General features: G+C 37.8%; 2 protein-coding genes across 7 annotated transcripts; both read left to right on the forward strand.

The window, feature by feature from the left end:
• The first annotated feature begins 7054 nt into the window (after positions 1–7054).
• Positions 7055–45241, forward strand: Med (Smad/Smad4 homolog Medea). Of its 6 annotated transcripts, XM_067101400.1 has the most exons (15): positions 7836–8443; positions 14435–14467; positions 15013–15141; positions 16312–16416; positions 17804–17978; positions 19722–19921; positions 22702–22737; positions 29342–29441; positions 29662–29751; positions 30855–31238; positions 31729–31832; positions 32149–32285; positions 33236–33404; positions 34625–34757; positions 36894–45241. In XM_067101400.1, the coding sequence occupies exons 3-15, from the start codon at positions 15013–15015 to the stop codon at positions 37106–37108; spliced, it is 1977 nt and encodes a 658-aa protein (XP_066957501.1). In that variant the 5' UTR covers positions 7836–8443; positions 14435–14467; the 3' UTR covers positions 37109–45241. The 6 variants fall into 6 exon arrangements, with proteins under 6 accessions (XP_066957498.1, XP_066957501.1, XP_066957500.1 ...); XM_067101399.1 differs by lacking the exon at positions 14435–14467; XM_067101398.1 differs by lacking the exons at positions 7836–8443; positions 14435–14467 and adding an exon at positions 12655–12838.
• Positions 45242–48937: 3696 nt separating this feature from the next.
• LOC136836923 (glutamate receptor ionotropic, delta-1-like) lies at positions 48938–64346 on the forward strand. The gene is made up of 12 exons (XM_067101412.1): positions 48938–48970; positions 49911–50287; positions 50927–51087; positions 53104–53291; positions 54185–54310; positions 54686–54851; positions 55534–55775; positions 57333–57514; positions 58996–59314; positions 61338–61516; positions 62111–62303; positions 64086–64346. Exons 4-9 carry the CDS (start codon positions 53129–53131, stop codon positions 59023–59025), a joined length of 909 nt encoding a protein of 302 aa, XP_066957513.1. The 5' UTR covers positions 48938–48970; positions 49911–50287; positions 50927–51087; positions 53104–53128; the 3' UTR covers positions 59026–59314; positions 61338–61516; positions 62111–62303; positions 64086–64346.
• Positions 64347–65000: the final 654 nt, after the last annotated feature.

A 65000-nucleotide genomic window follows, 5' to 3' on the forward strand; every position in this document is an offset into this window, starting at 1 on the left:
GAGAGAGATGGTGCCTGTGTTTGTATGCATATGTGTATGTATGCATGTATGTATGTATATGTGTGTATAACTAGCTTTCGATCAAAGCGCTTATATTCAGATCAGAATCCAAATTAGAAACATAGCAAATGCGTTGACCAACCTTTAGACCGAACCTTTTCTGAGAGATATCAAAAGCGAGGGAGGGTTCATGAGAGAGAGAGAGAGAGAGAGAGAGAGAGAGAGAGAGAGAGAGAGAGAGAGAGAGAGAGAGAGAGAGAGAGAGGAAATTCCGATAGAAAAGCGGCTGTGGTAATGAAGTTCCTCTGAGTGTATGCAGGGAGAATGATAAAAAGGTCCCGAAGACTCGGTCTGGTTACAAATGAGCAACTCCGTCACAGTCAAGTCGTCCCGATCCTGTCGTCCTACTGCTGCTGTTCTCGCAGCCTCGGCTGCATGATGCCTGCTGCTGCTGCTGCTGCTGCTGTTTTCCTGCTGTTTTAGGCTTTGCTGTTGCTTTTCGTTCTTTCTGATGTTGGGCCTTGTACTCTTGCTGTTTCTGCTATTGCTGTTCTGCTGTTGTTGCTGTTGACGATGACATGACATTCCTGCTGTTTTCTCTCTCTCTCTCTCTCTCTCTCTCTCTCTCTCTCTCTCTCTCTCTCTCTCTCTCTCTCTTTAACCTTCACTACCTCTCCTTTCCCTCGTCATCTATCTCTCTCTCTCTCTCTCTCTCTCTCTCTCTCTCTCTCTCCATCTCCTCCATCTTTCTCTTTGTCTTACTCTGTCATTTTTCATTTTCTTCCTCCTACTCACCTTCTTCGTCTTCTCTCTCTCTCTCTCTCTCTCCTAATTCTCTCTGTCTGTCTATCTGTCTCTCTCTTTCTCTCTCCTCTAAAGGGAAGGGATATTATTGTTATAACATAAGGGCTTCTTTACCAATAATCCCAAATTTGAGAGAGAGAGAGAGAGAGAGAGAGAGAGAGAGAGAGAGAGAGAGATTTGAACATATTATCATACCACTCTCTCTCTCTCTCTCTCTCTCTCAAGAACCTTCTCTATCTATGAGAATAAAAGGTGCCTTTCTATAGAAAGGTATAGAAAGTCTGCATCACAATTATAGCACTATTATTATTATTATTATTATTATTATTATTATTATTATTATTCAGAAGATGAACCCTATTCATATGAAACAAGCCCACCACAGGGCCCACTGACTTGAAATTCAAGCTTCCAAAGAATATCAAGGCGTTCGCTGGGAATAAGTAAGAGGGGGGTAAAGAAAAAAATAAAATAATAAATAGTATTAGCCCTAAAATAAGCACTGCGGCCTAACCAGCGAATACCCAGCTCTAACGAATGCTTTTAAAGTCAGGTATATGCAGGCAATCCAGCCAGCGCATTTAACTTCTGGATTGACAGTGCATACCGTGTACCCAACATCCCGTTTTCTGTTGCGAGTTCTGTCGGTTAAAATGCGCCATTTCCTAAATATTTTGGTCATAGCTCTCAGCCGGTTTGATGTGTCGTCTTTTTTTTTTCTTTTTGATTGTCGTTAATATTGTTTAAATCGTCTTGGAAATCTTGGTTGTGTGTTTATATAACGGCATAAAGGTGGTTCGTTCCATGTGAATAGGGTTCATCTTCTGAATAATAATAATTAATAATAATAATAATAACAAGCATATAACAATAATAATAATAAGAAGATGAAGAAGAAGAAGAAGAAGAAGGATATATGAAGGGAGTAGAACCTCACTTTTGCAACATAATAATAATAATAATAATAATAATAATAATAATAATAATAATAATAATAATAATAATAATAATAATAATAATTTTCATAAGCAGTAATAATATTGAAAATATAGAAATGCAGAGGACTTTATAGAAGAGTGTTTTTATAGGAAAGGAGAAGTTGAAACCAGGCATTCTTTATATGAATAACAGTATTATTATTATTATTATTATTATTATTATTATTATTATTATTATTATTATTATTATTATTATTATTATTCAGAAGATGAACCCTATTCGTATGGAACAAGCACCCAACATGGGCCCATTAACTTGAAACTCAAGCTTCCAAAGAATACTAGTTGTTCATTTGAAAGAAGTAACATAAGATAACGGGAAATATAAAAAGAAGAGATTAGTTATAGGAAAACAAAAAAGTAAATTAACAAATTAAGAAATAGATACATAGAAATGTAAACAAACTATTAAAATACAAGGAGAATTGTTTTTGAAGGCAGTAACGTGTTGCATCTTCTCTTGAACTTACGGAGTGTTTTGACACAAAGCGAATACCTTATTGTGTCTTCTAGTGATCTCAGGTTTTATAGTGTCGTAGAAATTGTAATTCATTACTGTGTCTCTTTGAACTACTTATACCAGTGTAATAAAATCGGTGCTACTTTGACTTGTCATCTGTGCGTCGCCTACTCCGAGGTGCTAGTACTAAACATGGTGGAAGCTCCTTGGGACACTGTATTTAGTACTAGCCCCTTGGGGATCTGTGTATTATATACACTCATTTCTATATTGTGTGGTCGATAAATTACATAATAAAAACAAGGCAAAGTACCACCACGAAATCTTTGATAGGCCTCCGAGGTGCTAGTACTAAACATGGCGGAAGCTCCTTGGGACACCGTGTTTAGTACTAGCCCCTTGGGGATCAGAGTATTATATACACCCATTTCTATATTGTGTGGTCGACAAATTACATTAATAAAAACAAACCAAAGTACCAGCATAAAATCTTTGATAGGCCTACGAGGTGCTAGTACTAAACATGGCAGAGGATCCTTGGGATGCTGTGTTTAGTATTATATACACCCATTTCTGCATTGTATGGTCGACGCTTAGATAACAGATAAAATCTTTATATACAACCTTGGGATGCTGTGTTTTTCTATAATATACAACCATTTCTACGTCGACAAATTACATTAATAAAAACAAGCCAAATTAGCTCCATAAAATCTTTCATAGGCCTATGAGGCTTGATAAAGGGAAAATATATATATATATATATATATATATATATATATATATATATATATATATATATATATATATATATATATATATATATATATATATATATATATTTGTGCAATTGGAACTTCAGAAGTTCAAGCAAAAATGCAGATGCATTACTACCCTAATACTATTCTTCTTGCATTTTTAATACCTTTTCTTATCTATTTATCTATTTATCAATTTATTTATCTTTTCTTTTTGATAAGTGTTATTTCTTCTTTCTGTATTTCACTTTCCTTCCTCTTGATTCTTCCTAATGAACACCATAATATTCTTTGGAAGCTTGAATTTCAAGTCAGTGGCCACTTTGGTGGGCTTGTTCCATATGAATAGGTGGAAATTACTTACAGTATATGTCATCTCTTTCAGTATTCTGTAAAAGAAAACTATTGTGCCGGCTTTGTCTGTCCGGCCGCACTTTTTCTGTCCGCCCTCAGATCTTAAAAACTACCGAGGCTAGAGGGCTGCAAATTGGTATGTTGATCATCCACCCTCCAATCATCAAACATACCAAATTTCAGCCCTCAAGCCTCAGTAGTTATTTATTTTATTTAAGGTTAAAGTTAGCCATAATCGTGCATCTGGCAACGATGTAGGATAGACCACCACCGGGCCGTGGTTAAAAGTTTCATGGGCCACGGCTCATACACCATTATATCGAGACCACCGAAAGATCGATCTATTTTCGGTGGCCTTGATTATGCGCTGTACAGAAAACTCGATTGCGCCGAAGAAACTTCGGCGCATTTTTTGCTTGTTTTAATCGTTATTTTTACTAATATTCTCATTATTATTACTATTTTTATTACTATTTCAGCAACTGTGTGGATATTGCCGATTATAATTTTTATCATCTTATCTCTTGTATCTAGATTATTATTATTATTATTATTATTATTATTAAAAAGGATGGCTTTTTAATAAGACCTGTTTAAGAGAGGGTCTATTTCCTTCATATATTATATATATATATATATATATATATATATATATATATATATATATATATTTATATTTTATTATTTTTTGGTCTATCACAGTCATCCTATTCGACAGGGTGGTTTTATATCGTGTGGAGTTCTGGGTTGCATCCTGCCTCCTTAGGAGTCCATCACTTTTCTCACCATGTGTGCTGTTTCTAGTAGCACACTCTTCTGCGTGAGTCCTGGAGCTACTTCGGCATCTAGTTTTTCCAGATTCCTTTTCAGGGATCTTGCGATCGTGTCTAGTGATCCTAGGATTTTGGGTACAATTTGCACTGGCAATCCCATATTATTATTATTATTATTATTATTATTATTATTATTATTATTATTATATTATTATTATTATTATTATTATTATTATTATTATTATTATTATTATTATTATTATTATTCTATGCAGAAATGTGCCCAGCTGTTGGCGGTGTCGTGACCAATTTACTGAGGCAACATCTTGGAAAATAAACTATTAATGAAATATTATTGGAACTGGAACATAAAATTTAGTCCAGAGGCCAAGCTAAGCTGGGGTCATTCAGCCCTGAAAAATCGTGTTGGAACAATTGTTCGGAGAGGGTGGAGGAAAGTGAGCTGGAAGAAGGGGAACATGAATGGCGGTACAGTAAAAGGGATAGAAGGGGTTTCAGCTAGGGGGTTCGAAGAAGGGACGCTTCATAGTGTGAGGGAATGAAATATTACTGGAACTGTTTGAAATCGCATTCTTGCTTTCTATAAATAGCTTTTTCTTAACAGTTTATTGTCGATTATGTATGGTAAGATTAGCATGTGTAAATCAGGTGTTTTTTAGGTGTGTTGTTAATTAAAAAACATAACTAATAAAACGTTGTAAGTTGAATGGCTGACAGAATTCCCACTTCTGTCTACTCTACGGGGCGCAGTAATAATAATAATAATAATAATAATAATAATAATAATAATAATAATAATAATAATAACACCATGGGACACCAGAATAGATGAGAAAGAAAGAGAAAAAATGGATAAGTTTCAAGACCAGAAAATCGAAATAAGAAGGATATGGAACATGCCAGTGGAAACTGTATACCCATAATCACAGGAACACTGGGCACGATCCCAAGATCCCAGAAAAGGAATCTGGAAAAACTAGGAGCCTAAGTAGCTCCAGGAATCATGCAGGAGAGTGTGCTACTAGAAACAAGTTCACATAGTGAGAAAAGTGATGGACTCCTAAGGAGGCAGGATGCAACCCGGAACCCCACACTTTAAGAAACCACCCAGTCGAATAGGATGACTGTGGTAGACCTAATAATAATAATAATAATAATAATAATAATAATAATGATTACGAACACAGAAGCATTGTAGCCAATTTCAAAACAACAGATTGGTTAACCTGGAGAGAATGGACCGTCAGGACTGTGTATATTAAGTGGTTCGGATTAGGGAGGTTTGTTTTCAAACTTTTCGACGATGGTTTGTGTTCCGTAATTGACCACTGCGTGTGAATTCGCCTCTGTCAGCAGTTTTCTCTCTCTCTCTCTCTCTCTTGTTGTACACACACAAACTCTCTTTGTATACACACGCATTTCGAGAGAGAGAGAGAGAGAGAGAGAGAGAGAGAGAGAGAGAGAGAGAGAGAGAGAGAGAGAACAGGAGGCAGGTGACATGCTCTCTCTGTGTGTGTACACAAACACACACGAACTCTTTTTGTATAAACACACAGAGAGAGAGAGAGAGAGAGAGAGAGAGAGAGAGAGAGAGAGAGAGAGAGAGAGGCAAGTGACATGCTCTGTGTGTGTGTCTCTCTCTCTGTACATAAACACACACAAACTCTGTATATATATATACATATATATAGATATAGAGAGAGAGAGAGAGAGAGAGAGAGAGAGAGAGAGAGAGAGAGAGAGAGAGACAAGAAGGCAGTGACATGCTCTCTCTCTCTCTCTCTCTCTCTCTTTGTACACACATACAAATTTACTTTGTATACACACATATCGAGAGAGAGAGAGAGAGAGAGAGAGAGAGAGAGAGAGAGAGAGAGAGAGAGAGAGAAGAAGGCAGGTGACATGCTATTTCTCTCTCTCTCTCTCTGTTTGCGCATACGCACACACACACATACACACAAACTCTCGTTGTATACGCATACACACACACATATTGAGAAAAAGAGTAGGAAAATAATGCACGTGACATTTGTTTTTATAGCCCACCTGCTCTTCCTAGCGTTTAATTTTTCCATTATAAAGTTTGCCACAGTGGGAGGAGTTTAATGACGTCACCAACAGAAAAGGTGGTTGGTTTTCTGCCCGAGCTACTGGTGACTCCCATACAGTTACTGAGGAAAAGGTGAACAACACCAGTCAAAACGAAAATTTCACTTGTTTTGTCTGTGCTTGTATGTCTGTCACGGGGTAGGGGTTTGATTTTGAGCTATAAACTTTCCTGTGGTGATGTAAGGGCCGTGTGCAGAATTTTGCCTGGGTCTGTCAAGCGGTTCAGATTTCTGTAGCATCCAAACATAAAAAAATTAACTTGTGTTTGTGTGTGTGTGTATATATATATATATATATATATATATATATATATATATATATATATATATATATATATATAATTGTTTGAAGGAGGCCTATTCATTTTCTATGTGTGTTTGTGTGTGTGTGTGTGTGTGTGTGTGTGAGAGAGAGAGAGAGAGAGAGAGGTAGCAAAATGACTCTATATATATCTCTTTTGAATGAATTAGAAGCCGGATCTGATGAGTTAACCCGGAGAGAGAGAGAGAGAGAGAGAGAGAGAGAGAGAGAGAGAGAGAGAGAGAGAGAGCAAATATTTACAGCTGCAATGAATGAAATGCAATAGTCATGTGGGGTCCCTCCCAAGCATAAATTAATTGTAACAAGCTCACTGAACGCACGTGTAAGACAGACACACAAGCACACAGACGTTTGTGCATGTGTTTCTTTTTGGGGTTTCCCTACCCCATTCATTCATCACCGGGACAGATTTTACGAACAGAACACACCCGCTGTGCATGTGTATCTGTGTGTGTGTAAGCGTGTATGCTTGTGTGTCAGACACTTCCAAGTGCTTTCCTGAATGAAAGTCGCAAGCAAGTCGCGCCTCCGAGGGTTTTACATTGCAGTTATTCATCCAATTTCCAAACAATCAAGCGAAGCTGCGGCCGTCCTCAGGAAGCTGTGCAAGGTATGTGCATAAGTTTTTTTTTCTTTCATGACGTAACATTCTCGGGCAGATATTTGCGAGAGAAAACTCTTTTTTTCTCTCTCTCTCATCTCCGAGGTACAACTCGATCGAGAGTAACGTGTACCGGAGAGAGAAAGTTTTGTAATTCGCACTGAGGAAATTGGAAAGAAAATGGCATGATGAGAGAAAAAAAGAAACTTTTTTTCGGTATAAACTAGAATGGCATTTCCGGTTGCCAATTCAGCAATTTGCTGCGAAAGTATTTGCGATGTGTGGTCCCTTTGTTTGGTTGTTTGGTCTTCGTTTGTGACAGGGGCTATCGGGGAGTATCATGCCACTGCCAATAAACATTAGTAATGCGAATAAAGTCCACAAAACGAAATCCGAACGGCAAATTTGAAAAAATACGATCGTTACCATCTTGAAGATTCCGAGCGAATTGCAAAACGCGATTTTGGGCGACTTTCTCGGAATTGCGGCGATTCCCGTCGGCTTCCCTCGATTACATCTGTATAAATCCCTGAATCACGAAATCCGTTCGGTAATTGCGGCTTAAAATCGATCGATAATATCGATAAATATTAACCGATCCGCCAACTCGCTCGCTTTGCGGTTAACGTCCGTCATTTGTTTTCAGCTTTGTTTTGCTACTGAGATGGTCGAGGGTGGATGGTGGATGGTGGACCATTACGAAATCTCCCGACGACTCTTATTTGTCGCCGTTTCTGTCAGGTCGTGTGAATCCGACGGGCGCGCGCGCGTAGACACGACCTCCTCGAGGGCGTGAGGAAACGATACGCGAGTGAGAGGGCAAGTGACAGAGTGTCAGAAGAGAAGAGGAGGAGGAGAAGGAGAGAGAGAGAGAGACACACACACACACACAGACACAGACAGACAAACAAACTCCTCCATATTTTCGTCGTCAGGTTTTCTCGGGACAGTTGTGACCTTCGTCAGGAGGGGGTCCTTCTTCTACGTCAGGGGGAGGTTCGCGTTCTCCTCCCTCCCCGCGGAGGATAGACGACGGACGATGGATTAAAACAGGGCGCGTCTTTGGGGGGAAGGAAGGAGCGAGTCTTCGTCTTCTTCTTCTTCTTCTTCTGCGTCGTCGTCGTCGTCGTCATCGTCAGCGCCTTCGTCAGGATGGTCATGCCTTGATTTCCCCGAGAACTGGGTCTTGAGAATTTGTCTTGTCCTCGCTTAGGGCCTCCCGGGCTTCGCGTTCCTCCTTTAAGGTAAGACTGACGTTGGGTCTTCGTCTCCGTCGTCGTCGTGCACGAACGTGTGGTGTCGTGTAGCATGGTACGGTGACGTGCGCGCCACGTGCACTGGAGTAGTTCAGGAGTAACTGTAGAGTACCCTACGCAACGTACATTTAGGGTAGCCTTGCCTGCAGTAGGGTAAAGGCATGGGGAATGCCTAGCTTACCTTAACGTGTGGGGATGGCATTGGCTAGGCAACCCCATGAGGAACCATTCTAGAGAGTCCTAGGGTAACCTACGTATCCTACGCGTAGGGTAGGATTGCCTGTAGTAGGGTTAAGGCGTAGGACTTACCTACCTTACCTTAACACGTGGTAATGGCATTGCTTAGGCAACCCCATGACTGCTTACCTTGATCAGAGACTTAAGATACTCACGTTAGGTTAGGCTAGATACGGTTTGGGTCATCCTATGGTAGGATGTAGGCGTAAGACTTTCCTACCTTACCTTAACACATGGAAATGGCATTGCTTAGGCAACCCCATGACTGTTTACCTTATGCTGAGACCTGAGATACAGCTTAGGCTAGGCTAGATACCGGCAAGGTTCAGGGATAGGGGAATACATACGCGCTCATCGTTCTCCATTCAGACCTCAGGCCGCAGATTGTAAACTATCTCAGACACAAGCCCAAAATACCCAAAGTCTTCTGAAATCAGGGTGGGTACCAGGTCAGGTCATAGCGTAATGCCCCATGCCAAGTTAGGTTAATGGAGAAAGTTAAGTCAGGACGTATTATGTCTTTTGGTAGTTTTTAAGTAAAGGAACATGCTTATCACCCTAATCTGCGTTGCTTCTGCTCTGCGGTCCTGTGTGTGATGTCATGTGGGAGGTTATTGAGGACTGATGCTTACTTGACCAGATAAGGGTTTGTAACCCCGAGTTTAAGTTAGGCTAAGAGAAGGTCAGGTTGGGTTATTGTTGAAATAAGTCTTTAGTCTGCATTAAAGCTTGTTACGACCATTGGTTACTCTATTGCCTACAGTTTTTCATTTTTTTTAATATTGCCCTATCCTACATAGGATATATATAGCTATTCTTGATATATATATAGCTGTTCTTTCTTTTGTTCTGTTATTTTTCTTAAAGAGTTTCTGCTACTGTTTCACTTTTGTATATCACTTTTTAGACTTTTACTATACTTCCATTTCTGTTCCCTTTCTTTAAGCCGAACAGTTTAATGTACCTCAGTGCTTGACTTTATAACCAAATTTTCATAAATGAGATCAGTAGTACTGTAGGCTCATCTAGCTAAAGTATTTGCCTGTAGGCTTAAATGGAAAGTTTTGCAGTCGATGTCCCACAACTTTCTTCAATTCAGTGATTGGATTACTCGAAGAGAGTATTATCAAAAATTACTCCTAAAGCTTTACCGTAATTTTACACATTAATTATAGTCCCTAAAGATACTAAGATTACTATTTTTCAAACAGTTAAACATTCTGGCTTACCTTCATTTAATTCCAACATTGTTTTAAAATCTAACTCTTAATATCACTTATAATCCCCCTCAGTTTCTCCACTATTTTCTTCTTCTTCATCTTCAGCTTTGCCCATTTCTGTATGGGGTCACTGTTTCACCCCACTGTATATTCCACATTGCTAAATGTTTGGTTGAATTATGTGTCTTCAGGTAAAAGCTTACAATTTACTTCATTTTCCTTGAGTTGGTGTGATAACTCGGTGTTGGAAATACAGAATAGGATAGGACGCAGCACACTTCCTTGCGGAACGCCTCTTTTCAGCAGTTGTATCCTCAAAAAAAGTTCAGCTTGTACTTATAATATGTTTTATTTCTAGATTGCTTTTCAGTTTTTGTGTCATTAGTTTCTAGATTCTTGAGTACAGATCATACGCTATGGTGTCAAAAGTTGTACAAAGGTCAAGCAAAAATTAGGCACCACTTTCTTTTATTCAATAATGGAACTATATTAATAACAACAGAGCAAAGAGCAGTATTCTGTTGGGTACAGCTGTTTGTGTTAATGGAAGCTGATTTATCTAAAATCACATTCTCCATAATATGGGATCTTTATGTACCTGTAACTATCGGGCTTACAATTGTAAATGATCTGGAAATGTCTTACCCTGATGCCTAATTTCACAATTTCCAGGATTTAGAAAAATCCCAGTGCCTAAAATCGGCCATTAGTAATGGATCATTATCACAGTAGTATGTAAACTTCCCCATAAACACCATAGCTTGCCTTAGATAGGATAATAGAGTCTCATTATTGATGGTCATTGTGTTCTGTATATTGTTTATTTACTTTTTTGCCTTATATTGTCTTGACACATTAGTTTCATTTCAAATTAGCATTCATCCTTCTTTGCTGCACATTTTTGTAATCTTGTATTATTTCTAAAAAATTTTTTTAGTTCATTTCATCCTTTTTACAGTGTCTCAAGGTATTGCAGCCTACTTTTTATTAATACTTTTCCATGAAGAATTCTTCTGTCTCCCCGCTTAGTTTACAGTTTGCAGTATTTTTAGAGGCTGGTAGGGTTTGTCTTCATGCAATATTTTTTGGTCGCTGGACACTCCTGTTTCTCTTTCTCTCTGAAACTGAATATTTTCTGACCAAATGGTATTGAAGACTTCATTCTTCTAATATATGGAAGTTCCATTTTCATCAGTTGTACAGTAAGGTGCATTCTCTCTCTCTCTCTCTCTCTCTCTCTCTCTCTCTCTCTCTCTCTCTCTCTCTCTCTCTCTCTCTCTCTCTCTCTCTCTCTCATATCAGAGGAAAATCCCATAAATGGTGTGAAGAATACATTTTATTACTACTGTGTTCAATATTATTTTTGGAAATACAGCAATCATATATATTCAAAATAGTGGTTTTAATTATTGATTGCACATCTCGGAAACCAAAGGAAGTCCAGTGATAGATCTGTTCGCAACGAGGTTTAACGGGAAGCTAGAGGTGCTCTGTTCGGTTATCCCAGACCCCTTCGCCTTGGCGGAGGACGGCCTACAACATCCTTGGGACAACCTGGAGGTTTATGTCTTCTCTCCCTTTCGCCTGATCTGCCAGGTCTTGAACAGGGTAACGATTTCCCCGAATCTCAGGGTGACCCATGTAGCCCCCTGGTGGCCTCGCGCAGAATGGTTCCTTGATCTACTAGCCCTGATGTCAGCAGTTCCCAGAGAGATCCCTCCGTGGCACAACCTCCTCCTCCAGCGTCACGTTGAGAGATAGTCTCTCGCCAGCTTCACTCTCTGACGCTGCGTCTACACCAGTGGCCTATTTTTTCTGCACTTCTTTGGAAGCTTGAATTCCAAGTCATTGGCCCCTATTGGCTTTGTTCCATATGAATAGGGTTCATCATCTGAATACTGTATAATAATAATAATAATAATAATAATAATAATAATAATAATAATAATAAAATACTTTTCTGAATTTGATGTATCTACCATATGTCTCTCTCTCTCTCTCTCTCTCTCTCTCTCTCTCTCTCTCTCTCTCTCTCTCTCTCTCTCTCTCTCTCTCTCTCTCTCTCTCTCTCTCTCTCAGTTGGCCAACTTTTTCACTTTGTAATGTATTGTAAGATTTCTTTGGAAGCTGAATTTCAAGTCAATGTCCTGTATGTGCTTGTTCCATATGAATAGAATTAATGTTCTAAATAATAATAATAATAATAATAATTTTCTAAATTTGATGTATAGGCTATACCATATAATTCTCTCTCTCTCTCTCTCTCTCTCTCTCTCTCTCTCTCTCTCTCTCTCTCTCTCTCTCTCTCTCTCTCTCTCTCTCTCTCTCTCAAGTGGCCTACTTTTTCACTTTGTAATATGCTGTACTGTACTCCTAAGTTCTTTGGAAGCTTGGATTTGAAGTGAGTTGAAAAATAATAATAACAATAATAATGATAATTTCCTAAATTTGATTGATGTGCTATATATCATATATACCATGCATACCCAAATAAAGAAAGGTAGCATTTTAAAGTACAGAGTAAAAGAATAAAAAAAAAAGCAGTGGGCTAATAAGCACTCATGCGATTGTGGGCCCCAGAAACCCGATGTTTCATAATATTAGCATTTCCAGTTGTACCTGATGAATTTTATAACAATAACATTTGCGGTTACCTCACGTAGTGGAATGACCTAGGCTCTCTGACACATTCGAGGCTTTGGTGCACCTGAGGGCCTGCTTATGGTAATGTAATTGCATGTGGTGCTGTGTTTCACAGAAGTGGTTTTGCCAAGTTCTTGAGTTTCCATTGTGTGTGGAAGTCATTGTCATTTTCCTCTGATAGAGCACCTTGGGGCATTAGAAGCATTTTTTACAGAACCTTGTGTCACTGAGAAAGTTGTGCGTGTGGGTTTGTTTGTGTACGATGTATGTGTATCACAGGAAGGTGAGTTTTTTCTTACGATTTGGATGAAATCTGTTCAACAGTTTGTTGTGAGGTTTGGAGAACAACTTTAAGAACTGCCATTTGAAGTTACTTGATTTTTTTGTAGAACAACTTCTGTGAACTGTGTTTTAAATTCAAAAACAGTGAAATTCCATTTCAGTACCTCAACAGGGAGTTACTCTGCAAAGTTTGCATAAGGCAGCAATTCATACCGTGTTTTGCAACATAGCAGTTGTGTGTTTTTTTTTTTTTTTTTTTTTTTTTTTTTTTTTGGCAGCCACTGACACGACATTTACCTTGTGACTGACCCATAGATGTCTGTGAAGTCATTAGGAATCATTCATCTTCACATGTTTTTATGGTTTGTGACTGTTTTCTTAATCATGGTCTTAATCTTCTGATATTGATCTTTTTTTGGGGGGGGGAATGATATTGATTGTTTAAAATTGTTTTTGTTGTTTTCCTTTTTAAGTTTTCGGGAATAAGTTTGAACATCAGGGCCAAAAATGGAATCTAATTCATCTTCTATACCCTATGGGTGGGATGTTTAGACTTCTTCCTTAATTTTTGTGTTGGAGATTGCTTAATCAAGTTTCTGACTTTTTCCTACTGTACTTCAGTTTCTTAAATTCCTTAGGGGTCATGTTTGTCAGTGTAAGTATACTTTTCTTATTTCCTCCTATTTTGAATATTGAAATTGTATTTAGGATGCTGTTTTGTCTCTCTTTGTGACTGGGTTGAATTAAAAGGAATTTGTCAAGTCAGCAATCCTGCAATAATTTGTCTGCTATAACTTTGACCAACAAAGGCACTATTTTTCAACACATTCTACTTGGGACAGTCCCTGAGGGGGTTAGGTCTGTCAGTGCACCTTATGTGGTGCACTGTAGGCATTTCTTAAGGTTCTTTGTAGCGCCCCTTTGGCCCCTGGCTGCAAACCCTTTTCATTCCTTTTACTGTATCTCCGTTCATATTGTTTCTTCCGTCTGACTTTCAACCCTCTCCTCACAATTGTTCCATAGTGTAATGTCAAAGTTTTTCTCCTGCAATACCTTTCAGACCTTTTCACTTTCAGTTTCTGTTTCAGCTTGGAATGACTTCATGGGTCCCAGCGCTTGGCCTCTGGCTCAAATTCTATATTCTGTCTGTCCTGGGAGAGTCTCCTTTGAGCTCCAAGATTTGGATTTCCCACCGTGATTTCTGTTCCCTCTTTCTGGTGGAAGGTCTTAATGTTTCCTTTTGGGACTTAGATTCTTCGCATTTTTTTCCTGTATCCTACAGTAGTTTCATTTTGATCCCAGGTGAATTCTACTACAGTATGTTTTCTCCTGTAGCAAAGGGATTTTTTTTTATGTGGCGCCATCTTGACGAGTCATCAGAAGCGACTGCCTTTCATAATTATGAAAATAAGGATGGTCCCAGACTAGGGTATTAAATTAAAGACTCTTACTGTTTAAAATTCATTTTTTGTTAACCATTGAATTGGTTGCGTTTAACATTGAAATCTTTGTTGTGATTTGCCAATATTTTTTTCCTTTTACATAAATATAGATAAGCCTAAATGTTTGTGGTTTAACATTGAAATCTTTATTGCAGTTTTCCAGTCTTGTTTCTCGAACATAAAACTAGGTAAATATTTATGAATCTTTAAAATAATCAGATCATTGACTTAACTATACCTTAACTTTTTTGATTTAATGAGAATATAGCACTGTATACTTTTTATTAGTTTTTTTTTTCAGTGCACCTCAGGTGGTGCACTGTAGGCGTAACGTAAGGTTCTTCGGAACATCCCTTTGGGTCCCCAGCTGCAATCCCTTTCATTCTTTTCACTGTACTGTACCTCCGTTCATAATCTCTTTCACCATACACTCCACTCTCTTCCAACAATTGTCTCATAGTGCAGCTGAGAGGTTTTCCTCCTGTTACACCTTTCAAACCTTTTTTACTCAAGTGTCCCTTTCAGCACTGAATGACCTCATAGGTCTGAGTGCTTGATCTTTGTCCTAAATTTTATATCCATCCCATTCCATTAGATATTTGTTGCTTCATTTATTTTAGGATCGTATAAAAAGGTTACAGTGTGTAGTTCAGGTAGTGTAATTCGTTTAGGAAAGTACTTTTAATTTACAATGTCATGAGCTACGAATACAGTCCTTGTTTGCACGTTGCAGATGACATCGGCCCCAACCTCCGCAGACGCTTGTTTAAGCATCGTGCACTCCCTCATGTGCCATCGACAGGGAGGCGAAACTGAAGGATTTGCAAAACGAGCCATTGAAAGTTTGGTGAAGAAACTCAAGGTGAGATATTTTGTTCATATTTGTACATCATTTTTTCCCCACTGAACATACTCAAGTTGTGCACTGTCAGGCATTGCTTAAGGTTCTGTGTGCAGTGTCCCTTCGACCCTGAGCTGCAACCTCTTTCGTTCCTTTTTTTCTAAGTGCAAGTGCGAGCTTTTGTTCACGTTACACCTTTCAAACCTTCTTAATGTCAATTCGCTTCCAGCGCTGAATGATCTTGTGGGTCCCAGCTCGTGGCCATTGGCGTAAACTCTATATTCCAATTCCATACTCAAGTTGTGCACTGTCAGGCATTACTTAAGGTTCTGTGTGCAGTGTCCCTTCGACCCCTAGCTGCGACCTCTTTCGTTCCTTTTTTTTACAGTGCAAATGCGAGATTTTCTTCCTGTTACACCTTTCAAACCTCCTTAATGTCAATTCGCTTCCAGCGCTGAATGATCTCGTGGGTCCCAGCTCGTGGCCATTGGCCTAAATTCTATATTCCATTTCCAATCCACTTAACATCTCAGTATCAGTGTCACAAGAATTTTAGCCTGAGGTTATTCCAGGGAATAGCATAAAACTTTATTGGATGATGCTCACTTTCTGTTGTAGCCAAGTTACCTTATAAAAAGGCTGTTCAAAATGTACTCTTTGAATGGATTAATGAGTTCTCAAAACAGAATGGCACCTGGCAGCCTATTACATAGGCAGGTGGGCAGGAGGGTGGCAGGGTTTAATCACCAGGAAAACATCTTTGGAAAACATCAGGGTGTTGACAGACATCTCGGTGGTCCTAGGTCACAGTTCACATGAAACATTCTCTCCTCTTTATTCCAATGTGTACACAATCCTTGCTGCCTCTGTACCTCATTGTGAAAAATTTTTCGGTGGCAGAGTCTACCAAATTATGACAGCTTTATTCATTTCCATGTGGACTTTTATTTATCTTTTTTTTTTGTAGTGATCTCCCACCAAGTCTTCCGTTGCTTGAAATGACCAAATGTGTTTATTTATTTTTGTATTGTTTCTTTTCTAATAACTGATATCCTTTCCGTATAACCTATTACCATTTGTTACTTCTTTCAAATGAAAGCTTGAATTTCAAGTCAGTGACCCCTGTGGGCTTGTTCCATGTGAATAGGTTTCATCTTCCGAATAATAATAACAAAATGGTAATCATTTCAGGAAAAACGCGATGAGTTGGATTCCTTAATAACGGCCATTACTACCAACGGGGCTCACCCCAGCAAGTGCGTAACCATACAACGAACTCTTGATGGAAGACTGCAGGTAAATGACGTATCAACTCCTCTGTAGCCCCAAAATTGAAGATTTTTTCATTTTTTTGTATCATTAGAAAATGAACGTTATATATATCTTTGTTTTGTATGGGTCCTCTGCTGTCCAAGGGTGGGGTACGTTTTGATTTTTGCCATAGGATTTTGAATAAATCATTCTTCAAGGACTGGTCGTTTTGGTTAACACATTTTCTTAATATTTTAAGAATTGCTATTGTGCTGTTGTAATCCTTATTCTGCATCATTTGCTTACTGTTGGTGTAATGAAAAGATGTACAGGCAGTCTCTGGTTATCGGGGGGAGGGGGGGAGGAGTTCAGTGCCGACAGCGTGGCAATAACCGAAAATTGGCGATTTTCTGCACTTATCAGCACCGATAACTGGAGTTCGGCGCCTTTGTTAGGTTTGTATCAGCGCCAGTACCCAATTATTGGTGCAGGTAAGCAGAAATCGGCGATTTTCAGTGCTGAAATTCGCCGAAAATCGCTGATTTTTGTTGATAGACAAGCTCTGTAAAACTGGATTGCCAATACAGTAACTGAGTCCACCGATAACAGAGACCTCTTGTAATTGTAAATATGTAAATTTTTCAATGGTTAATCACAGGGAAATGGATAGTTAAGCATTGAATGTGTTGCATGACTTGTTTACTTAGCCCTGTGAGATTTTTGAGATTTTAGGGGGTGGAGGGGGTTGGGGAAATGGATGCCCAAAACTGTCTGTGGTGAATTATGCACTGCTTTATGAACTTTGAGAGAGAATTTTAGGTAATTTTTTTTTGTCTCTTGGTGTGAAATTGTTTTTCAGAATTGAATACGCTACTGTTTGCTTTGGTCTTTTTTTTTGAAACCAAATAATTCCATGTTGGTGGGGTATCTTTCAAAATTAAGGAAAATAAAAATTAAAGTTTGAGAAACCAAAACGAGATTTTTGAAAATTTGCAGCATGCTAAAATACTGTCAATTTCCTTTCCGTGAAACTGAAAGTATTGCTGTTCATGCTAGGTATTACATGTAAAGTGTACGAAAAATAGGCAAACTTTATTTTCTGTTTTGGAGTAGTTTCATGATAATTCTCTTTGGACAGGCCTACTTGCATGGTAGGTAAAAGTTCAGATGTCATCCCATTGTTACATGATGTCATATCATTTATTGTTAGTATTTTTTATGCAGATAATGTCATTTGATGTTATCAGAATCTCAGGGAATGAAATTTTGCATGTTGACATTATCAGAATACTGATGGGTTAAGTTTGGTCTTTAATTTTAGGTGTAGCAATCCATATACTATTACCATTGACAGTATAATTAGTGAGGCACAATTAACAAAAATAATTCATTCAAAATATTAATGCTTCCCTCAATTATCTATCAATTGCAGGTAGCTGGAAGGAAAGGTTTTCCTCACGTAATATATGCCAGAATCTGGCGCTGGCCAGACCTACATAAAAATGAACTGAAACATGTGAAGTACTGTCAGTTTGCATTTGATCTGAAGTGTGATTCCGTTTGTGTAAACCCTTATCACTATGAACGTGTCGTGTCTCCAGGAATAGGTAAGTTGTCGGAATAATTAAGCCTATTGTGTTAATGTTTGTTGCATATATGTGTGAACATTTGTTTGCAGGTGCTATACAGACACTACCCTGCTTACGAACATTCAACTTAAAAACATTCAGCGATACCAGCAAACCGGATCACAAATTAAAATTGTGTTCAGAGTGCTCCCCTTTGCCACCCATAAGTTAAAATTTTGTTTTTGTCGTCTATTCTGTACGTACAGTACTGTTTGTGCAGTGTGTTGTGTTTTAGGATGAAAAACCTACAGTACTCTTGGTTTTATATCATACTGTACTTAAATAATCATGAAGAGTATAGTAACCAACTTACAAATAATTCAACATACAAATGGCCGTCCGGGACGTAACCCGTTTGTAAGTAGTGTGGTATCTGTACATTTCTTATGTTGACTTGCAAACTTTAAACCATCATCCTCTTATGCTAAAATGGATGCTGTTGTTATGGGTGTACAAACCATTGCCCTTTGTGTATTATTCCTCAGAATTAGCTGGAAGTGGTCATTGAAGCTTTGTAACAAAGGGGTTAAGTGGCATTAGGTTGGAGTCCATTCTCTTCTGGCTTTGTCAGAGAGGGTTATGCATGTGAAAGTAGGGAACCAGCATATGCTCTTTGAGTGTGAACGCCCAGGTGAGACTTAAGCATGTGTTAGTGGCATGTCACTTCGTACTCCCATCTCGTCAGCCGCTCTGGTTATGAGTGATTCTTTGGAACTCTTGAAGTTGTGGACTTCTCTTGGTATTCCTAGGTGACATTTCTTTTTTGAGATTTATGGATCATCTAGCCTCTAATAAGGGGTCCTCTGTTTCTCTGTTTGGTGTTTCTGCTAATCAGCTCAATGCTGTTGAGCCTCCTGATGTGGTTGTGTTACCTCTGTGATAAAGAACAGATGATGGATACTCCATCTGTTGCCTTCTGCCTCTACCTTTGTCAATCTTAGATGGAGAAGTAAGCCTTGTGGTTAGAGCAAGCCAGAGAAAGGTTGGCGTTTATATTCCTTATTTTTCTCAAGCATGCCTACTTTTGCCACTTTTCTTCCTCTGGTAGGACAAAAAAGAGGTCTAGGGAGCCCCTTTGCAAGAAGTCTAGATGAATATTGAGTGGGTTGCTTTCCCTCTGACGGATAGCAACAGCATTCACTCAGTTACAGATGGGATATTTGCTGTAAGGTTTGACACCAGGCTGTCTGAGCTAGCTCGTGACCCAGAGTCTTACCGTTTGGGACACAGTATTGCCCTAGACTCTTCTTGTGTTCATACCTCATCTGAGTTGTGTAGAGTTGATACCATCCGCTCATTCGGCAAGTGCAAGAACCCGAGGTCATGCTGAAGAAAAAAGTTATGGTCTTTGGTATGTTAGTGGAGGGGTTTCCTTACTCTTTTACTACCAGGTACATGGTTACCAAGCTCCAACAACAATATCCAGCTTGGTGTGAGGAATACTCCTACATAAAATGTATTGGTTTGTATGTACCTAGGAAAAATGGAAGTCGCTTTCAAATTTGACATATTAGCCAATTTTAACCTGTCATTTGGACCTTTTATTATTTTGTATGTTTCAACTTTTATGATCAAGTTCATACTATTCATGATAAAAATGACACACTGATCAGTATCTCAGCATAAAATACAACAAAATAAGATGAATGTAACAGAAGGGTGATCGTAGCACAGTGTTGAAAACCTATAACCCCCTTTTTTTTTTCTTTTGTTGGCAAGCAGACTTGACAGGGCTCACCCTGCAAGGAGCAACCTCCACAGGTCAGCTGGTGAAGGATGAGTATGGCATGCGCATGGACTGTGAAGTCAGTGGTGGTGGTCCGGGGAGTGTTGGGGAGTCCTCCGTTACTCCTGGTCCTTCGGGAATTGCCACCATAACTCACCCCCCACAGGGACCACAGCCTGGAGCATCAACGTCACAGGTACGACGGTATTTTCGTTTGTGAATTCTGTTCGGTTGCGTGGTGTGATCTTGGTGGTATCGTTTTGTTTTGCTCATGAGTCTTCTCACAAGTGTATAAGTTTGTGAAAATGTTTTCTTTTCAAAGCAGCATTTTACGTTGTGTGTTAAAAGCTGTTGAAGAAGCGTTTGTGCAAGGTGAAATGTCTCTGTGTGGAAGATATATACATATATTTTGCAGAAAATTTGCATACAGTTTTCACAGTATTCTTTACAGAGAAATATTCACTATTATATTTTCATATAATTTTCATGACTAAATGCACTTTTTGAGATAAAACTATTAGAATATTCAGGTATAAGCTTTTTTTAGAGGGTTTTTGGTGTTTTGAACTATCAAAATAGGCAGTTACAATCATTTTTAGAGGGATGTCAAGTATTCGTGGATTTTAGCTATTCATGGGGGCTAGTGGTGCGCAACCCTGCGAATACCGGGGGTCAACTGTATTCCAACCCTTTATGTCCACTTAATGACATTTTTGTCCTGCTGCTTTGCTCATTTAAAAATACAACTGGAGCTTTCCAATAATTCTGATGTTTTAAAATGTAATTGAGAAAATATGGAAAGCCCCAAGGTTGTTGATTTATTCACAGTTGTTCTTTGAAAATTTAAATAAGTTCTGACATTATTTAAAATACTGTACTCATATATGTTTGTAAAATACAACTGCTTTATGGAATGAATTTGGCTGCTTTTTGTGATGTAATCAGAGGTAATCAGAGATAGCTGGTGTGGAGTTGACAGTTTCCTGCAGATTACTTTGTGATTTACCTTGTGACCACTGGCTAATTTGTCCAGTAAATTGTCCTAATTGCAAAATTTACTTAAGTCCTCAAATGCAAACCTTTGTATTACATACTCATGCACGGTAAAGACTGAACACCTGTGCAGATTTTGAGGTTGACTGTCTACTGATGCAATCAACTTGTGCTTGGTGGCTATTTACTGGACAGTCGAAAGTTGCAATTTCGCTAACTCTTACTGTTTTTGAAAGATCACACAGCACTCCACCTTTTACCAGACTGTCGTTTTATTTGGTTTTGGCACCGTGGGGTTTGACTTTGGTTCTGTAAGTCCCCAATGAATATTTTCTTTTGATAGTGAAATATTGTAATGTCAAAATCTTATTTTCCTGGAACTTTTGGGTAGGTTTTAGAATTGAAACAGAATTCTTAGCCTCTAAACCGTATAAGTGTCATCATGAAGATTTGGCCGATTTATGGTATTGCAGCAATAGTTGTAGGAGGTGAAAAATTCATAAGAAGATGGGAATTTTTCAGACGACTGATGTCACTGGAATCTCAAGAGGTTAAGGATACTATACTTGTTTTATTTAGGAAATGCAATTTAGAAAAAATAACATGTTCATAACTAACGTTTGGATGAGGACTCATTTACGTTAGGAGAGGTTTTTTTTATTTGGTTCTTCATACCAAGTTTCTTCAGTATTTGTGGATCAAAGATGTTGCTCTGCAGGGGAATTAGGCACCAGAGATCTCTCTGAGAGTTTGTCGTGGAGAATAAAGTTGTATTCTGTATTGGAAACGGATAATCTTGTGATTTGTATGAATTTTTGATGCTGTACCCCACATTGCCCGAAAAGCCACGATTGTGGCTGTTGGCAGAACCCGAACAGCCGTGAGCATGGCTTTGTTGAAGGTTGGCACATTGCCTCTACTGTAGAAACTTAATCTAGGTGTTTAGACATATAACCAAGGACACATATCAGTATGTGCCATTGCAACTCAATTTTACAATTTTTTCTTGCATGTATTAAAGATAAAGAGTAAACACATCAATTATTTTTTATGAAACCACAAATTAGAGGACAAATATATTTAAGAAACAGCCAGGTTTTAGTGTTTTCACACAGAAGAGGGAGCATGACGCTCCAAAACTGCATGTGGATTTCTGAAATATATATTTCTTTTCTAATTTTTTTTTTTTTCAAGTTTCAAAGTTCATTACTTGTCTGTTATCATCATGTCACTTGTATGAATTGCCAAGTGCCCTAAGTATATTGTTCTTAGTCTTTTGAATTATAAATATACATTGTCATGTCCTCTACTAAAAGAGTTTTTGATGCAGAAAACATTTAATGATTTTTTTTGTTGTGTAAAAATAATTACCAGCACTCTTGAAATGTTATCGAGGAGGATTATTCACTTACTGATGTAAGTTGTACACATGACGTTAGAACTCCTCTGGCCTCTGTCCAGCACAGCAAGTCTGTTGCCCAAGTTCTGTAACCTCGGCAGTTGGAGGTGTCAGTATAACTTAGGATAAATGCATTTGTACAGTGTTAATATAGATACAAGTTATAATACAAACCACAGTTTTACATGGCGTTTCACTCTTTGTCCCATTTAATTGCAATCTGGTGGCCCTTCAAACCACTCATGATCAAAGTAAGCAAGTAGTTAGGTATAAGCAACTCGCCATTTTATCATTTTTAAGATTACCGAGTTCAGAAGCAGTAAATCAGTCTGACACAGTGTAGTTGTACGCTGTTGAAATTAAGCTCATTACTAGTTAAAGTCCACGTGTAGATGTTTAAAGTACGTTAATTACACATTTCTTTGTTTTCAAAGTCATATTCTGTAGAAATCATTACACAACTGGTTTTGGCAAGTGGTTGATAAGCCGCTGCCAGTAACACATTGGTAGAACTATTGACGAAGTGTTTTATAAACTGTGCAACCGTTGCATGTCTTGATTATTTACCAGATGTTATTTAACAGCCTGCGGGACCCCAAGCTAGCCCAGCCTCCCCTCAGGTGGGATGATAATTACATGTCAGAGGATGTCTCTTGTTTGTCCTTATTCTTCTGTATTGCAAATGAATTCTGTAAGCCTTATGTATCCAAGTAGTGACTGTAGTTAGTATTTGCTAATTAGCCATTTGTATGTGTTTATTTTATTTTTTTTTTTGGCAATTATGTAAGTCTTGGTACAGTAGTGCGATGATGCCATGATGATAAGTATGAAGAATGGAAGTATGAAATTCCAATTATATAGCTTTTTTAGAATTGCTCTTAATTTAAAATTAAGAACTTGTGACTTTTTTTTTTTAATGCCAAGGGTTAAGGAACTGCATGCGTAGAGTTGTTGAACGGTATCAAGCAATGGATATAGATTCAGGTGGTCATTGAAGAGTATGATAGGAATTTAGAAACTGAAGAATCATATATAAGTGTAACAAAGAATGAGGGAGGGTTAGTTTTGGTTAATGTAATGATGTCAAGCTTCACAGTTCCACCAGATTTAGTAACAAAAGCTTTTTGAGGTTCAGGGCAGAAAGGACAATACTTATCTTTAGTTATAATATAGAGTAAATTGAGGTTTTTATGTATTGGAAAAATGAAGTTTTCATAATAAAACTAATATTGTAATACTTACCTGAACACCTGAATTAGCCCTGGTCTGGTGGGTGACCAGGGCTAACTCAGGTGTTCAGGGAGTGTATTGCAATATGAAGTTTTCATAATAAAACTAATATTGTAATACTTACCTGAACACCTGAATTAGCCCTGGTCACCCACCAGACCAGGGCTAATTCAGGTGTTCAGGGAGTGTATTGCAATAATATGTTTCGTAGTTAGAACCTATGGTAGAGGTAGAGAGAACTGATGAAGGGGACATTGGAAATTGTCAGTTATATGGCTTTTATAATGTGCAGAAGGATGTTTGTAATGTACAAGAAAATGTATAAATGGTTGTTTACAAAATAAACATAATCCATGAAGGGGTATGTTTCCCACCAACTTCTTCGTGGACTGTGAATGAAGTGGTAATACCGTAACGTATTGATAGTGTAGATAGACCTGTTCCCTTCTATCTGGCTTTGATTATTGCAATACCAGATTGATTTTGTACTGCAGACTTCTCGTAATCTAGAATTGTTGTTCTCTGGTAGAGTTTGATTAGTATGTTTGCCGGGGTACCAGCCACCCGTTGAAATATTGCTACTAGAGGAAATAGGGCCCTTCTCAGACTTTACACCAGGTCTGATGTAGGACTCTTGACTCTAATGTATGGCGCATTCCCTCTGCCCACACTTCGAATAGTCAGGCATATTCTCTACACATGAGGCAACGTGGAAAATCATCATCATCATAAATGTTTTGTGTCAGCTGTTAAATGTTTCGACATAGGCCATGAGATGGGTTCTTTACGTTGTCTTCTGTCGTGCACTTTCTTCTTGAACTCTGCCTAGGTCTAGGTCTTCATCCATTCCCCTTTTCCTTGATAGTCGTAGCCTCCTTATTGTTCTTGGTGTTGTTACTTTCGTATCAGCTTTTTTGACAACCGTTCCTCATCCCTTCTCAACTTGCCCAGCCAACCTCAGTATTTGAGGTCTGTCGTTTTTCAAGCCTTTTGGATGCTCTAATTCTCTGGCAATCCCTCTTTTGTAGTAAGATCTTTCCACTGTGCTCCTAGCATAATCTTACTTTAAGGTTCTTGTACCACTCTTATGATCTTATCTCTTCTTTAATCTGGTTGTCACTTATTCTTGCCGGGTCATCGATGGCCATCTCCTCTGCTGCTTTTTTTAGGTCACTTGATCGGACCTATTTAATCTACTCTATTTACCCCTCTATTATGCCAATTTCTTTCAGTTCATTTTCATCATTCAACTATTATAAATATTGCTTTCATTGTTCGAGTATCTCCCCCCCCCCTTTATAGCTTGAACACCTTTCCTAACACACCCACCTTGCTGTTCTTAATATTTTCTCTTTTTCGTCTGCAAATTGAGAAGAGAGGTCAGCTGAGAGCCCTGTTGTGATATATGGGTAGGTCTTGGATATACAGAACATTTTTGTCATTGTGGACTTTGCTGAAGCAGGGGTTATGAATGTTCACTGGTAGTAAATGAAATGTTCCATTGAGAAGGAGTAGACTTATGATGGGTTCATTGGCCTGCACTGCTATGCGCAGCAGAAACTGACAAGGAAGGTGGCGATTTTGGAAAGGTCTGCCAATGGAATGTCAAGGTGCTTTGTCAGAGTACTCTGGCAAAATCTTATTGTGAATGATGGATTGTTAGAGAAATGTCTTATCCTATGGCTGGAAGAAGAAATATTTAGATGTCAAAGACTGGACATGTAATAAGAAGGGGTGAGTAGCAGTATGGTCAGAAGTAGCACCACTAGGACCTATTAGAAGAGCTAGTAGGTAGTCATGGGAAAGTGGATAGATAAAAGACCTGGATATAACATGAGTTCATTGCACAAGACAGACGACAGTGGGGTGAAATCACTCCATGTCTAACCCCGTAAAGGCAGAAGCTGACACAGGAATATCTTATGATAATGATTTGATGGTAGAGAAATGTTTGTAGTTTATGCTTAGTTTATTTTCTCTTGGATGTATGTAGTGTAGTTCTTCTGTATTGTACCCTGGAAGGGCAGAAGAAACAGTAGTTACATTTCTTTTATTACTATTTTCCTTTTTATTTTGTAGAAATGCAGAAATATTGTACTTTTGTGTATGATTAGAAATTACTTGACTGATCTTGTTCGCACTGGAAAGAAGCTATTATTTAACGGAGCGTATTTAAGAAGCTTTGCCAAATGAACTGGCCCTCAAAACCCTGAGATTTTGCTTATGTCATAATGGCCTTCCAAAATATCATCAGAAATCAAGTTTTTATACCAATATTGGAAGAATCAACGAAAATGTTGTGGTATTTGTTAAAATGGCTGCATTGAACTCCTGCAATAGTTCAATTCATTGCCAGCTTAATGTACCACCAGAATTCATTACATCCTGTTTCAGGGGGTTGAATGAAAAAATAAAATGTGTATAATTGGCTATGCTATGCTACCAGAAAATATCCGTAGTAATAATTCAGTCTAAAAGTACGAGAACAAATAGTAGGGGGATTACATTCTTTTAGATAAAGCATGTACAAACACCACTCTACTTATGAACATTCAACTTACAGACATTCAGAGATACAAACAAACGGTATTGCAAATTAAAATTGTGTTCAGGGCGCCCCCCTTTGCCACCTGTAAGTTCCAATTTTGTTTTGCGTGCTTATTCTATACAGACAGTATGTGATGTACAGTGTACTGTATTGTGTTTTAAGATGAAAAAACGTATAATACAGACAGTCCCCGGTTATCGGGGATCGGGTGTTATGCCGCTTGTCTAGTGACGATGATAACCGGATTTTCGACGCTGATCTCCAGTTGTCGGCGCTGATCCCCACTTATCGGTGGCACTGATCCCTTGTTATCAGCTTCGATCCCTGGTTATCGGCGCCGATGTCAGAGCCGATAACCAGGGATCGGTGCAAATATCGCCGATTTCCGGTTATCGTCACGCTGTCGGGGACGGAACCCCCGCTAATAACCGGGGACTGCCTCTACTGCATTGATTTTATATCATACTGTACTTATAAATATACATGAAGAGTATGGTAACCGAGTACAGTAACCATTCTTAAAAATAGTTCAATGTACAAACAGTCGTCCGGAACGTAACTAGTTTGTAAGTAGGGTGGTGTGCGTGTGTACATTTTGTGGGAAAACTGGGGTATCCCAGGGGCCTTTCTGAAAGTTAATGAAGTCAAGGTTCAGTCGATCCTCTGAGTATTTTTGAGGGATAATATTAAAAGTGCCTTCATTTTTTAATTTTCAGCTCTGGAAAGAAATCTTTGCTGTGGATCTAAATGTAATTATATAAAAGCACTGCAATTTTGCCTTTTCCTTGATGCCTAACTTCTATGAACTTGATTGTAAACTTCACATCATTTTAAATATATTTTAGGGAATTTACACTGTTTCCATCAAGTAATTGAACTAGGTAATTTTCAGTGTATTAGCCTTTGAAGAGCTAACATGCCTAGCAAACTTTACTAGACACAAAAAACTTCACGGGAGCTACAAATAAGTCTTGATGTCATGCTGTAACCTTAGGAACACTTGAAATAAGTCAGTGTTTCATATCCTTTCTATGTCGGCTGTAGAGACAGTTTTATATTGCACCATTTGGATGACCAAAGTATTATTATGTACCCTGCAAAGTGCTAAAGTTTTTTACATCATGCTATTGTAGTTACAATTGATTTTATTCCTTTTCCAGAAAGGAATGCTAATCCCCATCCATTCAGCTTTCCCAAAGCTTTTCAATATTTATTTTCCTTGTCTCAGGTTGTGGGAAGGTATTAGTTAACCAAAAACAGAAACTGGTTGTTTCATTTTGTTGGACAGCTAACATTTTGCATTAACCTCAGGTATCCTCTAGGCATCTAGAAAAGGTATGAATGTACAGTCGTCCATAATTAGTTGGGAAATTTATTGCAGAGTTTTTGGCTGAAATTTGGTTGGCATAGAGGGGCATGGGTTAGTTTAGTGATAGCTTTTTGTGGATGAGAAATACCGCTTGGCAGAAATCTGATACAGAGGGGGGATGGGTTAGTTTGATTGGAACCTTTCATAGGGTGCCAGCCTAGGATATAATGAACATTGGTGTGCCTCTGTTGTAGCGTCTGCCCATGGGATATGTTTATTTTGGCTCAATGAAACTACCGACCTTTTTCGTAACGGAGCTGGCGTTCATTGTGGGCCTAGTTGAGTTTGTGTTGGAACTCTTGTCAAATCTCTGCATAAGGTTAGGAGAAGCTAGACTTCACTAGGGTCTTAATGAGGCATTTAACTTCTTTGACAAAACCAAATTTAACCAACACCCGTGCTACTTGGTCAGCTTTTCAGAATTTAGCCGGAATAATTATAATTCATTTTACCCCTATGTATACACCAATCTACTTGCATGTTTGCATTTGTTACTGTAGAAGTTATCCAAACAACCAGTTTCTGTTTTTATTACTTTCCCCCAAAAGGACTTTTTGCTACCAATGTCTCTTGGTGACCATCTTCACCCTTGCATCAGCAGGAAAATGGCAGATAAGAAGTATTGAAAAAAGCTTTGGTGGAGAAGCCGAATAGGTGTGGATTAGCAGTCCATTTTAATGTTTGCTTGAAAAAAAGTCACTGCTGGCATCATTTCATAAATTTTATAAACAGTGTTACGATATGGAAGTAGTGCTCCATTATAATGTTAGTTACCTGACATGTTTAATTGGATAGCAATTATGTAAGTTGGGACAGACAGGCAGTCCCGATTATCGGCAGGGTTCCGTTTCCGAGGGTGTGGTGATAACCGAAAATCGCCGCTAACCAAAAATCGCCGATTTCGGCGATTTTCGGGGGTTGTCAGCGCCAAAAAGCACCGATTTTCGTTTATCGACGCCTCTGTTAGGTATGTATTGGCGCCAATACCCAATTATCGGCACCGATAAGCGGAAATCTGCAATTTTCAGCCCCGAAAATTGCCAATTTTCGTCGCTAGACAAGCGCCATAAAACTGGATCGCTGTTAACCGAGCCCGCCGTTAACCGGGGACTGCCTGTATAAGTTAGATTATCCCACCCTTGTTGCAGAGCAAGCTCTCTTTATTGGTATAATAAACTGTACAGGTATCTTGTTCAGGACACATTGAATTGTATGAATCCCAACTCTGGTTTTTTTTTGAGAGTTTAATCCCGAGTACAGTTTTTTGCATCCTTTCTTTACATTTTGTAGAATTTGACGAGCAGAAGTATTCACCAGTACTTGCTTATTTTTACCAGTATGCAGTCTCTCTTTGATGGATGCATATCTGATTTATTTTAGCATGGAGAACTTTCAGATATTTGACTTATGTAATGGTTAGTGATAGACAGTACTTGCCTGAATTGAGATGTTGTATATATATTGACTAGCCTTATTTTTTTGATATTTTTGAAATATTGTACTTTTGATGTTTGTTTTGTTTCCTGTATTATGGTCATTTGGTAGATGGTTGCCAAATATAAATAAGTTGAGAAATGAGATGTACAAAGACCAAATAAAACTGAATCACCTCGTGAATAATCCTTTGGTGATTTGCATTAGCTGATAGTCTCAATTAGATAAGTTCAGTACAGTACTCTTGAATGCAGTAGTATTTGTAGAGTTTCTCACTTTGCTAAGTGGAAAAGGTGTTTAATTAAAGTGTTGTGTCTTATTTTTTTTAACATTCACTTATTTTTGGGGTTAAGAGGACATCTGAAAATGTTACCATTCACTGTACTTGTTTGGTTTGGTGTAATGTACTGTTTATTCTTTTGCAATTGGACTCAGTCTAGAAAGAGGTAAAGCATGGGAAGGAGAGAGCATTAAAGATTGGAATATATACGGTGGGACATTCTCATTATGTCTACCCTCTCAAGAATGTTGGTATGACGCTGGACTATCCAGAATCGGTGGTGTCAAGGGCATGTGATAGTTGAAGAGCTATTGTGGAATGAGGTGATTATTGTCATTAACATGTGATGCTTTCTTTTATTAGGGTGGAGGTCTTCATCAAACGGTAGTGAGCGCTTCTCAGCAAACTATACCACATCATCCTGTGCAGCACCAACAGTCATTTCCTATACTTTCACCCACTGGTATATTTCGTTTTAGTCTGTTCTTTTTAGCTCTCAAAAGATGTGAGGTATCCTCTTTTACAGTTTATCACATATTGACTGAAATCTGTGACAGTAGAATGGTTTTTAGCCTTTACATTGTTTCTCTATAGTTACTTGTTGCACAAAGTATAGAGGGTGCATGCTTTTTAGAACTCCTTCTGGTTTTTCTGTAATAATTCTAGATTTTGACATTTTATAGGCAGTACATCAAGTCATATTTCGCAAGGTCTTCAGTCCCCAACACCATCTACTCCAAGTTCACAACAGTTCTTTACTGACAGCGTGTCAAGTAAGTATGTTTATTTTGTCAGGTCCTGTTGGTTTTGTTAAGTTCCTTTAAGTTGCAAGGCTTTAGATTAGATTAGTTTCAATTCAGATGTATAAGTCATGTTTTTGAAATGCTCTGGGAAATCATATCAACCGAGCTGTAGAAACTGGCCTTGCTGCAATTTTATTTTTGTGACCTTTGCATTTGAACGGCTCCATGTCCTCCAGTCATATATGTCGTTACATTGTGGTCTCAAGTGTCTCCAGACTCAGGCTTGTCTGAGTGAAAGACGTATTTTGGTAGTTGAAATGATGTATAGACTCATACTCACACTATATAAAGAAAAAGTAATGGACTCAAGGTGAATAAAAACACAACAGTCATCTTAGCAGCGAAACATCACTAGTGCTAGAGAGGTATTACCCATAAGTGAGAAAGTAAATATAAAATAGAAATAAAATTACTAAAGATACAAGGAGAAATAGTAAAGGCAGTAAGCTTACCCTTCTGTCAAAAAGAGAAAAATACTTGGAGCTATTGCTTGGGGGAAAATGATTCATTTAGACTATGGTCTGTTTTGGTGGACAGTGTGATGAAGCCTTTTGTTAAAGTAATAATAATTATTATGCATACTCGTGTAATTGCTTCAACATTTCATTAGAGTCACTTGCTTCTGGGACAAGAGATTTAAAGTTTCACTGGAGAATGTACATTCAGTGGCGTGGCAGAGACTTTGATAGTAATTCCTTTCTGCAACTTTTGTTTTAATGGATGAGTGAAATTTTCCTTGATGTGGTAATGTTACAAGCACTCTCGCTCTCTCTCTCTCTCTCTCTCTCTCTCTCTCTCTCTCTCTCTCTCTCTCTCTCTCTCTCTCTCTCTCTCTCTCAGGTCTCATAATAACATTTTCGTAGGCTTGAGGAAAAGTTTTTTTGTTAAGTGCCTTATTTGAATACATGTAGAATCTACTGGTCAATTTTGTCTCTCTCTCTCTCTCTCTCTCTCTCTCTCTCTCTCTCTCTCTCTCTCTCTCTCTCTCTCTCTCTCTCTCTCTCTCTCTCTCTCTCTCTCTGTGAAAGAAACAATAGATATTTTAGTCAACTTTTGATGAAATTTTTTGACAGGCAACATGAGTCAGTTATCACCACACATGCAACAGACCCAACAGCCTCCGCAAACTTCCCCACAACCGGCTCCGCCACAGCACCAGACGTTGCAGCCGCAGGCGCCACAGCAACAGACTCAGCCTCAGCCGCAGCAACAGCAGTCACAGCCTCAACAGCCGCAGCAACAGAACGGCTTCACGGTCATGACGACCGTGGGAGGCACTCCAACTCCGGGGGTCCAGGCAGGACAGGCCGCCAGTCAGTACGTCACCGCCTCGCCTCCGCAGGTTCCCCAACACTCCGTCACTTCCCATTCCATGTCTTCTCAGGCAAACTGGAGTGGACAGAATACCTTATCATATACTCCAAACATGATGAACGACCGTCAGAACCATGCATATTGTGAGTAGACTTGTCCTTCGTGTTTTTTATTTACGGACACCACCCTACTTGCAAACGAGCTACGTTCTGGATGGCTGTTGGCACTTTGAATTGTTTGGAAGTTGGTTGCTGTACCCTGTGTGTCTGTTTAAGTACAGTATGATATAAAGTCAGTAGAGTACTGTACATTTTTTCATCCTAAAACACAACGCACTGTACTTACGGTACTGCATGTACAGAATGGGGGTGCAAAACAAAATCTGAACTTACGGGTGGGAAAGGGAGCTGCTCTGAACAAAATTTTAATTTGTGATCCCATTTGTTTGTAAGTTGAATGTTCTTAAGTAGGGTGGATTCTGTATAGTGTATTATTCAGATAATGCAGCCTAGTCTTGAGTGCTCAGTATGAATACTGGAAGTAAGGACAATATCCAGTTATCCCTAGAGGGGTAAAGGAAGTATAGATTCATTAAAAATGATGAATGCTCAAATTTGAATATTTTATCATCAGGGGATCAGCAACAGATGATGCAGGATGTCCACATGGCACCTTTGTCTACGCAACCCGGGCCTGAATTTTGGTGTTCAATAGCTTATTTTGAGCTAGACACTCAAGTAAGTATTAATTCAGCACTCGATGTTATATCATGTCAAGTTTTTATTCAGATTTAGATACTAGCTTTAGAAATAGGCCCCATGAGCTTTCAGCCAAACCCTTCATTTTAGTTGACTAACTGGAGGTGCTGGCGGTAGCACGATCCTTCCCTGCAAATCGTGATTAGGGCTAATGTAAATGGTAGGTCTGTTAGTAAAACAGATTTGCTCTTTTATGAAAATGATTGGTTTGTTTACAAGACACAAAAGATTAAATGTTTTTTATATAAAGGATATTTTTTTGAAACATTTATTTTAAATTCTGTTGTCATTTCAGGTGGGTGAAACTTTCAAGGTTCCTTCTAGTTGTCCAGCTGTCACAGTTGATGGTTATGTGGACCCATCTGGTGGAAATCGGTTTTGCTTGGGCGCTCTAAGCAACGTTCACAGGACAGAGCAGAGTGATCGAGCAAGGTAGTATGAGTACTGTGTTCTCTGTAGTAGGTCTGCTAGAAAACAAGAGGAAAGTAAACTTTATTATCATTATTATTCAGAAGATGAACCCTATTCATATGGAACAAGCCCACAGGGGCTACAGACTTGAAATTCAAGCTTACAAAGAATATGGTGCTCATTAGGAATTAAGATAAGATAAATGGAAATACAGAAAGAAGAGATCTCAAGTTTATAAAATTAATATAGATAAAAATCTATTAAAATGCAGCAAGAATATCATTAGGGTAGTGATGCATCTTCGCTTGAACTTTTGAAGTTCTATTACACGACACCCTCAGGGAGACTTATACTGTATGTGCAATGAGTAAAGCATGTTCATCAACCACGTTTCACCCCTTCCTTGCCAGCTTATATCTATTCTGATATGTTTTCAACCAATTGATGATTGAGTATACTACCAGCAACACTACTGACCATTGAACCCATCAATTTACTCTTCCTTTTATGCTGTACTGCCGCATAATTTTACAAACATTTCCTCGTTGTTTCCTGAAGTGCAGTCAGAATATTCGTCTTTGGAAATCGTGTTCAGTATTTCCAACAAGCAAGCCTCTTTGCAAACACATCCCCAGAATCTCTCCATTCTCATTCTCCTTTACCCTAGAATAATGTACTTGCAACACCAGCAGGCACCAAGATGGACTGCATCTTCTAAAAGGCTCCCATTTCATATTTAAAAACATTTGTTGAACTGGAATATGTATATAACATGTAGTATAGTGATTACATGCAATTTAGTAAATAGAAACTGTTAGTGGATACCTATAAATATTTAAAAAATAAATAGAATTGTTTGTAGATTCTAGTTGATCTATCAGAAATTCTTGTAATTCTAGATTGCTGTATATGTTATTTATGATATACCTTACAAGAGGTACACTATTAAAACCAAGTCTTCCTCTAACCAGACTTCATATAGGCAAAGGGGTTCAGCTGGATTTACGAGGGGAAGGAGACGTCTGGTTGCGATGTCTGAGCGACCACAGCGTCTTCGTTCAGAGTTACTACCTTGATCGCGAAGCCGGTCGCTCACCTGGCGATGCTGTCCACAAGATTTACCCATCTGCATGTATTAAGGTTAGTTTTCGACAACTTGCAAAGCATTCTTTTCTGTGGGTGGAATGAATCTTCATACTCAGCCCTGTTACTTTCAGCTTCTTAAAATCTGGTCAGAACACCCCTTAGGGATGTAGTGTCGTCAGTCCACCTCACGTGGTGCACTGTAGGAATTACTTAAGGCTCTTGCAGCATCCCCTTGGCTGCAAGCTGCAACCCCTTTCATTCCCTTTACTGTACATACATTCGTATTCCCTTTCTTCCATCGTACTTACCGCCCTCTGCTAACAATTGTTTCACAGTGCAACTGTGAGGTTTCCCTCCTGTTACACCTTCAAAACCTTTTTTACTCTCAATTTCCCTTTAAGCTCTGAATGACCTCATAGGTCCCAGTGCTTGGTCTTTGGCCAGAATTTTTTTTATTCCATTCCATTCCATACAAGTTAAGGTCCATTTGAGTCACTTTAATTTTATATAGCATTAAGGAAGTAAAATATTGATATGACAGAAGTGAAATATCGTTAAGGTATCTTTTTGTTGCTAGTCAGGTGGAAGTAATTTCCATAAGAATTTGGATAATTTTCTCCACAATTTAATTAATGAATGATTTATTGGGTCTGGGTAAATGCTGTCACCTATTGAAGAAACGTATGTTTCAGTCTGTGTGGTATATGTTACAAGTGCTCTTCTGGTGTAGCATATAGTATGGTTAGATTGTCACCAAATCACTGCTGGCACTGATAGTTACCGTAGTTTCTCGAGTAGCAGTCGAGAGGTTTGAATTTGAAAACTCATTTATCACCTGAATTTACAGTTATCATTTTTCTGACTTTTTTCATGTTTATTGTGTAGTTGGGGATTACAGAATTTCCAATCAGAAAAACATTGCTATGCAATTGTGTTTTGTTAGCAATATTACTCTTAACTTGAGGAGGAAAGGAATTATAAGAGAATAATACATTTTTGAAACCTATGAATTTGTTTGATCTTAGTTTGTTGTTTGAAAATTATTGAGATATTATGTAAAGATAGTTTCCTATATGAATTTTAATGGTGAAAATATAAAAGAAGGAATTAACGGAATGTGTTCAATTTTTGGTTAGAGGTTTGCAGATTGTGTTTTTAACCTCATGGCAATATTCAGGACAGAACAAAAGTTAGTGCATTTGTATGTCAGTGGCCTCCGAAAAGAAGAAACACCTTACTTACAAATGTAAATGACCTTGCCTTACCATTTTCAGGTCTTCGATCTTCGACAGTGTCATCACCAGATGCAGACGCAAGCGGCCACGGCACAGGCGGCAGCTGCTGCACAAGCTGCCGCAGTTGCTGGTCAAATTCAGGGTCCGGCAGCTGTTGGGGGAATATCTGCTGGTTAGTTGTACTTGGGTTTTAATAATGTGCTTTTGCTAGCATCAAATAAAGATTTTTTTTCTTAACAAACTCATGTTTGTAAGTCCATAGCAAGAAATGCTGTGGGGGGGTTAGGGCTGTCAGTGCACCTCAAGTGGTGCAATGTAAGCATTGCATAAGGTTCTTTGCATCTTCCCTTTGACACCTAGCTGCAACCCCTTTCATTCCATTTACTGTATCCATTCATATTCTTTCTTCCGTCTTACTTTCCACCCTCTCCTAACTATTGTTTCATAGTTTAACTGCAAGGTTTTCCTCCTCTAACACCTTTCAAACCTTTTTACTGTCAATTTCTATTTCAGCGCAGAATGACTTCATAGGTGCCAGTGCTTGGCCTTTGGCCTAAACGCTATATTGTGTCTGTCAAGATTTGGATTTCCCACCGTGATTCCTGTAGCCTCTGATTCTGGAGGAAGGTCTTATGTTTCTTTTTGGGACTGAGATTTTTGTTTCTACTATGTTTTCTCTCGCTGCTAGGTCAGAAAATTTACGTCCTGTAGCAAAGGGATTTTTTTATATGTGGTACCATCTTTACGAGTCATCCAAAGTGATTGCCTTTCACTTTTATTCGCTTTCTTCCGTCTTACTTTACACCCTCGCCTAACAATCGTTTCATAGTGCAACTGTGAGGTTTTCCTCCTGTTACGCTTTTCAAAGGTTACTTTTGGACCTACTGTATAAGTACTTGACTGTTACCATATGTGAAATTAACTGTTACCATATGTGACTATGAATTTGATATCAAAAGACTTGCATCAAGAGTTGCACTTCGCCACTTTCTTAGCGTTTCAGGGCCTCTTTTTACCCGTTACCTGATCCTTGGAAGGCACTGTGAAAGACTAAAAGCCTTTTTACATGAAGTGCCACCTCTCGCCTTTCACAAAGACATGGAAGCAAAACGAGAGGAATAAGATTTGGCTTGTCGCCCTGACTGGCGAGGTGCCGCTAACACAAAATTTTGCGTTGTATCTTTGAAACCCAATTTCTGTTTCTTTGGACTTGTATAAAATCTTAATTTATAAAGAAGGTTAATGGATGTTATTGTATGATTAAATTTTTTTGAGTAATTATGGTAAGGTCAACCCTCATAATCCTGTATTCATGTTTAGTACATTTCTCATCGTAGTAGTTGATGCTCTTCTCCCTTCTATAGTAATGAGACATTTTTGATTGATTGATTGACTTATGGTGACTAAAACTGGTGTCAGAATGAGACATTTAAGAACTGTCAAGAACTATCAAGGTATTTGAGAGAATTTCTCTCTCTATTAAATGCATTCGTTTGGCATTCGAATTGTAAGGGTAATCTTTTAACCCCCTCGTATTTGTTGCATATTGCAGCAACATGTTATATTCCTCCTTCAAAAAATAAGTGAGAAGGCCTCTGTTTAGTTTAATTTTGATGGTACATATTCTTTCACCACATGGCATATGAATATTAGGGTAAAACTGTTAGAAAGGGGTGGACCACTTAGTGTATTGATTTTAGCACATTCATTACAGTGACGTATAGATTCCTAGTTACATGAATTGTCAGAACATTAACCCCCAGTTAATAGGTGAACAAGTTAGTGATATGTATTGAATGAGCGCTACCTCTTGGTCTTGACGTTGCCAAAATTGATGCTGCAACAAATCTTGCATTGAAATTGGTAACACTGTACTGTACTAATGTTGGAATTAGTTCAGTTGCTTCGGTTATTACGAGTGACTCCATCTTCACATTTAAGGTTTCAGATTTGATTGTTTTATTGATGGGCCCTTTCATTTTTTCTTCCGTAGGGGGGTTAATGCCGTCAGTGCACCTCATGTGGTGCACTGTAGGCCTTGCTTAAGGGTCTTTGCAGTGTCCATTCAGCCCCTTGGTTCAACCCTTTTCATTCCTTTTACTGTACCTCTGCTCATATTCTCTTTCTTCCATATGACTTTCCACCCTCTCTAACAATTGTTTCATAGTCCACCTGCAAGGTTTTCCTCCTGTTACGCCTTTCCAATCCTCTGACTGTCAATTTCCCTTTCAGCGTTGACGACCTCTTAGGTCCCAGCACTCGGCCTTTGGCTGAAAGTCCATATTCTATTCTGTCCAATATCTTTCAGGTAACCTGTCTGCCGCAGCTGGAATTGGAGTGGATGACCTGAGAAGACTGTGCATTTTGCGCCTGAGTTTTGTCAAGGGCTGGGGTCCAGACTACCCACGACAATCTATCAAGGAGACGCCGTGCTGGATTGAGGTCCATCTGCATCGAGCGCTTCAGCTCCTCGACGAAGTTCTACATACGATCCCCCTCGACGGCCCCCGGCCACTAGAATGAGGCTTTGTGTTATTGCTCATGAAGGGTCCTCTAACCCTACTTGCTTGGGACGGAATATGCACTCTAGGGTTCTGTTGATCCGTAAATGCTCCATGATGTTTTTGTCCCAAAAGGCAGACATATGCACACCAATCTCATACGTATAAGCACACTTTAGGGGAACTAAACATATGTAAAATTGAGACATTCTTTCGCTACAAAACACATTGCCCAAGGTAAGGTTTGAGGTGAGCATGAGAAGAGAGTGTGTGTTGTTTCATCTGTGATTATATATATCAATTCTTGAGGAAAAACTTGATGAATTGCGCGGTAGTGAGGTCCTGAAATTTTCAGACCTTCGTGATTGGCGTCACAAAACCTGTGTTTTGACGAATGAATTTTCACATGAGATCAGTCCATGTTGAATCAAAGGTATTTTGAATATTGAATTATTGTTTTTCGTATGCCTACTGATACCAGGTTAAGGAAGTTCAAAACAAATTTGTTGTATTGCGTATAAGACAAGTGCTGAAACTGGTGCCCCGAGTGTCAGTTTTTCATAAAATTTATTTGCTCTCTATTTCTTGGTAAGATTTCATTTTTGTACGATTCAGAAAGACAGTTTGCTGAAGTAAAAACGGAAGGAGTGCGCACGTCACTCGAAATTCATCATGTATGCGAGAAGGAGCTGTGAATTTGTTGCAACTGAGGAAACTCCATCCCCATAGTACCCATAGTTACCATAACCTTTAGTTAATCATTTCTATGTTATTGTAATACAGTATACAGCAATGCATTGAACATTGGAGAGGGATATTTTCTAGATATTTTATACATAAATGATTGTTTTGGGTTGAATGAATTTGAAACATGCTGGTAAGGTTGCCCCTAAATACAGCTGGTTTGCCAGACCGAAAGGAGTTTTCTGTTGTCAGAATCTGTTGAAGTGCTGTGAAGGAAATTGCATGTGTTCATTTGTGGTTGCTGTTATTTTTTCGCGGGAAGACACTTTGGAATTTTTAGCCATGTGATAAATCGCTTCAATGAGAAGTATACTTCAATCTCTTCATTGCTTGTAACATAGGCTTGATCAACTCATGTTTTGTGTATTTTTAGTCTAATTTACAAACTCAGTTTTTGGTAAAATTGATTTTTATTCCTGAGTCCTAATTCTTATTGAGATACCCTGCTTATGTAAAACTTTCTTTCACTCATATTGCAGTTTTAGTTTGTGTCTTCTGCATAAGCAGATTCATTTTTGGGACTTCCTTAGCTAGAAAGCATTTCGTGAGTGAAAAATGTGTTCGCTTAGATAGATTTCTTTTGCCGAAACAGCTTTTTTTTTTTTTTCTAAATTACAACATGCTCAAATTGGTCACAAGTATATCAGTGCAAGTTGAAGGCCATTAATGCTTTAAAAAATATGAAATTGCAACAGTTGATCTGTTCCTCTTACCTCTGCTTATTTTCTCATAGATTTTTATGGAAAAGTCTCGTCACGGGACGACACATGAAGAATTGCAGTAGTAGTTGTTTGTTAGCTAAAAATAGTAGTCGCTGTTGACATATTTTGACCCTGTTGCTTTCACCAGAGAGGATACTTGTTTGACCCAGTGATGCTGATCATGTCCCTCGTCTGTCAAATCTGAAACCGAATGAACCGATGCTGCTTATTAAAAACTTTGGTTTTTGTCCTCAAGTTGTTGAATATTCAACTTGACTTGTGATTTTAAAAAATTTACAGTTCCTGTGGTGGTGTACAGTATTAATAAGTCTTGGAAAATAATTGTACCTGGGAATTTAATCTGCAATTCTGTAATCGAGACGACTGTAAATCAAACTTGTTGAGTTAGTTTGGTGTCTTAGATCTTCCGGGAAAAATCACAGCAACCACGAATACATCCTTTTCTAATATTTTTGAATTATTGCTAAAATATAAAAAAAAAAGTATTGACCGTCCTCAAAGCAATAATAATTCAGTTTATTGCTTTTCTTTTAATATCGTGCACTCTTGAAGTCTCTCTGCGACGCGAGACACCTTGATCATACCCGAGCAGAGAAACAAAGACTGTTGTGGAGTAACGGAGTCTCACTGTGGCATGTAGGGGGCGCAAAGCTGCGGATCTCGACAGGTTTGGAAATGTTGATCTGTGAGGTGAGAAGGATTGATGCTATATAGGGCTCAAACATGGCTTTATTATTATTATTATTATTATTATTATTATTATTTTATTTTTTTCCCTTTATATCAGATTCAGGACACTGCAGTTGGTATTTATTGAATTTTTGTAATGTATTATGACCATTTAATCTCCTGTCTCTGTGACACAGTGTGCTGGGAAGGATGAGGACTTTCTGGTTTGGTTTCAATGATGTCATTTTAAAACAATGAAGATTCAAGTTTTGATTTTTTTTTACAAGTACTGATGAGATAGTTTCTTACAATGGTAAGTAAGCCTGTATTTTAATAATAGGTGTCAAAGAATACATCACAGATATTTTTTGCTTTTGGGAGATTTCATATATAAATATGTACATATATACAGTATGGTATGATTTTCCAATCACTGTACATTTTTGTCCATAGGTATTATTTGAGATAAATTTTTAGGAATTGAAAAAAAAAAGAAATTTATTGGTAGAATTCCATTTCACTCTTTTAGACAAAATTGTGGAGGTTGGGCTTAATTTACATTCCATTGTATTTCCTCTTAGGTGTAAATGTATTTACAGCCCAATTTCGCTTCCTAAAATATATAACGAGATTGTCATTTTGTACCTGTCAGAATCTACATAGAAATTTTATTTTGATGGTCAGGTAAGTATCGTGGCCGCATTCGAAATAAGTAAGGGTGTGTAACCGTTTAAATTTTTTCACTATGTCATCGGAGACACTAAAGTGATTAATAATGTTTTTACCTCATTTTCAAGAGGCTGTTTATCATTATGTACAGTTCAGTCAATTTTGGAATGCATGTCACTTTTGATGAATGAGCAAATTTTTGTAGTGCATGAATGCTATTTTCCTTTATGTGGAAATGTTACGAGCATCTTTTAACTCTCTCTCTCTCTCTCTCTCTCTCTCTCTCTCTCTCTCTCTCTCTCTCTCTCTCTCTCTCTCTCTCTCTGAGCAAACTTTTAATTGCATGAATGCTGTTTTCCTTTATGGGGAAATGTTACGAGCATCTTTTATCTCTCTCTCTCTCTCTCTCTCTCTCTCTCTCTCTCTCTCTCTCTCTCTCTCTCTCTCTCTCTCTCTCTCTCTCTCTCTCTCTCTCTCTCTCTCTCTCTCTCAATGGAAGAAGCAGTTATCAGTTTTTTTTGCTGATGCCTCTTCCATTTTTGCATCTATGTTTGGATGACGTAGATGCATATTTCAAAATGAAGGAATTTGAAAATGTTAGACTTTTCTCATTTCTCTAACGTTGTAGAGCTTGACTAAATTACTGATTTTTTCAGAAAGCCTGTCGTTAGGTTTGCAAATTCAAGGAATTGTTAATCTCATAACAAGTAGTGACTGAAGACCATAATGTGGCCAGCCTCAATAAGGCTGTGATTATCAGATTATCAGTGGAACTTTTGAAACATTTCTACAAGTTGATTTCCATGTTAATTCGTTCGGAGGTTAATGAATTCGGTTTCTGTTTTGTTGATTTGTATTTTTTTTCGTCATGTTTGAATTCACTGAGAAGCTGCTTTCAGTGTGTGAATGTGGAGACGAAGGCTGAGTGTAGTCACGCCTTGAGCAGAGGTATGGATAGTCCCAGTATTATACTTGCGTTTGAGGTCATATTTATGAATTGTAAAGCAGATTGCTTTTGTTTTTTATCTACTTAATTGTTATTATGGATGTTATTGTGCCATAAGTTATATTTTCTTACTTGATACTGGATTAGTAGTTTTGGTGTTTTATTTAGAATTGGCAGAGGATGTGCCATGGTTTTAAAATGCATCCTTAAGAAGGATTAGTTAACCCAAAGTGAACAGACGCACACATTTTAAGGTTATTTATTGAAGAAACTTTGCTCATCTGATAACTTCTGCCCTCGCTGAACTTAAGTAGAAATATTCCTGCCACTCGTCAATGAGTGGAGAGGATTTTAAGCTTCTTTATGGTTTGACTCAATTCCAAACTTTGAAGTCCTTGAAGGTAACAGAAGAGGTTCTGTTAAATCGTGATTGTGGCTGTCATTTGTTTATGTGGATTGCGAGCAAAGGATTTTGTTCGTTTCTGGCTGCAATGACCATTTCAGCAACATCTGGGTGTCTCAAGGCAAGTGTTGATCCGTCTGTCCTTATTACACTTATACTTACAAGGAGTAATGTCATTTTTGGGGGGGGAATGTTTAACTAAAGTTTAATTCCAGAAGGAGGAATGCTTTTAAACTGAGTGTGACCATTGGGAGGCGTTTGTGATAAAGTATTGAAAACTTTTAATGCAGTGGGTACAATATATTTTCCGATATTCAGAATGTGTAAAGGCCAGGTTGAATATCCCTTCACTATTGCTATTCATGCCATGATGATGGACAGGTAGTTGTTTTGGAGATATTTTGAATGAAAGAAAACGAATATCCTAGTTCTAAGTGGAGTACGTCTATTAGATTTATGGTCCTTTGAAACAAATCGCTTAGTGTCACAAAGCTCTCTCAGGCTGTTGTGATAGAAATTTGTTTACTTGCTATGAAATAAATGTTCTACTACTCTGTTGATTTCAATTTGGAATTGGGTCTCATAAGGAAGGAAGTAACATTACAGCAGTAATGATAGAGTATAACATCGTAAAATAGTGTTTCATGTTATCAATGCTTTTGTACTGTTTGGTTAAGTGTCTCTTAGATAATCTGGAACTTAGGTAGGCTAGTATGAACCCGATTGTTTATTTATTTTTATTTTACACCTGCGTATTTTGCAACCGTTGGTGTTATTTTCCAAAGTTTTCTAGGAAATGGCGTAAGCAAATCCCTCCTGAGTCAAATTTGGTTGAATTGTTTATTATGCCACAGAAATTATCGTGCTGGAAATTAGACAGATAAGATTTGTTCAGTACCTCATCATTGTACAGTAGTTATATTATTGGTGTCACAATTGTGCCTGGTTGACCCACATCTTGAGTATTTTTCGGAGGAAACGGATCTGGGATGGTGTTTGAATTTTGCACGGGTGAATTTGCTAAGCCATCTTTGTGTGCATTCTCATGGACGCGGTGGTATACGTAACCTACTTTTACACTAAGGAAGATTCAAACTTCGATATTTTCATCACATTCAAAGACAGCAAGGGAAAATTGCAAGTAAGCGATCAGTAATTAATTTGTATCGTAACCATAATCACATCCTTGTAATGGAGGGGAAATATCAGGAAGATTTAAAATGCATGAAAGTGAGGTATGATAAATTGCAAATGCTCACCTTAAAGCACAATACTGAACCAGTCATGGAAATTTTAAATGCATGTTTTAGATAACCTAACCTTTGCTGAAAGTATGGCCTCGGTTAACTCTGCCTCGCCAGGGTCATAATTATTTTTGCGTTTGTTAAACTGACCGGTTTAACAAATGCAAAAATGAAATTAGGAATGCTAGTTTGCCTACCAGTACTGAGTAATATTGATTAGTAAAATAAAAGGTAATTGTATACTAGGTCTAGAGCAGTTAAGTCTTTCTGTATTTCAGACGAAGCTAAGCTAGGTTCCTTAACTGTTTCTAACGCATAGTTAGTGGTGATCTTGACGTCAAAGGTTGGGCATTTATTTATTGACAAATTGTGGTTTAATCTTGGTAAAAAAAATGTTTAGTGCTGTTTTTAACATCTGCAACATTTTGACTTTGCTTTATAATGTATTCTTTTATCAAAACAACAATCAAAATTGAACGAAACTCTGAGTCGTATCTCCTAAGTATCGGTATCATATTCATGATCGCTCACCAGTTGGAGAAGTGCATACCATCACTTTTCTGTGTTGTTTGGCTATATTGGTACTTTGGAGCCATGTAAACTATCCATAAGTTTAATCATATGGTAGTAGTTATGGATAATGTATATGTGAAGTCATAACCTCTGGATAACTGACATTTGTGAATTCCAAGTGCAGAGCTCTGGAATAGAAAAGCAGGAACAATGATGGACCCAAAAGGGTTCTTTCACTTTAATCATTCTTTTGCAGTTACATCACAGTGCTTGTTTTTATGGTCACAGACAGAACGGTTGATAATACCTTGCAATAATTTGAAAAGAAATGTAATTCATTTATAATTAAATTCAGTCATAATATACTCTTCTTATGCGAATACAAATTGTTACAGAAGAGGTCAGAGCCTTGTATTAAATACTCAGTGCGAAATGTGTAAAATACCTTGGCCATGATTAAGAAAAACTTAAACTTCAAAGCAATTTGCTATTCGTGCTTATCTGTTAACAGATTTCTTTAAATGAGAATGTAGAAATCATTGTATAATAATATAAATGAATGTCATCAGCATTGTAAATGTTTTAACAATTGCTTTTCCATTTACAAAGCTAGGATTGAAATCTGTCATCTCCACTCTCTCCATTCCTGTGTTCTTTTATGTTATATTGTAAAAACATTGTTTATTCCAGTAATGATAAAAATATTGATACGATTACAAAGAGATAACAATTTAGTTACCCTGAGAATGTAGTTTAATCTGCGACCACTTTCCTTTTGCCCTTGGAATTGAAAGAAGTAATTTTTTGATTTGTTGGGTTCTTGCCAGTGGTGTGAAAATGTTTAAACTCAGAATTTAGTTCAAGGGATGGATTTGAGGTGCCTTTAGAAGTAAACAAACTTTGGTGATCCTATCCTAAGGATTGCTTCCTTAACGTTCTTCCACTAGAAGCAAAGTTGTTGATATTTTTTCAGTCGATGGAATATAAACTTGGGGGCAAATACTGTATACAAGTAAATATAATGTTTTTCCATAATTTTCCTCAATTACTTGTTCTGTAGAAAGGTTGTTCATTCATTGGCATACTGAACAATCTTGTTTTCCAGGCCAACAACCACATCACTTGTATACACTAAAAATAACAGTGGAGCAAGGACACGACCATGTGGAACTCCAGACACAATAGGTCTTAGTTTGCTTAAGATTCCTTCAACAGCAACTTGCTGTAAAGGTGAATTTGAAACTTTCGAATGATTTACCGCAGTGCTGTCAGCCCTTGGAGAGAGTGGATATGTACTTAAATTTTCTTGGTTACTTAGAAATAAGATTTTATAGTATGAACTTGGAGAATACAGTAGTGATTTTTTGTGAAAAGAAACTTTTACAAACCAGAGGCTGTCTGTATTGAAAATTAAAAGAAATTCACTTTTAAAATATTTATTTGAACCACTGCTCATCACATTTTGTTCTAACTTTTGCACTATATTACAATCATCATCTGTCCACAGTTTGCATTTGACGTCCATGTTAGTGGGTCTGGCTTCAGCTAATTTGCCTTGCAGTCAATCAGGGAATTGTAGGTGGGAGTTGACACCAATTTTCCTTTGCCTTTTTAGACAGGACATGATTCAGCTTAATAATCATATTCCAACTCAGCAATAGTCCGTCAAGTGTTTGAAGCAGGTATCAAATCTGTTTTTCCAGATCTCGAACAAGACATCGATTACAAGTAGCCACGAGGGTTGGACCTCGTGGTTACGGCCTCAGCCTAGATTTTCTTGAGGTGAACTGATTCTAGACTCAGTTTGGTGCTTTTCCGGTTGCCTTTTTGTGTAGATGCTGGGAATAGTTTTTGTACGTTTCTATTTATTTCGTCCCTTAGGTTCTTTTCCTTCGGCAGAGTACTGGAGATGTTGGGTCAGCTATATTTTTAAACAAAACAAAAATTGATGGGAAATTGATTTTTACAAAACTTACTTTGGATAGTAATAGTTATTCTTGTAAACTATAGTAGTTCAGATTTAGAAGAACTGTTAAATGAGCATTTTTTGAATCAGCCAAAGCTGTTTGAATTGAAGATTGGTTGTAATTCTGGCTGAGAGGACAAAACGATATTCATTCTTTTTTTTTTTCCGAGCCACAAAATTCTCTCTCAACGACAAATCGCAGTGAGTTGGTCGTCTCTTTTTGAGTGTTGAGTCTTGAGCTGTATTTTATGAACCCTGTAATAAAAGAAATGGAACACTCTTCATCTTTTCATTAACCTTTTCTCATTGAGCTCCAGAAGAACTTACCTTTCGAGAATGCTTTGGACCGTAGGGGTCTGATACATAAGCAGAATTAATAAAAACTTTGCAATCACGAGGAAGAAAACTAAATAGAAGATTCTACATCAGATTTCAAAATAAACTACTCAAATAAATTTGCTATACCAAGAAGGGGGTTAATACCATCAGTCCACCTCACTTGGTGCACTGTAGGCATTGCTTGAGGTTCTTTGTAGAGCCCCTTCTGCCCCCAGCTGGAACTGTGAGGTTTACCTCCTGTTAAACCTTTAAAACCTTTTCACTCCCGGTTACCCTTTCAGCGCTGAATGACTTCATAGGTCCCAGTACTTGGCCTTTGACTTAAATTTTCATATTACAATAATTCCTACATTTGTGTGTTTTAAAGCATATTAATGACCAATACTTGACTTTGGAGTCGGATAAATGGATTAGCATCTGATTCTGAAATAAAGACATAAGTAGTCTGCCTAATTTATCCCCAACGAAATACCTCTTATGTATGTGTGTGAGCGGGTATGTATGTGTATTAACAGTCAGGAAGGGCTCAGAGTCATTTCAAATAACATCTGACATTTAGCCAAGTGACTCGAGAATATAGACCGATGGTTTATGGTGGGAAGGTGTCCTCTGAAATGGCAACAAAATGACTCATGATGGAGGTGGTATCACGTGATCTGTAGTCAGAGTCATCCCTATAATTCGTTTAAAACGTATCTGGCGAGTTTTATTTCCAAACGTTCTTCCTTATTGTATAGTTTTTTCCTTCAGGCGATGTGTGGTCTCATAAAATGTAGCTCGTTCTTAACAAGGAGCAGAATGGAAATTTAAGGTATATTTTCATTGTGGTTATTGCAATTACATACGTATCTCGTAAAAAGTGACGAGTAGATCGTACACATTTACATAAGGCGTTTGGAAAAAAGAAAACCTATTTCCCTCAAACGTAAGATGATTTTGCGAGACCTTAGAGAGAGAGAGAGAGAGAGAGGTGGTGGGGTGTACTTAAGTTTGTCTATAACACGTCTTCTACAATTTCGTGTGAAGCCTAATTATACATTATATTACTGTATATGCTTGTATCTGTACAGTATAGGCTAAATTTAACAGATTCTCTTGCATATGAATGAATTGAAGTTAAACGAGGATGTAATGATGTTAAACAAGAACAAGGACACACGTTACGAAAATAAGCAAGAAATTCATTAATAGTATTTATCGATTCACAAGCGAAAGGACGTGTCAAGCGAACATATCAGCTAGCCTTTGCGAGAGTGACACGCCATCAAACATTCATAAATGTCAGACGGTAAACAAAGCTCGATCATTATGGAGCAGCGCATTTGCAAAAATGATCGCCTCAGTCATTCGTTAATCATTCATCAGGTGCGTTAGTCATTATGTTCGTTGCCGTAAAACTTGGGAAGTTTTACTTGGGTCTAATTTTTGCTCTCTTCTAATTTTAGTTTTCTGTAAAAGAAAACTATCGTGCCGGCTTTCTGTCCGTCCGTTATTCTGTCCGCCCTCAGATCCTAAAAACTACTGAGGCTAGAGGGCTGCAAATTGATGCGTTGATCATCCACCCTCCAATCATCAAAGGTATCAAATTGCAGCCATCTAACCTCAATAGTTTTTATTTTATTTAAGGTTAAAGTTACCCATACTCGTGCTTCTGGCAACGATAAAGGATAGGCCACCACCGTTCCGTGGTTAAAGTTTCCTGGGCCGCGGTTCAATACAACATTATACCAAGACCAACAAAAGACAGATCTGTTTTCGATGGCTTTGATTACACGCTGTAGCGGCTGTACAAAAAAAAATCGATTGCGCCGAAAAAAACCTCGGTACATTTTTTACTTGTTTTTTTGTAGAGGCCAATGGGAAGGGAACCACACTGCATTTTCTTTCCTAGTCTTCATTTTAAGAAGAAGATGATTCAAAACAGGAAAAAGTCAGAAAGGGAATCTCATTCTACGAGCAGAGAGAAGACGAAGTCACTGCAGTAGCCTCTATGGAATCTTGAATTCTTGATCCTTTTGGCCAAGAAGAATTCCTTCTGGAAACTCCCTTTAGATCCTTCAATGCATTTAGAATGAGAAGTAGTGCAAGCTGCTCTCTCTCTCTCTCTCATGTCGATGTCGTAGTAAGGGATCATATATGTTGGTTCTCGTTACTTCGATTATAGAAGTAGCCTGCTTTCCTGCTGGTACTTGCCAGGTGCTGTCTCTCTCTCTCTTTCAGCTGCATGTAGAGCAATATTGAACTGTATCTAGAGCAACATTCAACTGTTTCTGGAGCAACATTGCTCTGAATCTACAGCTGTGTCCATTTTAGATAAACACTGAAACCGTTTTGGCATTCAATAGTCAGCAGACGACAAGTGACTATCTGCTAAACGCCCCCAGAGGTGGGTAGTGACGTCAGTACACCTCACGCGGTGCACTGTAGGCATTGCTTAAGGTGCTTTGCTGTGTCCCTTAAGGTTTTTCTCCTGTTAAACCTTTCAAGCCTATTTGCTCTCTGTCTACCTTTCATTGCTGATAGGTCCCCGCGCTTGGCCCAAAGCCTAAATTTTATATTCCATTCCATTCCATCATCATCATTATTTTGGGAGGCATTCCTACCTCCTGGTACTAATGTGTATATATGTATATATATATATATATATATTATATATATATTATATATGTATATATATATATATATTATATATATATTATATATGTATATATATATATATATGTATATATATATATATATATATTATACATATATATAATTTCCTCTTCAATAAATTCCTACTTTTGCATCCTTCAGAAAGAAATTAAAAAAATAAAGTAAAAAAATGTGCCGAAGTTTCTTCGGCACAATCGAGTTTTCTGTACAGCCGCTACTGAGTATAATCAAGGCCACCGAAAATAGATCTATCTTTCGGTGGTCTCGGTATAATGCTGTAAGGGCCGCGGCCCATGAAACTTTAACCACGGCTCGGTGGTGGCCTATCCCATATCGTTGCCAGAAGCACGATTATGGCTAATTTTAACCTTAGATAAAATAAAAATTACTGAGGCTAGAGGGCTGCAATTTGGTACTTATGATGATTGAGGGATGGATGCTCAACATACCAATTTGCAGACCTCTAGCCTCAGCAGTTTTTAAGATATGAGGGCGGACAGAATAAAGTGCGGACGGTCAGACAAAGCCGGCAAAATAGTTTTCTTTTACAGAAAACTAAAAACCTGATTTATGAAGGAAAATTTCTCATAAACTATACACAACAGAGTCCTTTGAGAAGTATTATGGGCTGCTCAGAAGCAAGAGCCCGTGCTGGCATACGGCCAGCTTAAACTTATACAACAACTCTTATGAATGCTTCAAATATGGAGAATTAATCTATAGGCAAAATGTCAAAGAATTTTGAATCTTTTTCCCAAATTTTCACTTTTTTAAAGTTTATTTGTTGATTTTGTATCAACAAAGCTATTAATGAATGAAAAATAGCTCATTACAGTGAGTATTCGATAAAAGTAATCAATACAAAGGCATCAGAATACCGACTGGTTCAGGAAATCAAATCTTAAATCACAAGGTGGCAACCGGTACCGACGCCATCTGCGAACCAGCAGAGTATTTAAGACCAGAGCCAAGACTAAAGACGTTCATTTCAGGCTTGGCGTCGTCTTTCTATAGGTAAGGTGCCTGTTGCTACGATAATATCCCTTGAATTAAGGAGGAACGTGAGAACTCTTTTGCTGTTCAAGCCAGAGTACAAAGTCCTTGTGTGGTCATATGTTACGTCGAGTTGTCACTGCTAAACTGAGATTCAATCACCAGTTTAGCTGACAATACTGTGCAGACAATTGTTGTAGGCTTGTCTATCTGTACTGCATCTTATTTTGAATTTTGAAAAATTGCAGAAGCTTGGCTCCATCATATTTAATTGTGTAGTCAACATATTAAGTCGAGATATCATTAGCTAAATCGATATTCAATTACCAGATTAGCTTACACAGAACTGTACAGACAATTGTTGAAGACTTAACTATCTATACCGCATCTTATTTCTGTAAATTCCCTCCGCACCTGAGCTTTGAATAATTGCAGGAAGCTTGACTCCATCATATTTAATTGTGTGGTCAACATATTACGTCGAGATATCATTGCTAAATCGAGATTATTACCAGTTTAGCTGACACATTACTGTACAGGAAGCTGTCGTAGGACTATCTATTTGTAAAGCAGCTTATTACTGCAAATCACCTTCATACGTTAGGTTTGAATAACTGAAGGAAGCTTATCTTAATCATATTTTGTCGTCACTAATTGTGTAGACGAACTAGGCACATCAATAAGGTGGTCTCCCAACCCAACAATGAACAGAAATCAGGAAGAAGTGATGTTTCTCATTCCTCAGACATCACAGTCGGGAGTTAAAAGAATTCCCGCACCTCCGCTTTCTTCATGTAATCTGATAAATAAGCACACCTCACTACTATTTGAATCCGTTGCCAGTTTAAGGACAGTGTCACCATCTTGCAGGCACTGCGTATTGTGAACTTTTCATGAAACGAGATTATCTTAATCTACATTGTTCCGTAATTGAAACTGAGCTGATGGCTTTCATTTTCAGAATCTTTTCCCAGAGATGAATTACAAGACTGCGTTTCAGTTGCTCATCCTCACCCACATCGTGGAGAGCTCAAGACTTCTTCAGGATGCCAACACTGGCAGTACGCTGGAAACTGCCGACAGAGTCAGCAGCTCGTTGGAAACTGGCACAACAGGAGGTCAACGAGAATCAAACACTAGTTCCTTTAACGATCTGAAGCACGACGGGTCTCTGCAGAATATGTCCAAACCATCCATCATGAGAAAGGATTTGAACGTGTTTAGCAGCAGCTACTCTTCCATTGCTGCGATAATGTGGGAAGCTTTGCATCGGAAAGACTGTCACGCAGTTTTGCTGACGTGGAACGAGCACCTTCTGAGGAGCCTTCATGTTATCAGGTAGGCTATCTTCCATGTGTGTGCATTTGTTTGACATAATTGATAATTATATTTGATATCTTATATTTCTCCTTAAGACATTATATTATTATTATTATTATTATTATTACTACTACTCACTAGGAAGTAAGATATAAAGTGTTAGATAAGGTACCTGATATCTCTTCACCACCTCTTCCAAGATCATTTGAAATCACTGTGATTTTCGGGTATATTTCCGGTCTCTTAAAACGTCTGCCAACTGCTATGTGATCTGCTCAGGAGATCGTGCGAAGGCGTAATGCATTACTACAATAAAGCAAATCTATTTTATCATTTACATTTTTATCTGTCTATTTATCAATGTGTTAATTTATTTTTTTTTTAAATAACCGATCTCTTCTCTGTGGATTTTCTATTACGTTCTGTTACATATTTCAAATGAACGTCAGATTCTCTGGAAGCTTGAATTTCAAGTTAATGCCCCCTGTGGTGGGATTGTTCCTTTTGAATAAAGTTTATCTTCTGAATAATAATAATAATAATAATAATAATAATAATTAAAAATCAAAAGCTTACCTCTTCCTACTGAACGTCATAATATTCTTTGGAAGCTTGAATTTCATCTCGTTCTACTGGCCTTTTCTAACGTTCCCCCAGGTACGGATTTCTTCTGTCGCAGCCCGTTACCGTCATAGACCTGTCTCTTTTGGGAGACCTGGACAAAGGACACCTCCCTGGCGAGATCTGGAGGAACCCGACCGTCACTTGTCGTACAGTATTTGTGGACTGTTTCCTGACTCGAGTTCGTCCTGTTTCAGGTGATTCTCCATAGACTCTTTTGATTATTATTATTATTATTATTATTATTATTATTATTATTATTATTATTATTATTATTCAGTAGATGAACCCTCTTTATATGGAACAAGCCCACCAAAGGGGTCATTGACTTGAAATTCAAGCGTTCATTATTATTATTATTATTATTATTATTATTATTATTATTATTATTATTATTATTATTATTATTAGGTGAACTCTGTTCATATACAACAAGCCCACCAAAGGGGTCATTGACTTGAAATTCAAGCGTTCATTATTATTATTATTATTATTATTATTATTATTATTATTATTATTATTATTATTATTATTATTATTATTAGATGAAATCTAGTCATATAGAACAAGCCCACCAAAGGGGTCATTGACTTGAAATTCAAGCTTTCTTTATTATTATTATTATTATTATTATTATTATTATTATTATTATTATTATTATTATTCATATCAATTATTATTATTATTCAATAGATGAAAATTTGATTTTTAATATGGAACAAGCAAGAGATTCTTCCGTGTTTTGATTGTAGCCATTGTTTGTTGAAATTCAAGTTGGTTGAGCTTCAAAGAGTCATTCGATGGGCCGGGTGTCCGCCGCCAGTGATGAAAGTTAAGAATTTGATTTTTAAAATAGGAAATGGGCGGTGAGTAAACGTTAAAAGTAACAATTGGTTCAGCCACGTAAAATAAGAGAGCTTTTCAGCTCAGTGGTTTGATTGTAGTTTTTCGTACCTGGGAAAGAACGACCTTGAAAACACTGGGTAAATGGGATGGCAGAGGTCTGGAAAAGGAAGGACCTGATTGTATTATTATTGTTGTGATTCAGAAGATGAACCCTTTTCATATGTAAGAGGTTTGCCTTTGTTCTAATTGTAGTTCTATTTATATAAGAAATACGACTTTGAAAGTAGTGGGTCAATGGGATGGCAGAGGTCTGGAAACGGAAGGGTATATTGCTGCATTAAGGTTTTACTCTGTTTCAAGACAATCAGATCCTTTGCAATGGTTTCTGAATCTCTTCCAAAGTCTTTTGGTCAGTTTTCTTAAGATTTTGCCCTAGTGCTACCCTAATACTATTCCTCTTGCATTTTAATATATTTTTATCTATTTATCTGTTTATTAATTTCTTTTTTCTTTTTTGATAAGTGGGATCTCTTCTTTCAAATATTTCCATTTACCTCTTCTTACTTCTTCCTAGTGAACACCGTAATATTCTTTGGAAGCTTGAATTTCACGTCAGTGGCCCCTTTGGTGGGCTTGTTCCATATGAATAGGTTTCATCTTCTGAATAATAATAATAATAATAATAATAATAATAATAATAATAATAATAATAATAATAATAATAATAATAATAATAACGAATTCAGTTCATTTTCTCAAATACAGAAACAAATGGGACGTACAGTCCCATACCTTTAAATGTGCCTAATTTATCTGAGTCTTTGTGACATTTTAGTATGATAATAATTTTCACTGCAGTCAAACTTTCTTTAGGTAACGAAATCAACGTCACTTGTCTATTTCCTTTCTATTTTCTTTTATTCTGATAATATCTCCACGATCTTTACGCATTTATATTACTTCCATCCCGTAGATTATATTTTTTCGTATGGCCCCAAAATACTGATAAACTCTTTGTGTTTTTCTCCAAACCTCCAAGTTTTCTAGTTTTCTTTTTATTCTAATAATACCTCCATGATTTTTACACGTTTATTTTATCTCCACCCTGTAGATTACACTGGATTTTTTCTTGTGACCCCCCAAAATACTGATAAATCCTTTGTGTTTTTCCCCAAACCTCAAAGTTCTCTGGAATCTGCCAAGCTGTGGAGCCACTTTTGATTTTCCTTTCTGTTTTGTATTCTAATCATTTCTTCATAATCCTTATGCATTTATTTTATCTCCAACCTGTAGATTAGACTATATTGTTTCTTTTTAACACCCAAAAACACTGATGAAACCTTTGTGTTTTTCCCCAAACCTCAAAGTTTTCTGGAATCTGCCAAGCTGTGGATGTGGCCGGATACTCAAGTCGTCTTTGTGGGGTACAAGATCAAAGCCACGTCGTTCCTGAGACACAGGGCTCTTCGTAACACAATACAGCCTCTCCTCTTCAGCCTGGAGGAAGCTGAACCCAAAAGCAAAGGCATTACTTCCTCGTCTGTGGACCTCTCGCGTAAGAGACTTGAATTTGTTTTGCTTGTAGGTTTATATACATAAGAAGGAATGGCGTTGAAAGCACTGGGTAAATGGGTTTGCAGAGGTCTTCAGAACAGAGGAGAATGCTCTGGGCCTCTCTGGGAAGAGACTCTCCTGTTTTAATTGTAGTTCTATGTATATAAGAAAGAACGGCCTTGAATGTAAACAATTCTTATTGCATGTCGTCCACCATTGCCCCTACTTTTACTGTAGTTCTCTTCCTGACACTTCCGAATTGGACGTTCATCTCGACAGCTTCCCGTTCTTCTCGTTCCTCGTTCTTTCAAGACGTTCATTCTTATGAACTTGTAGTCCAACCCTTAAACACCTCACGTGGCGCACTGTAGGCATGAATGGATGGTGTTTGCAACGTCCCTACGGCCCCTAATTGCACCCACTTTATAGCCATTTCGTTTACTTTCATTCCTGCTTCCTTTCTTCAGTCTTGCTGTCCAGCCTCTTTAACTATTACTTCTTAGTGGGATTTTCTCCCATTTCCACCTTCAGATCATTGTACTTCATGTCATTTATTTTGTGGGTCTCTTTATCTTGCTGTCCAGCCACACTAACTCCCTCTTTTCAGTCTCAAGCTAAGGTTCTTTGCAGCGTCCCTTCTGCTCCTAGGTGCAACCCTTTCCATTCCTTTTACTGTACCTCCGTTCATATTCTTTCGTCCTCCTCACTTTCCACCCTCTTCTAACCGAGTTTCGTGGTGCAACTGCGAGGCTTTCCTCAAGTTACACCTTTGAAACCTCTTATTCTCAAATTTTCCTTTCAGCGCTGAATGCCCTCATAGGCCCCAGCGCTTGGTCTTCGGCCTAAATTGTATATTCTGTCTATCTAAATCTTTTCATTTTTTCTTCTCTGCAGCTGAAAGGATCATTCTTGCCGGATATAGCCGATGCCTTTATTGTCAAAACGGGTATTCTAAGGTTGTGTCCCTCTTCCGTCGGCCTCTGGACGCAATCGACCCCAAGCGGCTAAATATATCTGTTGGTGAGTGTCCGTTTGTGCTAATGTTGTTTGTGAAGATTTTGCTTGAATACAACGACAATATGATGGAATGTCGTCTCAGTCATGAAGTTCATTATATTATGATTGTCTAAGATATACTGTATATAATATATATATTATATATATGTATATATATAAATATACATATATGTATATATACATATATAAATATGTATATATATATGTATAAATACACACACACATATATATATATATATATATATATATATATATATATATATATATATATATATAGAGAGAGAGAGAGAGAGAGAGAGAGAGAGAGAGAGAGAGAGAGAGAGAGAGAGAGAGAGAGAGAGAGAGCTTAGCAGCTTACTTAAACTTCACTCGACCCAGATCCAGTGGAAAACTTCCAGGGAACGAAGTTCCGCGTAACCTCTCTGTCCTATTTCCCCTACATCGACAACCGCCTGAACTCTGAGGAACCTGGAAGAACTGTGACCATTTTGGATTCCCTGGACAAGAGGATTCTGGACACCCTGACCGGACACGCCAATTTCACGTGAGTGGACTCGACTTGAGTTATTATTATTATTATTATTATTATTATTATTATTATTATTATTATTATTTATTAAGATATTCAGAAGATAAACCACCATTCATCTGGAACGATCGTACGTGGGCCTTTGACTTGAATTTCAAGCTTCCAATGAATATCGTGCTTATTATTATTATTATTATTATTATTATTATTATTATTATTATTATTATTATTATTATTATTATTATTATTATTCAGAAGATAAATCCCTATTCATGTGGAACAAGCCTCCAGGGGTCCTTGATCTCATGATTTCATGGGTGTTTTTAGTTCTTAGTCAACTGAAATATGATCAATGAATGGATATTTGCATATATTATATATATATATATATATATATATATATATATATATATATATATATATATATATATATATATATATATATATATGCTTATACATAAGCGTTAAGCTACAAATGTCCTTTAAAACCTAATTCTCTCTACCTCGGAAATAATATATTTTCACATATATTATTCAAAGGGGAATTTTTCTAGTTGATAATAAGTTCGTCGTCTCGTGGGCTCGAACCACGGAAGACAAGAACTGAGGACTACAGTGATGCGCATTAAACCACACAGTGTCTTGATAAATTTCATTCTTGTATATATATATACATATACATATACACTCTTTCCAGGTTTGAGGCGACAGCGCCCCCGGACATGATTCCAGGATACCTTTCCAGCAACGGGAGCTGGAATGGCATGATGCTCGACATAGCAGAGCTAGGGGCGGATTTCTCCACCTGCATCACGATCAACCCCGATCGACTGAAGATCCTGGACAAGGTGAGAACTTGTGAAACCGACTGGATTTGCATCGTCTCTCCGCAGCCTAGGGTCTTGCCTCGATATCTCGTCATTACGAGGACCTTCGCAGGTAAAAACCACGATGGTTCATGTTGTGGAAGGTTTCTGATCTTCATAATGACTGTGACAATTCTTCTTCTTCCTTTAAAAGAGGGTTCCAGCAGCCTCTTGAGACTGATGGAAACTCACTGACTTCCTGCTTCATTCTTTGAGATTGATAGAAAATCTTTGACTATTCTTCTTCCTTTATAAGAGGGTTCCAGCAGCCCCCAAGACTGATGGAGTCTTTGGCTTTATTCTTCTTCCTTTATAAGAGTTCCAGCAGCCTCTAGGACTGATAGTCTTTGACTTTCTTCTTCCTCTAAGAGGGTTCCAGCAACCTCTAGGACTGAGAGGCTTTGACTTTCTTCTTCCTCTAAGAGGGTTCCAGCAGCCTCCAAGATTGATAGAAAGTCTTTGACTTTCTCCTTCCTTTAAGAGGGTTCTAACAGCCTCAGTGACTGATGGAAAATCTTTGACTTTATTCTTCCTCTATAAGAGGATTCCAGCAACCTCTGAGACTGATGGAAAGTACGAAAGACTGATGAAATGTCTTTGACTTTCTTCTTTCTCTAAGAGGGTTCCAGCAGCCTCCAAGACTGATGGAAAGTCTGACTTTCTTCTTCCCTTAAGAGGGTTCCAGCAGCCTCTGAGACTGATGGAAAGTCTCTTACTTTCTTCTCCTTGAAGAGGGTTCCAGCAGCCCTCAGGATTGATGGAAAGTCTCTGACTTTCTTCTTCCTTGAAGAGGGTTCCAGCAGCCACCAAGACTGATGGAAAGTCTCTGACTTTCTTCTTCCTTGAGGGGGGTGGGGTACCAGCAGCCACCAAGACTGATGGAAAGTCTCTGACTTTTTTCTTCCTTTAAGAGGGTTCCAGCAGCCTCTGAGACTCATGGAAATGTTTTCAACCTGTTTGTGACATACTCATGATAAGTTGTCAGTGTGCCTTTATGACATGTTTTACTGTAGTGTGAACACCTAAGGTTACGCCCTCGCCACAGTAAAAACTTGTCATAAACATGTACGGAACTTGTCGTTTATATGTCACACACAGATCGGAAAGAGAACGAACCTTTAGCAAATGCTGGATAATCATATGAAGCACCTGTTAGTACTACCAATATGTTGTTGACTTGTATTCAGCTTGTTTGTGACGTTTGTGCGATTAGGTGGCGACTTGAGTCTATATGTTTTAATGTAGTGCAGGTGCACCCAAGGATTTGGGATTGGTCAGTGTGGTGCAGCAGGTTAGGTTAGAGGCTGCCTATTGGAAATATTTGGATGAAAAAATTGAAAATCAGCCTTTCTTATGTACAAAACTTAAAAATCTTATGGCTAACATTATAATAGGTGTGAAACTAGCAATGCAGCAGGACGAAAGTAAGGAATAAAATCCCAACATTTTGAGAATGAATATACCCAGAAATTTTAAACGCTTACATTCCCTGATGTTACCTTCTCCATTTAATTAAAACCTATAGTGAAAATACCAAATGAAAATCCAGAAATAAAATAATGTTAATTAAATTTGTGAACTAAAGTCACCTAAATCTAACCATAGATTTTAAATATGTACTCATCGCCAGCTGACGTTTGGATCTACTTGCTCGTGACCATCATGATCTGGGGGGTCTGTCTCTGGGCTCTCCAGAGGACTGAGTCTCGTCTCAGTGGAGAAGGAAGCGAGAGCCTCAGTGAATCCATCCTCTATGGATGGGCAGCGATAGTGGACCACCCTCCGGAGCCTCCGAGTAATTTGGTAGGGCAGGTGAGTACCCTAATACTGGAGACCTTATCTTACATAGGAGTTGTTACAGGGAACCTCTTTACCTACAGTAGGATTCTAATTTGGTTCTGCTTCGCCTAACGTATCCTAGTAGTGGGTGGGGGACCTTAATCCTACGTAGGAGTTGGCACGGGAGCCTCTTTATTTGCAGTAGGATTCTTATACGGCCCTGCTTTGCCTAAAGTATCCTACTAGTTGGGGAAACCTTATCTTGTGTAGGAGTTGGTGCAAGAATCCTCTTCACTTACTGTAGGATTCTTATCTGGTCCTGCTTCGCCTAAAGTATCCTACTAGTGGAGGACCTTATCCTAAGTAGGAGTTGGTACAGAAAGCCTCTTTATATTCAGTAGGAGTCTTATCTGGTCCTGCTTCTCCTAAAGTATCCTAATAGTGGGGGACCTTGTCTTGTGTAGGAGTTGGTACAGTGAGCCTCTTTATCTACAGTAGGGTTCTTATCTGGTCCCACTTCGCCTAAGGCGTACTTTGGGACCCGCAAGTATCCTTACGGTGGGGGACCTTGTCTCACATAGGAGTCGGTGTAGGAAGCCTCTTTATTTACAGTTGGATTCTTATCCAGTACCAGTTAGCTTAAGGCAGCCATAGGGACTGGCATGTTTATTTGTCATATCCACACATATGCAGAGACACTTAAAGAATCTAACGGCATATTACATTCTTCTTAATATCAAGTGTGAGATTATAGTACAATCTTAGGACTGCATAACTGAAGGCTCTGAAACTAGATTTAGAAGTACATCTTACCTCAGGCAACCTGAAACCATATGTAGCTAGGTTTGCACTGACACCGTCAGTTGCCTGTGTTATATTCACCAAGTCTCTGCAATAATTTGGGCGTTCAATCTTGATAACTTGATGAGTTATAAGACATTTGAAAAATTTTTCTAGATTTAATGGGCAACCAGTGAAGCTCAAACGATATAAGGGTAGCCCTGTCCCAAAGTGCAACATTCTATATTAATCTTGGCGCTCTAATTAGTATATAATGTAGCCTCTTAAGCTGTATCTTAGGTAGATTATGATAGACAGAGTTTGCTAACGAATTCTTTTTCTTGGTTTGATTTTAACAGTTTATCTTCACTTTATTATGAACTTATTTCCATCAGTGGCATACTTCTTATCATATCAGCCATCACATTCCATCCTGTCCATTCCTTTGAAAATTTTTATGATTGGGATGGCAACATCACTTTCAGTCCCTCAAATCTTCTCTAGTGGCTCCTCATCCTGGAGAAAAGAGAAGATTATTCTATTCAAGAAATCAAACAATTCTGTTCAAGAAGAGGATGTACTAAGTTCAAAAAAGAGAGTTATTCAGGGACAAAGTAAATACAATCAGTTCGTTACAATCACACTTGAGCTGGGAACAGTTCATCTACAATCATACAAAGTAATGAATAGTATCAAAGGAGTTTTCTCCTTCTAAAGAAAATTTCTCCTGACAGATGATGGTGGGATGGCTACAATCATACTAACCGGTACCCTGTCAACAATCTCCAGTTGAACAGTTCAAATCATCATCTAGTGGCTCAACTTGACGGTGGAGAACAAGGAGAAACCAGATTGACGACATACAGAGGGGGAACAGGCCTACAAACATCAAGAAAGTGAACTGGAACAGGGGTGTCGAGAAGTTCATCTACAAACATTTTGTATGGAGCAACATCTAGGGAACAGTTCATCTACAAACATACTAGGGAACTTCTCAAAAACCCAGACCCAGTTATTCAGTTCATCTACAATCATGTCTACAAACATACAGAGGTAGGGAACAGTTCGTCTACAAACATACAGAGGTAGGGAACAGTTCGTCTACAAACATACAGAGGTAGGGAACAGTTTGTCTACAAACATACAGAGGTAGGGAACAGTTCGTCTACAATCATGCAGAGGTAGGGAACAGTTCGTCTATAAACATACAGAGGTAGGGAACAGTTTGTCTACAAACATACAAAGGTAGGGAACAGTTCGTCTACAGTCATACAGAGGTGGGGAACAGTTCATCTAAAAACATACAATCATAAAGAGGTACAGAGGGAACAGTGCATCTACAAACATTCAACAAACATACAGTCATACAGAGGTAGGGAACAGTTCATCTAAAAACATACAGAGGTGGGGAACAGTTCATCTAAAAACATACAGAGGTAGGGAACAGTGCATCTACAAACATACAGAGGTAGGGAACAGTCTACAGTCTACAAACAACAGTTCATCTAAAAACATACAGAGGTGGGGAACAGTTCATCTAAAAACATACAGAGGTAGGGAACAGTGCATCTACAAACATTCAGAGGTAGGGAACAGTTCGTCTACAGTCATACAGAGGTAGGGAACAGTTCATCTAAAAACATACAGAGGTGGGGAACAGTTCATCTAAAAACATACAGAGGTAGGGAACAGTGCATCTACAAACATACAGAGGTAGGGAACAGTTAGGGAACAGTTCATCTACAAACATACAGAGGTAGGGAACAGTTTCTACAAACATACAAACATAGGGAACAGTCTACAAACATACAGAGGTAGGGAACAGTTCGTCTACAAACATACAGAGGTAGGGAACAGTTCGTCTACAAACATACAGAGGTAGGGAACAGTTCGTCTACAATCATACAGAGGTAGGGAACAGTTCGTCTACAAACATACAGAGGTAGGGAACAGTTCGTCTACAAACATACAGAGGTAGGGAACAACAGAGGTGGGGAACAATCTAAAAACATACAGAGGTGGGGAACAGTTCATCTAAAAAAACATAGGGAACAGTGCATCTACAAACATACAGAGGTAGGGAACAGTTCATCTACAAACATACAGAGGTAGGGAACAGTTCGTCTACAAACATACAGAGGTGGGGAAATGACTTTTTGCATTTTTTTCGTGGTGAAAGCCTTGGTTTTTCTCAGCCTGAAACGACATTTTTCAGCCTGAATCAATTTGGTTTTTACGTAGGCTGAAACGACTGAGTTTTCTCAGACTAAAGCAATTGTTCTAAAACGATTTTTTCAGGCTCAAATGACTTCTTCAGGCTTAAACGAGTATGTTTTCCTCAGACTAAAACGACCTTTTTTCAGACTGAAACGACTGGGTTTACCTCGGGCTAAAAATTCTTGATTTCAATTATTATTTACATTCCCAAAAGATATGGGTTAAAATATTCCCCCGCCCCCCACAAATATCAGAAATCTCGAAGACAACCTGGAATAGCACAGCTTTTGTTTCGCCATAGATTTCAACACTAAACATATTACTTTTGTTTTTTTGCGGTAGATTCTATACATGAATATACATTACTTTTGGCTTTTGTTTTGCTATAGATTCTGTATATAAACATATATTACTTTTGTTCTTTTGCCGTAGATTCTATACATAATTATACATTACTTTTGGCTTTTGTTTTGCCATAGATTCTAAACATAATTATACATTACCTTTGACTTTTGTTTAGCCATATATTCTGTATATAAACATATATTACTTATGGAATTTGTTTTGCCATAGATTCTGTATATAAACGTATATTACTTTTGTTATTTTTGCTGTAGATTCTAAACATAAATATACATTACTTTTGGCTCTTGTTTTGCCATAGATTCTGTAAATAATTATACATAACTTTTGGCTTTTGTTTTGCCATAGATTCTATACATAAATTACTTTTGGCTTTTGTTTTGCCATAGATCCTATATATATATATATATATATATATATATATATATATATATATATATATATATATATATATATATATATATATATATAACTTCTTCCTCATTTACACTTCCAGTCGATGATGGGAGACCTGGGTCTGGAGAAGGTGAGAGCAGGGCGATATTCCTTCCTCTCGTCCTTCAACCGAATCTCCTACTTCCTCGGCGTCTTCCATTCGGACGCCTTCGGGAGGCACCCCTTCTACGTCAGCAGAAGTCGGTACAGGATCACCTCAGATATGGGACTGGGAATCAGGTGAATAGGACCAGGCGCCTGTGCTAATCCAAAGACTTCAAGATACGAATACTTTTGAGGTACTCACTTTGCAGACACAGATACACTGCTTTGTGGCACTTGTAGATCTCATGGAGGGAATGATTATAAAACACATACACATATTTATAAGTATATATATATATATGTGCATATATATGTATATGTATATATATATATACGTATATATAATGGGCCTAGCTCTCTTTGGTAACGAGGCCATATTGACGAGGCAGATCATTGCTTTATAAACGAATTTCTTGTACCACAATACCAGTAGAAATGGTGTTGCGGTACAAGAAATTCGTTTATAAAGCAATGATTTGTTTCGTCAATATGGCCCTGTTAACAGAGAGAGCTAGCCTTATTATATATATATATATATATATATATATATATATATATATATATATATATATATATATATATATATATATATATATATATATATATATGTGTGTGTGTGTGTTTGTATGTATGTATGTATGTATGTATAACCATTCCCAATCTTCCCCTCTATGAGATTTACAAGAATAAGAATGACCTCGAGGTTCATCCAAGTCCTTACGTTTGCAGGAAAGGAGCCCCTTTCTTGCGCCGCTTCTCTCAGCTGGTGCACAGGTTGGCTGATGCGGGAATCATCAACCACTGGATCAAGAACGTCCTCAAGGAACGGATAAGAGAGGATCGAAAACTGTACAGACAAAAAATGAAGGCACAAAACGTAACGTCGACTGGAGGGGCCGGCGGAGCCACCGCTCGACCTCTGGTAAGAGAGTGACCAGATTTAAAAAAAGGAATGTTGGAACAAGGTATAGCGAAGGAGACTAGTGTAAGAAAAGAAAGTAGGAATGGAATAAGGAATGATAACAGTCAAGGTACTTTATTTCATGTTTCAGTAGTCCCGTTCACCGTCAGGAGTTACAAGTTCCACGCTTGAATTGACTTCAAATAGATTTCAGAGCTGATGTTACATAGATTTCAGAACTGATGTTAAATAGATTTCAAAATTGATTTCAAATAGATTTCAGAACTGATGTTAAATAGATTTCAAAATTGATTTAAAAAATGATTTCAGACCTGATTTCAAATAGATTTCTGAATTGATGTCAAATAGATTTCAGGATTTGATGTCAGATAGATTTCAGAACTGATGTCAGATAGGTTTCAGAATTGATGTCAAATAAATTTCAGAGCTGATGTCAAATAGATTTCAGATTTGATGTCAAATAGATTTCAGAATTTGATGTCAAATAGATTCCAGAATTTGATGTCAAATAGATTTCAGAACTGATGTCAGATAGGTTTCAGAACTGATGTCAAATAAATTTCAGATTTGATGTCAAATAGATTTCAGATTTGATTTCAAAACAGATTCAGAATTGATTTCAAATACATTGTCAGAAGTGATATCAAATCGGAACATTTCAGAACTGATTTCAAAATAGATATCAGAACTGATTTCAAATAGATTTCAGAATTTGATGTCAAATAGATTTCAGAACTGATGTCAGATAGTTTCAGAACTGATTTCAAATAAATATCAGAGAACTGGTGTCAAATAGATTTCAGACTTGATGTCAAATACATTTCCGAACTGATTTCAAAATACATGTCAGAACTGATTTCAAAAAATACATGCAAATACAACTGATATCAAATACATTTCAGAACTGATTTGTCAAATAATTTTGAGAACTAAATTCAAATAGATTTCAGTTCTGCCTTTGTCGGAGAGAGACTCATACTTTACATAATTATATTTCCTCATTTGAATTAATTTTTAACAAACAAAACAAACCTTCTACGAAGGAAAAGCTTTTTCATTTCAATATTAATTATTTGTTTTTGTCTAATGTACATCAGTAATACTCACTGACTGAAACTCAAAGCATCTATTCTTTCAGACAAGATTTTCTGATTTTATTATTTTCTTAAAGATACAAAAATTCAAAGTTTCTTTTTTTAAAGATATGAAAATATTAAAGTACAGTCCTTTATCTTCTGTGAATGAGAGAGAGAGAGAGAGAGAGAGAGAGAGAGAGAGAGAGAGAGAGAGAGAGAGAGAGAGAGAGAGAGAGGTTAGAATTTTGTAGAGAAAGATGAATATAGCTTCTATTTTTTTCTAATTATTTAATACCAACCTCCATTTCAGGGTTGCCATAAAGTAAACAGATGACACTTAAAATTGCATTATTATTATTATTATTATTATTATTATTATTATTATTATTATTATTATTATTATTATTATTATTATTATTCAGTAGATGAAACCTATTGATATGGAACGAGCCCACCAAAGGGGCCAGTGATTTGAAATTCAGGCTTCCAAAGAATATGGTGTCCGTTAGGAAGAATTAAGAAGAGATACCACTTATTAAAAAAAATTAATTAAAGCTCCCAAAGAATATGGTGTCCGTTAGGAAGAAGTAAGAAGAGATACCACTTATTAAAAATAATAATCAACAAATAGATAAAAATGTATCAAAATGCAAGAAGAATAGCATTAGGGTAGTTAGAGGAAGACATTCCAATTTTCCTCCCCCAGGAAGACGAACGGGAGATCGTCCTCAGAATGGAACACTTCCTGGGAGTGTACATCGTGTTCCTCTGTGGCCTTGGGATGGCCTTCGTCACATTCCTGGTGGAAATGTGCGCCTTCAGACAATTCGGGAAATGAAGAGGGCCGGCCTGGTATCATCTCTCAGTCACCCGATAATTCCTAAGCAACCGATTTGTTGACAAGGTCCTGCTCTGTAGATATAATATTATGAAGCTTGGCTGAAATAAACATTTTGAATTTGACATAGCACTGTGTTTCACTGGGTTATAGAATTTAGGCCAAAGGCCGAGCGCTGGGACCTATCAGGTCATTCAGCGCTGAAGGGAAATCGACAATAAGAAGGTTTGAAAGGTGTAACAGGAGGAAAACCTCAAAGCGGTTGCAATGTGAAACGATTTTCAAAGAGGGTGGAAAGTCAGATGGAAGAAAGAGAATATGAACGGAGGTACAGAAAAATTAACGAAAGGGGTTGCATCTAGGGGCCGAGGGGACGCTGCGAAGAACCTTAAGTAATGCCTGCGGTGTGTGTTGTATTTGTTATTGTTCGGACGTTCAGTGAATCTCTTGGTTATACGTTTTTGTGAAGGCTGCTGCTGAATTTGCAATAGATACAATAAATTTGCTCCTTTTGAAGAGTTGTACCATAATTTTATCCCATAATTATGACATCAAAATATGATATGACTGAGTGAAAGGCAGAGATAATTTATTTTGTGACTTTTTATGGGAATATAATATATATATATATATATATATATATATATATATATATATATATATATATATATATATATATATATATATATATATTTAAAGGGATATCTCACGATTCCTAAAAATTTTTTTCTGGAAACAAAAGACTTTATTCCTTCTTGTGTTGAAAGTCTTCATAAATTATAT

The sequence above is a fragment of the Macrobrachium rosenbergii genome, chromosome 57 (genome assembly GCF_040412425.1).
Source record: "Macrobrachium rosenbergii isolate ZJJX-2024 chromosome 57, ASM4041242v1, whole genome shotgun sequence".
Taxonomy (NCBI): Eukaryota; Metazoa; Arthropoda; class Malacostraca; order Decapoda; family Palaemonidae; genus Macrobrachium; species Macrobrachium rosenbergii.

What these genes read in the sequence shown, in the direction of transcription:
- Med (XM_067101397.1), top strand. Translation starts at nt 7,101, where the DNA reads ATGAAAGTCGCAAGCAAGTCGCGCCTCCGAGGGTTTTACATTGCAGTT. An exon ending in CTCTTGATGGAAGACTGCAG is followed by an intron (nt 16,417 to 17,803) that starts GTAAATGACGTA and finishes TATCAATTGCAG; the next exon opens with GTAGCTGGAAGGAAAGGTTT. An exon ending in CTTTACTGACAGCGTGTCAA is followed by an intron (nt 29,752 to 30,854) that starts GTAAGTATGTTT and finishes ATTTTTTGACAG; the next exon opens with GCAACATGAGTCAGTTATCA.
- LOC136836923 (XM_067101412.1), top strand. Translation starts at nt 53,129, where the DNA reads ATGTGGCCGGATACTCAAGTCGTCTTTGTGGGGTACAAGATCAAAGCC. An exon ending in CTCGTCTGTGGACCTCTCGC is followed by an intron (nt 53,292 to 54,184) that starts GTAAGAGACTTG and finishes TCTTCTCTGCAG; the next exon opens with CTGAAAGGATCATTCTTGCC. An exon ending in CATTACGAGGACCTTCGCAG is followed by an intron (nt 55,776 to 57,332) that starts GTAAAAACCACG and finishes ACTCATCGCCAG; the next exon opens with CTGACGTTTGGATCTACTTG.